This window comes from Bidens hawaiensis, unplaced genomic scaffold (genome assembly GCF_021521415.1).
Source record: "Bidens hawaiensis isolate Kalapana, Puna unplaced genomic scaffold, B.hawaiensis_p1.1 tig00032764_1, whole genome shotgun sequence".
NCBI classification, from domain to species: Eukaryota; Viridiplantae; Streptophyta; class Magnoliopsida; order Asterales; family Asteraceae; genus Bidens; species Bidens hawaiensis.
Genome location: NW_027495590.1, coordinates 1 through 61,764, shown reverse-complemented (window position 1 = coordinate 61,764; position 61,764 = coordinate 1). Strand labels below are relative to the sequence as shown.

General features: G+C 36.2%; 3 protein-coding genes across 3 annotated transcripts; all 3 read left to right on the top strand.

Annotated features, from left to right (window-relative positions):
- The first annotated feature begins 27,189 nt into the window (after positions 1-27,189).
- LOC143584006 (alpha-glucan water dikinase, chloroplastic-like) lies at positions 27,190-32,408 on the top strand. The gene is made up of 8 exons (XM_077066164.1): positions 27,190-27,441; positions 29,952-29,993; positions 30,347-30,447; positions 30,557-30,635; positions 31,000-31,091; positions 31,174-31,327; positions 31,819-32,154; positions 32,256-32,408. Exons 1-8 carry the CDS (start codon positions 27,190-27,192, stop codon positions 32,406-32,408), a joined length of 1,209 nt encoding a protein of 402 aa, XP_076922279.1.
- Positions 32,409-32,567: 159 nt separating this feature from the next.
- On the top strand, positions 32,568-41,523 carry LOC143584002 (alpha-glucan water dikinase, chloroplastic-like). Its single transcript, XM_077066161.1, is given in 25 exon segments — positions 32,568-32,935; positions 33,046-33,183; positions 33,267-33,355; positions 33,496-33,584; positions 33,587-33,629; positions 34,226-34,388; positions 34,609-34,698; positions 35,061-35,246; positions 35,408-35,470; positions 35,536-35,595; positions 35,697-35,756; positions 35,834-35,986; positions 36,067-36,150; positions 36,873-37,049; positions 37,155-37,261; positions 37,590-37,803; positions 37,900-38,003; positions 38,504-38,636; positions 39,272-39,397; positions 39,480-39,590; positions 39,907-40,005; positions 40,113-40,286; positions 40,928-41,020; positions 41,129-41,244; positions 41,319-41,523. Coding segments are annotated over 25 exon segments (2,988 nt in total). The 5' UTR covers positions 32,568-32,824.
- A 17,547-nt stretch (positions 41,524-59,070) lies between these two features.
- Positions 59,071-61,186, top strand: LOC143584005 (protein neprosin-like). Its single transcript, XM_077066163.1, has 4 exons — positions 59,071-59,526; positions 59,668-59,754; positions 59,844-60,053; positions 60,947-61,186. Exons 1-4 carry the CDS (start codon positions 59,215-59,217, stop codon positions 61,157-61,159), a joined length of 822 nt encoding a protein of 273 aa, XP_076922278.1. The 5' UTR covers positions 59,071-59,214; the 3' UTR covers positions 61,160-61,186.
- Positions 61,187-61,764: the final 578 nt, after the last annotated feature.

Below are 61,764 nucleotides of genomic sequence, written 5' to 3'. Positions count from 1 at the left end.
AGGGTTAATATGTTTAACTCAGTGTTTTACATAATAAAAATATCCAAACAATATGTTTGAATTGAATGTTCAAACGGACAAACTTACCTGATAAAAACTCATTTGTAGGATTTGGATTTTACCTTTTTATAGTAAATGATAAATAACAAAAAAAAAGTTATAATAATTAACAAATTCAAACAAATAAATTATTAATTTTAAAAAATCTTCACTTCAAATATAACAAATTAAACAAATCATTATATTTGCAACATTTCATTGATAATATTATCCATGGGCCATGGCAAATGCATTTAAATGTGATTTGGAAATGCAAAAGATATATTAAATGAAGATATACAAGACTTTGAAGAATGAGAAAAAGATTACGAAAACATTTTATAATATAATAATCACAAATATATATACATGGATAATCTTGGTAGTGGGATAAATAATATTATCACGATTAAAGTTATATGTATGTTTTAAAAGGGAATGATGTAAGAGACATTTTTTAGAATAAAAAACTCCCGTTTTAAAATCATAAAAAAATGATTATTTTGTTAATTATACCATGTCACAAATGCAAATGAACATATAAATTACCTAGTATAGTACTGATAAAATCTAAATACTGATTCAAATACATGGTAGTTCTCAATATGAAACTTTTGTTGCTGTTTAGTAAAGCCAAAAGTTGAAAGATTTTTGAAATAAAACACAAGACATGAAAATAAATAAACTACACATAAAATAAAATATGACAAATAATCAATCAACGACGGATATCACGTTGGCTCTAAACCCTTTGATGTATCTAACGAAATCACTAACACAACTAGATGGTGCGATTACAAACATGCTTGGAGCAATTATGTTTATATTAAATGAAAGTCTCTTAGTTATGGGTAGTGAGAATCACAAATTGTCGTGAGACCGGATGACAAGCACGGTAGTGATCCTTTAAGTTGGAGTTTAAGTCTTAAAAGAAATCTTAAAACACAATTAAACTCGAGTGTAGAGTCTCGACCATAGCCATCGTCAAGCATATTTCAAACAAAAGAAAACGTGTCTTGACAACCAACATGTGTTTGTGCATTTTTCATTTGATGCTTTTGGTTTTCTCATGCTTGAAGTGATGGAGCTACTTAGCCAAATCCAACAGGCCATGTATAGTAATGTTATGACTCTAAGACCATCAATCTAGTTTTTAAAAGACTTGTTTTTGCAATTTAAAAAGAGCTGGTGATGGAGCTTGTTGCCCCTTTGTCTTTAATATGAAATGGTGATGTTTAACTTTTAACACTAAAGAAATCATATTAAAAATGGCATTTTAAACTTATAGTATTTATTTATAATATTGATTTATAATGTTGACAAAATATGGATCAATAAATAGATAAAACATTTACCGATTCAACATGTCGTCATAACCGGACATCCCAAAAAAAAAGGCGGTTTCCCAATAATCAACATGTCGGTTATTTAGAGGTTCCCGCTTCAATAGAAGAATAATGAGTGTCACCAGACCGAAGTTGACACACCTTGTACGTGTCTAGATATAGGGTCGGAGCAAAATAAATCGGTTCTTACTAAGTTACTCTATAAACAATAGTTAGAACTTACATTTTTATTTTGTATAAGGTCTAATATAGAATGTTTATTGTTTTAAATTTGTATATCTAAAATCCTTAACGTATAGATCTCGCCAGTCTCGTGTATAGGTCAATCGCATCAATCAATTAAACATTCAAATTTACATGAGTTTATGTTTTTTTTTATCCTCACATTGCTGAACACACATAACTTATGTTTTTACCTGATATAAAAACTCACAACTCAATTAATAAATTTAATAAAAGGTAATTTTGAATCCGTCATTAATAGTATTATTTTATCACACACCAAACGTTTAAGACTAATAATATATAGTACAACTAAACTATGATCGAACACTAGTTATTTAAAAGATTCCTTGTTAAAATGTGATTGTAGTATTAAACTTTTAATAAAGTCAACTAGTATAATAATATAAAAAAAACAACATGGTAGTTGTTGATTTGAACAATCTACTGTGAAAATTGGAAGATTAAAATACTATATTGGTTATTAAGTATTTGAATTTAACATGATACGCATTATCTTATAGATTTATCATACAAATAATCATTAATATTTAATATACACGATATAGTTAGTGAACATGTTTTAGTAAAAGAAAAATAACTATAGTTAGTATGGAATTCCATAGCGATGAAAATATTCGTCAATTATCTATTTTGTAATTAAAATATTGTTGGTCGGATAAAGCGATAACATTATCCGGTAAGGAAACCAATAAAGGAATAGTCGTTTTGAGAAATCTTACTTTAGAAATCTCATTTAAAGTGACGACCCCTAACTAATTCAATGACGATATATGAACAAATTGTTTTTTCAAAATTGACAAACGTTCATAGTTTCAAATTTTTATTTCGAAATATCCATTTATATAGAAAATGAAATATAATTCTCAAATATACAATTAATGTAATGGTGAGCCAATATGTATTAATTTCACAAAACTTCCAACATTTCAAATGGTTGTAAAGGTTTAGAAAAGTTCTTCTTACGAGATTTAAAGTTTTATCGGCCAACATACCTACATGAAATTCGAGAATCAATGCTTATAATTCTTGAATACTCTACAAAGATGAGATCCGATCCGATATGAGATAAGTTCTACCATCATGTATTAGACCAAGAGTAGCGAACCTGATTAAACGATTAGTTATTAAAACTATTTTGATTTATAATAGTCAAACAATAAACTTAGAATGATAAAATCCAAATATTCTAAAATTCTAGAAGACAATAATTTTAAAGATTGAAAACATTACCACGACAGTAATGTTTAAGCAATAAAATCAGATAAAATAATCATATATTAATAATAGTTGAAAAAAAAATATTAAAGCATGGTGTTGCAAATTAGAATGTGTGAATTAAGAACATACTGACGAGTTGCTAATTCACATATTGGAGGGTTAAAGGTTAACAAAATTGACCAGATGCTTAATGTAGTCATATGGTATTGCAATTAATCTGTGTACTAGTTGACTTCATGTACAATTGATATGAATATTCCAAGTTTCCAACTACATAAGCTATCTCAAATTATGCATATTAAGCAATATATAAGCTAACGCCAGGGTGTCTAATCGTAACATTTTTAGGGGCGAAAATGAAAAAGAAATGGGGTCTGAAGTAAAAGGACTTTTTGTAGGTTTAAACGACTAAATTTTTAAATGAGTTTATTTGGTTATAATTTGGGCTGTGGAAAAAATTTTAATTTATAAATATATGCTTAAATGAGTTGAGTAATCAGATTTAAACATTAAATATACATATTTTTTTTTAATGAAAAGATGTAAAAATAAATAAAAATTTCGGGCCTAGTAGAGTAAACGGGTCGAGGGCTGTTAACCACCCTGCCCTCCTATCCAAGCCAGTCATATCAAGGAGGCGAGTCCCTCATTATAGTCTTCTTTTCTCGTTGTGGTTTCTATTTGTTCGCTTGGACTTCATTTGCTTGTTTGAAAAATGTCACTTATAATTTTGGGCCTTAAATAAAAGAGTTTTTTTGTTAAGTTAAGAAAATTAAAATTTTAGATGGGCTTACTTGATCATGATTTGGGTTATGTAAATAATTTTTGTTTTTATATATATGTGTGTTTAAATTAGTTGAGTAACTGTATTTAAAAAAAATGCATATTTTCTCCTATAAAGATAAAAAAAAAAAAAAACACTTATGGCCTAGCAAGGTTATCCCGGGGGGGGGGGGGGGGGGGGGGGCAACTACTTTGCCCTTTTTTCCAAGCCGGCCATGGCTAACTTCATATCATAATGTTTTACATGAACAAATAATATTATTACAAGTTTTGAGTTATTGATATATAGTGATCATCATTTATGGTACCATGATATATTTTCAAACGGGTACCATAATAGTTTACACAAAATAATTCATCAAGAATGGAGATGGTCTTTAATGCAAAACATAACATTTTGTATCATAATATGACTACAACAATGTATGGACTTCAAAACCTTACCCTTTTGCCTTTAACATTCTTTACACATCCTCCTTATACCTGTAAAACATTTTATTAATTAAGAAAGAACAATCTTTTAAAAATACTTATGAAATTTATCAAATATTTTTCAAACCAAGGGTTTCAATGACTGTTCTGTCACTGTTAAATGCAACTCCAATTAGTCAAGTCTTCACCATGGCTGTTCAAATAGCATGCGACTAAAAATACCGAGCAAAAACTGGCTAGTAATTATAACTTAAGTAAAACCATCTTGAAATTTGAATATATTGTAGGGATTACAGTTACACCCCAAACAGAGAACCAAACCAATAGCATTGCATCGACACATCATAACCAAGCTCACGACATCACATCAACATAATGAGAAAAAGAATATGAAAATAGGGTATATGAAGAAACGTGGATCGACTCACTGGTAGACGGTCTACTTTCCTCGGGTGTGATTATGCTTCTTCACCGATGGTTTTCTTGGATCTGGGTTCTTCCACCTACAAAATGAACAGCACCGTCAACTTACCCCTCAGAAAGGGACAGAGGGGTCCTCTTTGGGGTAACCCTCCGGTGTGAGAATAAGTATTTGTGAGAGAAGATAATAATATCAGAGTAAGGAAATCTGGAGAGTATTGCTTAATAGCTGAATACTCTGTAATTTGCTGTGATTGTGTGTGTTACTGACTGTAACTGTCTGTGAGTGAATGTAATTGAATATGATTGAATGTGAAGTTGATGCTGTATTTATAGTGCTAGGGTTTCCACAGATTGGGCTCAGCCTTGTTGGCCTCCTCCAATTGCTCTGCGCCACGTGTCCTCTGGGACACCTGGTGCTTTTTCATTGGTTATAATTACGTGGTAGCACATGGGTTTTGCTGAGTTGTCCACCTTTCACTGGCAGCTGTCAACATCAGCATATTCTTATTCCTTAAAAAGATACCTTCTGGAAGGTTGTCTGACGTGCACAATCAAGGTTGCCCTAATCCTGATTTGGATAAGGGCGAGGTTGATTATGTGCATGTATGATATGCGCCTATCCTGAGGATGCGCGAGGTCTTCTCTTTATTCTCACGCGCAGATGTTTCATGCGCAGATGTGATATGCACAAGCACGCGCGGATGCGCCACGCGCAGATGTGATGTGCGTGAGCATATGTGATGCCTGAGCACATGTGATGCCTGAGCATGTGATGCATGAGCATATGATGCATGCGCCATGCGCATAGGTTTTGGCTTTGTGCCTTCATAAAGTCTTGATTTCAAGCCTCTTGTCTATATCTTGTGGGTTGACCCGCCTCGCTCGATGTTGAGGCGGGTACATACCTCTTCAAGCCCCCCCAGTCTAATGTGTGTCTTGTCTCGCGCGAGCGAGGTAAGATAGATGTTAGACTAAATAGTTTGCTCTTTTAGTAGGGGTTTTGTCTTTTTCTTCTTATTATTCATCGTTGCGCGAAATTCAATCCTTTTAGTTGAAAACGAATCGTCCCTATACGTGATGGAGACGTGTCAGACCTTTCGTGTGCTCGAGGTGCTACAGTTGCCTTTCGTGTCCCCTCACAGAGTGTCAGGAACACGTGTCGCGCTCGCATTGGTCCGTTCCTGCGAGTGGTGGCGCGTGAACTCTGGCAACAGCTGTATTATTTCTTTTCGTGTCCCCTCACACAGTTGTCAGGGACACGTGTTGCGTTCGCGTTGGCTTACACCTGCGAGTGGGGGCGCGTGAAGTCCGATCAACACCTTTTTTTCTCTCTCATGGGCCTATAAAAGCCAGCCCTTAGAGTTTTTTATCCTTCATCTTCTTGTTTATTATTCAGAGCTCTTTTCTTTCTGTCTTTGTCTTCCGATTACCTTTGTTCTGCTTCCAAATATCTGTTCTTCAGAAGCAACCCTTGTTCGTTGTCACAGTTGTATGTCTGATAGCTCAGACAACACAATCTCCCCCATCCATTGCCGTAGAAAATCGTTAGTAATGTCTACATTGAAGAAGACCGGCAAGGGGAAGAAGGCTGCTGAGGTCTCATCGGAGGAGGTAGGGAGGACCAAGGCCGTGAAGAGGTGGAATGAAATCCCCTGCAAACTGAGGCAGGCTGATCTTGACAGCCTTATCGCCTCTCAGGGGTTTCTCCCTGTGTTTGGCTGCATGTTGCCTGGGGCCGGGCAAACGGCGGCGGACCCGCCCACCGGCTATATATCCCTCTATAGCCATTTTTTCACCCACTGCAACCTTCGTCTCCCGATGACAAGGTTTGTGGGTGCACTGCTTAAATTTTATGGGATTCATATATCCCAAGTCCATCCGTTTGGACTTGTGCGCATGACTCACTTTGAGTTCATGTGCAAATCCCAGCGCGAGGAGCCCACCCCTCGGCGCTTTCAGTTTTTTTATAAGCCCAAGATCCAAGATTCTTGGATCTCCTTTATTCCTCGCAGTCAGAAGGTCAAATGCTCCACTGTTTCATTCAAGAGCCTTCATGACTGGTCTGAGAGGTTTTTTTACATCAGGGCTGGTGTGATCCCCATCCGCATGACGATGCGCGCGATTTCTTCTGCGCCTGCGGATGTGGGTGTCCTCAAGAACCCAACTGGCGCCTGGGTTAATAAGTTGACCGCTGAACCATCCCCCGCCAAGAACATTTGTGAGGAGGCGCTGGTGGGGGTTGGTATGAGCAGGAGGTGGGCGGACAGCGCGACTGAGCCCGTTATCCAAGTCGACGGCTTGTGTAAGTTTATTTCATTGCTTTACTTCTGCGCGAATATAATTCTTTTTGCTGATATCATTTGACTTGTTTTGTGCAGTCACCAAGGAGTATATCCACGCCGCATATGATGAGCATATGGAGGGTGGCTCCGTCGCGCTCGGCGCTGGGGAGGTTGGTTTCCCCGATCGCTTTGATGACATGTTCATCCCTGTTGATCTGGATTTGTCTTCGACAGCGATGCGCCTGGTAAGCCTTTGTACTTATGCATTTTCCTTTATAATGCCAAATTTTGCTAACACTTCTGTTGCATGTATTGTAGATGCGCTCGAAAACTACGAGCTGGAGCTCGCGGAAGAGGAGGAGGAAGAGGAGCCGCCCCAACTAAAGCGTAAAGCTAAGGGGAAAACTGGCGCAGGGGCCAGTAAGAAACAGAAGAAAGATGATGCCCCTGTTGTTCAGGATCCTCCTACTCAGGCGGGGGGATTTGGGAAGACCCAGGAGTTTACCACCAAGGTTTCCTTGGCTTCCCTGCCTCAAAAAGTGGGCAGACCTCCTGTCCACTCGAGGTATGGTGGCGCTACCTCCTCCCTTCGTGCGGCGGAAAAGGGAAGCGGTGTTGCGCCTTCGACAGGTATACTTTGCTTATCCTTTGCTTATCTTTTATGGTTCTATGAGCACGATTCTGATAGAATTACTAATGAATTTTTGCTCACTCAAATGTTTGTAGAGCCGGCGACAGCGCAACAAGATGCCGAGGCTGCGCCGGAGGTCGCTTCGAAGTCCCCTGTTTTACCCTCAAAGAAGGGTAGAATGGACTTCATGGCGATGTTTGCTTCGCGAACGGAGTTGCGCCAAGGTACGTATTGCGCTCTTATTTTCTGACTTTCTTTTAGATCAAGTCATGAACCATTTGTTTTTGTTGTTTTTTTCATAGAAGCCGTAGCTGGCGTACAAGCTGCTGGCGGCACTCCTGGCGCCGGTGCCAGCGCCGTTGGCTCTGCTCCTGCTCCAGCAAGCGATGAATCTCCCCTCATCGGGATTACTAAGAAGCAGGAGACCGTTTTGCGCGCCGACCTGGCGGCGTCGAGACCTCCCTCACCTCCTCCTGCGCACAGCCCTCCTCGCGAGACCGATTTTGCCTCTAGGTCGCAGGAGAAAAGGCCTGTTTCCGAAGAGGATGAGGAGTTTGAAGTTGAAGACTCCGACCGCGGTCGCGCCAGTCCTGCAGCGCCACGAGGCTTCGCGGCGGAGCCTTCTCGTGGGGCTGGCGCTGACTTTTCTGCTTCATCCCCGCAGGTATAGGTTCTTTTTTGCTCCGCTACGCGGACTTCCATCTTAATGTTTTGATGACTTAGATAATTACTTTGTTTTTGCAGGAAGCCGATCACATTTATCGCCCGAGATGGACTATTACTGAAGACAGCACATTTCAGTCCATGGGTGTGTGTGCGGAATTCTGGGCTCATGCTGTGCCTCCATCTGAAAGGAGGTTCCAGGAGGACCGCGCTCGCGACGACTTGCTCAATGATCATATGTTTGCTGGGTCGGCCTTCTTTGCTGCCTCCCAAGAGCTTCGCAATGATTACGTAAAAGTACGTGATGCTCTTGCGGAAGCCAAGCAAGAGGCTAAGGTGTCTGCTTGGCATCTTTCTGATGCTCGCGAAAGAGCTGAGAAGCTCCAAGCAGAGCTCAGTGAGAACAGAGCAAGTGCCAACAGCGCCTTCGTGAAGCGCGGTCATGAGCTTCAGGCTGCGCGGGAGAAGCTGCAGGCGGCGGAGGCGGACGCGGCCAAGTACGCGCGCAGAGCGCGCGACTTGGAGCTGGAGGCGGAGGCGCGTGACCAAGCTCTTGTCCAGTCTATAACTGAAAAATCATCGCTGGAGAGTGAGGTTGCGCGCCTGAAGAGGGAGCTGGCGGCCGCGCAGGCCGAAAAGGACGAAGCCTTGGCGACGGCAGCGTCTAGCCAGGAAGCACTCGATCTTGCGCGAGCGGAAAAAGAAGAAGTCCTGGCGGCATCAGCGTCCGACAAAGAGGAGCTGAAACAGACTAAGGAAACTGTTGAGTTATTAAACTCTCAGATTCCTGCCCTCGAGACGTCTGTTGCTGGCCTCGCGCAGGATCGCCAATGGCTAATCTCACAGGGCATGACTCGTTGCGCTTTCGCGATGAAATACTCAGACGAGTTTCAGGCCCTTGTGATGGACTGCAACGCTGCCGCGCGCTTGGTGGGGCGAGCTGAAGGGTTTACGGATGGCTATGAATATGGCATGCTGAAGAAGAACCCATCCGAGTACCCTTATCAGAGCTCCGTTGCCTGCGCGGACATGGCCGCGATGGGGGAGAAGTATATGAATACTCTCATTCCCATCCTTGCGCAGGTATTTTAACTTTAATGAGATTACCTTGACTTATTTTCTAAGTCTTTTTGTACTCATATTTTTCCTTATGATTTGCAGATATCCGCGCTTGCTGACCAGCCCGATCTCGTCGCGCTAAAGAAATTACTTGGCGAGTGCGAAGGGGCTGGCGGCGGCGATGATGGCGCGGGGAATGCTGGCGTTGCTAGCGGCTCTGGCGTGGCCAAAGGATCTGCTCCTGACACTATTGTGATAGAAGAATCCATTCAAGACGAAGAACTTGACTATGGTCAGTTTGGAGATGATGAGGAGCAGGCTGCGCCAGATGCCGAGGGCGATGATGAGGATGATGAAGAGGCTGATGTCAACGTGGAGACTTAAGAAGCCCTTCCTGTTTTTTTTTTTTTTATTTTTATTTGTAGTTTGTATCTCATCTTGTAAACTTGTAAATTTCAACGCTTTGGAATGAAATTTTGTTTTCCCTTCTTCGCATCTTGCGCATTCCCCATTCATCTCTTTATACTGCATGTTTGCTTGTTGAATATAAGATATGCTTGCACGTTGAAATAAGAACAAGGTTGTAAGGAAATTATTATACTTAATCCTTGTCATATTGTAAGTGATTTTGCCATATCTTGATTATGTTGACACGTGTCTTGGCGCTTTCATTATTCCTCTTTTGCGCGACGTTATCGCGCGTTTATGGAATTATGAGTTTTTTAGCCTTTACGCGTCAATGTGTTACTCAGATATCCACTACAATTTCATGCGCGACCCCAACCTGAGACCTTAACAACTATGTTTTGGCATTTGCTTTGCCTTAGTTGTGTTTAGGTGTTTTATGGTCAGGCTACGCAGCATGTAAGATGAATGTTGTGAGTGATTTGAGCTAAGGCTCACATTATTGGGCTAAGGCCCTGGCGTTTTAGAGTTAAGACTCATTAACGCGTTTGAGCTTGAAGCTCGCGCATGTATGTTTTACTTCGTTTTATTTCGTTTTGATGTCAATACCATGTTGTCATATTGCTCAAAATTAATAAAGAGAAGTGTGAAACATGTGTGCAAAAGGTAATAGAATTGGGCTAAGGCCCTGACGTTTTAGAGTTAAGACTCGTTAACGCGTTTGAGCTTGAAGCTCGCGCATGTATGTTTTACTTCGTTTTATTTCGTTTTGATGTCAATACAATGTTGTCATATTGCTCAAAACTAATAAAGGGAAGTGTGAAACATGTATGCAAAAGGTAATAGAATCCACATTAAGAGAAGATAGCGCGTATCATTATTCATAATGGCTTAAAAAGCCTTGATTACAAACTTGACATTTTTACATGAAACATTTTATAAGCTGCACTGCGTTCCATGCGCGCGGGATCTTCTTTCCATTCAAATCTTTTAAGGCGTATGCGCCTTTTCCCAATTCTTCCAAGACTTGATAAGGTCCCTCCCAATTGGGGGACATTTTTCCCGGGGGTATCGCGCGACTAGCTTCATTGTTTCGAAGGACAAAATCATTTTTCTTGAAGTGGCATTCCCTCACGCGCTGGTTGTAATATTTTTCCAGTTTTTTCTTGTATTTGGCTTCACTGATGATAGCTGCCTCTCTGCGCCCTTCAAGTAAGTTGAGGTCCAACCGTCTTTCGCGCTCGTTATCAATCTTGCTCATCATGAGCACTCTATGGGATGGGCATCCAACTTCTGCTGGAATCATTGCCTCTGTTCCATAGGTTAGGCTGAACGGGGATTCGCCATTGCTGGTTTTGCTTAATGTCCTGTGTGCCCACAGGACATTAGGTAGCTCTTCGACCCAAGAATGGGATTCTCCCTCCAACCTTTTCTTCAGCCCATTCAGCAAGCTTTGGTTCGCGCGTTCCACTTGTCCATTCCCCTGAGGGTGATAAACTGAAGTGAAAATTTGGCTGATGCGCAATTCCTTGAGCCAGCTGGATATCTTCTTGTCAGTGAATTGCTTACCATTATCGCTCACAATTTCCATGGGCAAGCCAAAACGGCATATGATGTGGCTCCAGATAAACTACTTCATCGCTTCGGCTGTTATTTTTGCTAGTGGCTTGGCTTTAACCCATTTTGTAAAATAGTCTATTGCCACTACCAAAAGTTTTACTCGCCCAGGCGCTTGCGGTAGGGGACCCACAATGTCAATTGCCCATTTGTGGAAAGGCCATGCTGAGGTTACTGGAATCAAGTTGTTCTTTGGCCGCATGGTGTTTGGCGCATAGCTCTGACATGCTTTGCATTTTTGGATCTCCTTTAGAGCGTCCAAGTACATGCCTGGCCAATAGTAATCTGCGCTCATTGCCTTGGCAACCACCATGCGCGGGCCAGCATGTATTCCACAGATCCCTTCGTGTATCTCTCTGATCACATAGCTTGCTTCCTCAGCATCTAGGCATTTCATGAGCGGCCCAAGATAAGAGCGTCGATATAATGTACCATCAAGCAGTTCATAGTTCTGCGCCTTGTGTCTTACCTTCCTCGCTTGTGCGCGATCATCTGGTACCTTCTCCTCCTTCAAGAATTCCATTATTGGAGTTATCCATGATGAAGGGGTTGTATGAGTTACCAGGACAGACTTCGCTACCACCGACGGGTTGCTCATTACTTCTACCCTGACATCTTTGCCAAAGTGATCAAAACTGGTTGATGCCATCTTACTCAGCGCGTCTGCAGATTTGTTTTCACTGCGCGGAATATGAATGATTCTGAAGCAGTCAAATTGCTCGATGAGCTTTTTCGCCTGCTCTAGATATAGAGGCATGGTGTTCTCCTTGGCATCATAAAGGCCATTGACCTGTGCTGCTACCAAGTATGAATCAACATGGGCCTCTAGCTTTTTAACCCCGAATTTGTGCGCGATGCGCAGGCCAGCCAGCAGGGCTTCATACTCAGCCTCATTGTTGGTGCTCTTGAAGTCCAACCTGATGGCGTAAGTATATTCATGATTCTCTGGATCCACCAGTTTGAGGCCTGCGCCGGACCCTTCATTGTTTGAAGCTCCGTCAGTGAACAATCTCCAAACATTTTCTTCATCATTGGCTCGCGGAGGGTCTACCTCGCGCTGAGCCTCTTCAATTTTTCCTTCGGGGACTTCTGCAATGAAATCAGCCAAGACTTGTCCCTTTATTGCTGGACGGGGCTTATAGGAGATCGTGTGCTCTCCTAATTCCAGCGCCCACTTAGTCAGCCTTCCTGAGAGCGCGGGACGCCGCAAGACTTGCTGGATGTTGTAACCAGTCAGAACTTCAATGGGATGACAATTGAAATATCTATGAAGTTTGCGCGACGCGTGTGTTAGTGACAAAACTAACTTTTCCATGATGGAGTAGCGCGTCTCAGGATCTGTCAGCACCCGACTCACATAGTATATTGGCGTTTGGATTCCCTTGCGATCCACCAATAATACTGCGCCGATGGCGCGCTCTCCTGCTGATAGGTATAATGTCAAAGTTTCACCAGGAAGTGGAGCTGTGAGCGCGGGCAGATTTATCAAACATTCTTTTATCTCCCTGAAAGCTTGCTCGGCCTCAGGAGTCCATTTGAATTGGCTTTTCTTTAAGCAATTCCTCAATGTGTTGACAAATGGGGTAGATTTGCTTGCATGGTTCGCTAGGAACCTGTTGATTGAAACCAATCTACCATTCAGCTTCTGGACCTCTTTCATGGTGGATGGCGAGGGCATGTCAAGGATGGCCTCCACCTTCTCAGGGTTCACCTTGAAACCATCCTTGGTGACCATTACACCTAGAAATTTTCCCTCTAGTACGCCGAAAGTACATTTGCTCGGATTGAGCTTCATGTTAACTTCCTTTAGGCGCCCAAGGGTTTCTTCGATGTCTTTGAGCATTTGCTTTTCCTCCTTGCTCTTGATCACCAAATCATCCACATAGACTTCTAGGTTTCTTCCGATTTGCTCGCTGAAAACGGCATCCATAAGTCTTTGGTAGGTGGCGCCCGCATTCTTCAAACCAAAGGGCATTTTTGTGTAGCAAAAAACACCCTTGTCGGTTCTAAATGCGGTCTTGTCCTCATCTTGTGGTGCCATTTGAATCTGGTGATAGCCTTTGTAGGCATCCAGGAAACATTTGAGCTTGAATGGCGCCACGGAGTCCACCTTTGCGTCGATGTTTGGGAGGGGGTAACAATCTTTTGGGCACGCTTTGTTGAGGTCTTTGAAGTCAATGCACATCCTCCACGACCCGTTACTTTTCTTTACCATCACAGGATTGGCTACCCACGTCTGGTATCGTATCGGGCGGATGATGTTTGTGCGCAGTAAATCCTCAACCTGCTCATTCATGGCCCTCGCTTTCTCATCCCCCATGACTCTCTTCTTTTGAGCAATTGGCTCTACAGACTTGAACGTGTTGAGAGAATGTTGTGCCAGGTCTTGCGGAACCCCAGTCATATCAGAGTGTTGCCACGCGAAGACCGACATATATGCTGTGAGCAACCTTTTCATTCTCAACCTTGTGTCGTCTGATATCGTAGCGCCAATTGTGATTTTTTGCTCCGGGAATTTCGGGTTGAGAATCCATTCCTCTGGCGCGTTGTCTGCCATTGGAAGTTTCATTCTCCCTTCCCGCGGAGTACTTGTCACTGCACACAAATGATCTCTGTATACAAAAGTTACACCTGTTGGTGTTGGGAACCCCAATGCGCCGTGTGCTGGCGATGGTATGGCGTTGAATTGGGCAATCGTTCCCCTACCCAAGATCATATTGTGGCAAGAAGTGGTGGGCAAGACCAAGAAGTTGACAACCTCGGCTCGCTTGTGTTTCTCATCCCCCATGGTTAGTTCAAATTGTATTTGACCTAGTGGATGAATGATTTCATTGGAAACACCAGAGATCGGTGCATTCACAATTTCAAGCCTTGCTTGGTCTGCCGGATCCAGTTTCCTGAAACATTGCTCATACATTATGTCTGATTCGCTGCCAGTGTCCACCAGGACCTTTGACACTTCATAATGAGCAATGTGTGTAGTGATGACAAGAGGACTGCTGATGGAAGGGCCTCCTCTGATTCTTGGGAATATGACTTGTTGCTCGCGCCAATCTCCTTGGATTTGCGCGCTTCTCTTTCTTGATATTTGCCCTTGCCTTCCTCCCTCGGCTACACAGATTCTTTTGTACTTTTTGCTGGCTGAGGCTCCTGATTGTTCATTTTCTGGTCTTGAGTCTTTCACCAGGTGAGCCAGCTTGCCTGATTTCACATCCTTTTCAATTGCATCCTTCAAGTGGTGGCATGCATCAGTGTTGTGTCCTGTGGACTTGTGAAATTCACAGTACTTGCCACTGTCTGATGGTCCCTTGTAGTGTAGTGGCTTGGGGCTCTTGAATTGGACATTCTCAGTGCTTAACACCTGTGAAGGCGTTTTAGTGAGGGGAGTCCATATTCTTGGCAGAGGTCTGTTAGGATCTCTGCCGCCCTCCCTCTTGTCACCCTCCCCGCGATTACGAACATCTTTTTGGGGCTGGGGTGAGCTTGGTTGCGCCTGCTTTTCTGCGGAAGAAAAACTGGTTGGTTGCAACCTGGACCATACAGAGTTCTGTTTGCCCCTTTTTTCTTTGCTGCGCGGTGAGTCAGCTTGATGCGCTCTTTCTCTTGCCCTATCTTGGGCAATTTGTTTTTCATTTCTCGCGAAAACTCGCGATGCTTCCATTAACTTGGCCCACGTGGTGGGCATGCCATCTCTGCTTACGAGAGCTCGGCGGAGTTGATCACTGCGCGCGCCTTGTATAAAGGCCACGCGCAATAGTTGCTCAGTGATACCTCCGATTGCCAGAGACTCCTGATTGAAAGAGTGATGTAGTCTTCAATCGTTTCATCATTTCTGCGCACGCAGTGCATGATGTCATCAGGGTCGCGCGTGTGTCTGCGCTGCTGTACGAAGTGGGCTTGGAACTTTTCCAATAGTTCCTCGAACCCATCAATTTGCCCAGCCGGCAAGCTCTCGAACCAGACACGCGCCGCGCCCGTGAGGCAACGAGCGAACATGTGACACCATGTTGGCATCTCCAGCTCTCTAGGTTTCCCGTGTTGTAAAAACCTTGCAAGAAATCGTCTGGATCTGTTGTGCCGTCATATTTGCCCAAACCACTTGGCATCTTGGTTTTGTGCTGGATGGGAGCCTTAGCGATGCGCTCAGTGAACTTTGAATGTTTCACCAAGATGGCTGGTCTGTACGGTGTGGTTACGTCCACTTGCCCTTTAACTGGTGGGCTGTACGGTATGTGCAGATCCAGATCGGCTCTGGCTCCAGGCGCCATGTTCACAGGCTCGCGGAGCTGTGAGCCTCCTGCATGAGTATCTCGCGTCTTCCTCATGCTGTGCACTTCTTCATCACTGAACTCAGTGTGTGCAGTGTGAACAGAATGTCCTTCTTCCGGCGCGCGCGGCCTTTTTGTTCCATGAACAGTTTGCTTATCAAACGCTTGCCTTTGTGTTGAGTCGGCTAGCTTTTTCTGTTTCACCATCTCATTGTACTTGTCCATTAGACGCCGCTGCTCGTTTATGAGCCATTCTTTAGGATCATTTGTTTCATCTTCCGGACCCATTGGTCCTTTTTGTTTCGCGCCGGCAAGATTTTGTAACATGAGATCGTCTGGAGGAGTTTCAGTCTGGCCGTGAGGAGTTGTGATGAAGGGACGGTTACTGGTGGTGCGCGTAGAATCACGCGGCCCCCTCAGAAACTGCTGTCCCTCATTAACATCCTCACGTTCAATATCCTCCAGAACTTGATCAACGTTATGAACGCCAGAAACCATGGTGATTTTTTTTTTATATATAGATCTGATGAGATCTGATTGCCGTTGTAACAGTGGATGGCGCCAATGAAGAAACGTGGATCGACTCACTGGTAGACGGTCTACTTTCCTCGGGTGTGATTATGCTTCTTCACCGATGGTTTTCTTGGATCTGGGTTCTTCCACCTACAAAATGAACAGCACCGTCAACTTACCCCTCAGAAAGGGACAGAGGGGTCCTCTTTGGGGTAACCCTCCGGTGTGAGAATAAGTATTTGTGGGAGAAGATAATAATATCAGAGTAAGGAAATCTGGAGAGTATTGCTTAATAGCTTAATACTTTGTAATTTGCTGTGATTGTGTGTGTTACTGACTGTAACTGTCTGTGAGTGAATGTAATTGAATATGATTGAATGTGAAGTTGATGCTGTATTTATAGTGCTAGGGTTTTCACTGATTGGGCTCAGCCTTGTTGGCCTCCTCCAATTGCTCTGCGCCACGTGTCCTCTGGGACACCTGGTGCTTTTTCATTGGTTATAATTACGTGGTAGCACATGGGTTTTGCTGAGTTGTCCACCTTTCACTGGCAGCTGTCAACATCAGCATATTCTTATTCCTTAAAAAGATACCTTCTGGAAGGTTGTCTGACGTGCACAATCAAGGTTGCCCTAATCCTGATTTGGATAGGGCGAGGTTGATTATGTGCATGTATGATATGCGCCTATCCTGAGGATGCGCGAGGTCTTCTCTTTATTCTCACGCGCAGATGTTTCATGAGCAGATGTGATATGCACAAGCATGTGATATGCGCCACGCGCGGATGCGCCACGCGCAGATGTGATGTGCGTGAGCATATGTGATGCCTGAGCATATGTGATGCCTGAGCATGTGATGCATGAGCATATGATGCATGCGCTATGCGCATAGGTTTTGGCTTTGTGCCTTCATAAAGTCTTGATTTCAAGCCTCTTGTCTATATCTTGTGGGTTGACCCGCCTCGCTCGATGTTGAGGCGGGTACATACCTCTTCAGTATAATACAATAATCGCAAATTTATATCCATGGTTAATCTTTGTAGTGGGATGAATAATATTGTCACCATGATTAAATTATTTGTATACTTTAAACGGAAATGATGTAAGAGACATTTTTAGATAAAAAACTCCTGTTTTAAAATTATATAAATAAAATGATTATTTTGTTAACTATACCACATGATAGATACAATAGGCAAATGAATAAATTACCCGGTATAATATTGATAAAACCTAAATATTGACTCAAATACATGGTAATTCTCAATATTAAACTTTTGTTGTCGTTTAGTAAAGCCAAAATTTGAAAGAATTTTAAAATAAAATACAAGACATGAAAATAAATAAACTACACATAAGATAAAATGTGACAGATAATCAATCAACGACGGATATGGCATTAGCTCTAAATCCCTTTGATTTATTTAACAAAATCACTAACACGGCTAGATGGTGGGATTACAAGCATGCTTGGAGCACTTATGTTTATATTAAATGAAAATCTCCTACTTACGGGTAGTGAGAATCACAACTTGTCGTGAGACCGGATGACAAGCATGGTAGGGATCCTTTAAGTTAGAGTTAAAGTCTTAAAGAAATCTTAAAACACAGTTAAACTTGAGTTTAGAGTCTCGACCATGGCCATCGTCAAGCATATTTCAAACAGGAGAAAACATGTCTTGACAACCAACATGTGTTTGTGCTTTTTTCATTTGATATTTTTGGTTTCCTTGCGCTTGAAGTGATGAAGCTACTTTGCCGAATCCAGCGAGTCATGCATAATAATGTTATGACTCTAAGATCATCAATCTAGTTTTTAAAAGACTTGTTTTTGCAATTCAAAAAGGGCTGGTGACGGAACTTGTTGCCCCTTTGTCTTCAATGTGTAATGGTGATGTTTAAGTTATAACACTAAAAAAATCATATTAGAAATGACATTTTAAACTTATAGTATTTATTTATAACATTGATTTATAATGTTGACAAAATATGGATCAAGAAATAGATAAAATATTTACCGGTTCAACAGGTCGGTGTCATAATCGGACATCCCAAAAAAGACGGTTTTCCAATAATCAATGTGTCGGTTATGTACATGTTCTCGCTTCAATTGAAGAACAATGAGTGTCACTAGACCGAAGTTGATACACCTCATACGTGTTTAGATATAAGGTCGAAGCAAAATAAATCAGTTCTTACTAACTTACTCTATCACTACAAAAAAAAGTAACCATTAGAGACCAAAGTATCCGTGACTGATATATCAGTCTCGAATACACAATATCTGGGACTGAACTTTTAGTTACTAATAGCATCAGGGATTGATGTTTATGCAACGTATGTTAGTGACTCATAATAAGTGACTGATACGTTGGCACCTTATTTGTGACTAAATTTCAGTCGCAGATATGTGTATGCAATATAAGTTTTTGTTGGAAAACTTATTTGTAACTGAATTTCAGTCGCAAATATGTGTGTGCAATAAAAGATTTTGGTGAGAAACTTATTTGAAACTGAATTTTAGTCTCAAATACATTTCTTGTTAATAAAAAATAACGCAAATTTATGAGCGACTAATTTTTAGTCTCTAAAAATTAGGAAGCCTATTAGAGACTAAAAATCAGTTTTTAATATTTCAAAAATAGATCTTATCAAAGACTAATAATTAGTCTTGAATGCCTGTCGTATACTAACAGTTCAAGAACTAACTTCTTCAGTTATTTGTGAAAATTCTTCCATATTATATTATATTACACACATAATTTAATTTACTAAAATCCAAAGATAAATAGATTTATATATTCTATGTCCCCCGTTTATTGCAAGTTTTGTTAATGAGCTATTGATACTGGTCGCCTCTGCCATTTTTTATTTTCACTGGCGTGTTTGGCCTAAAACGCATCTTTAACGTGTTTGGTCTCAAATGTGTCTTTGATGACGGTTTTTGGCCTCAAACTTGTCTTAGAAAACTTTTTTGGCCTTTTATTTGTTTTATTATTATATTATTATAATTGAATTTTACTAATATTTGGTTTTTTTATAAATTTTTAAATATAAATTTTTATAAGGTTCCGAGTATATCGTTGAGACATTCTTATTTTTATCCACTTGTCGACGTAAGTTTTACTTAATACTGAGTCAGGTAAATTTTATGAACATTTGATATAAATTTGATCCGACATGGTTTTGAACAAAGTTTACGTCGGTACGCAGATAAAAAGAAACGCGTCCTAACGATATAATTTTAGAAAACTTTATATTTGAGAAGTTATAAAAAAAACCAAATATGAGTGAAATTAAATTATAATAATATAAAGCTAGAAAAAAAAAACAAATAAAAGGGTTCGAGTCCTGATCTCACCCGGCTTTACCAATTTATATGGGAGATATGAGGGATGACCAGGGCTTGCCAGGGTTCGAGTCCTGTTCTCACTCGGTTTTACCGGCTCCTCGCTGTCGTGCCATTTGGCGAGCGTGGGGGTCGGGTTTTATCTGGAGAATCCCTCAATAGGTGGACCGCTAGGGGCTCTGTCCGTCCGGACTTGTTGCTAGCTCGGGCTACCTTTAACCATTGGGGGCCATGTACGGAATACCCGGCGTTACCTGGTTGGTCGTTCCGGAAAAAAAAAAAAAAGGCCAAGCAATTTGTCAAAGATGCGTTTGAAGCAAAAAAAGAAAAGAAAACGTCAAACACCAAATTAACTTCCATCCTCTAACCCTAATCCACATACTTCTCCCAACCTAATCCTCACATAATCGATGTAGCTTAGGCGAAAATTAATCTTCGGCGTCGGTGGAAATCAATCATTACATTTGATTTCCAAAATTCGTGAGACGTTACAGTATCGGTGGTTTGTTACCGAATTGAAGAATCTCCAATAATGCCGATCGTAAGTGTTGCAGGAATTTGTTTAGATTTAAAATTGCGAGCAGTGGTTCGGTAGGTTTTCTCATGCGTAAGTAATCTTAACCTTAAAATGCAATTAAGTTTTGTTTTTTGATCTGCGATATATAGATTGGTTGAGTTTTAGGGCCACCAGGATTCAACTGATGAAGTGATAAGCTTTATTATGGTTGAATTGACTTTTGATGTTTCAATACCACTGTTTAATTTAGGATAAAAAGATTAAACAAAGGTTAGAGATACGAGTTTAAGAAATCCATATATCATTTTATGCAAATGTGGACTAAACTCCAATTTAGTACAATTGCCTGTTAGTTACTGAATGAAGTCATGATTTCTACTCAAGTGAAGAGCAAATTGAAAGGAGAATTTATACAATTGTTGAATAACAATTATTCGAGCTTCATTTAGAGAAGGCAATAAAAGGAATAACTAAAAGTTTTGTCATTGCTTATGAAGTGTGAGATAAATTTAGCATATCTTCATTGGTGGCAAAAAAGTGAGTTGTTATGTTGATAATAATTTCACTCCATTTTAATTGTTTATTGGTAAGCTCTTAAATATTGTACAATATTGTTTTACAGGTATGTATCGCTAATTGATTAATAAAAAGGACTTCACCGAAACATCTTCCAGAGTTTTTGCAAATGATTATGTAACTTTAATGGTTGTTGTGTGGTCGTTATTGTGACGAAAATAGAGGATGATCATGAACGAGAGGGACCGTGAAGTGATGGAAGATTAGAAGTGAACAAACGATGAACCCATGAATTGCTGCCGTGTCATTCCTTCGCTTTCACAGTCATAGAGCTCATACACGGTAAGTTATTTTTATTTTATGTTTCAGGTACTTGATTACAAACTTGCTTGTTTCATAAATTTGGAGTATGATGTAAGTTCCTTTGTTATTATTTATGATTGTTGGTGCTATAAAAAGAAATTGTATTATGCTTGTTTATGGTTCATTGGGCTGGGTATTGAATTTCTGGTAAACTAGTTATCTTAATATGTGGTGTTTACTATCTTATAGGGTGGGGTCGGCCTGACGGTTTTTAGAAATAAGCAGTGGCTTGCGGATCTGAATGGAGAATGGTCCGAGCAGAATGAGATTGAAAATGCAGAAAGATCAATAATGTAAAGTAAGCACCTAAACTCTGGAAGAGGAGATCATCCGCTCAAAAATGGATTTTTTCCTAACATGGGCTTTAACTGATTATTCGAAGAAATGTACAACATTCACCTTCATCAAATCCGAGCAAAGCCTCTCTGTTTATTTTGTACAACTTACTTCAACGAGGGCATATAGAAATGCAATATACTTATGTAGTATTCTTCATCATTTTTATTTATTTTCTTTAGGAATAATTGTTGTAATTGCATTTCATATTAATCTACCCTTTATTGGTTCTCAATAAGAATAATATGTTTTTGTGGTTTAAATATTTTGTGATTTTGAAATTTTATTGAATTAGGGTCCTCTAAAACAAGCATATTAACGTAAAAAATGATTGATACCTAGAAGGCTAGAACTAATTTTTAGTCTTTAAAACATCTTTTCTGAGACTGATTTGATACGAAATCACGAACCTAGTGAAACGTATTAGGGACAACATAGAGATGTATGAAGACTGTTTTTTAGTCCCTAAAGCTGTGCATTGGGGAATGAAATGTCATGGTATACGATACTGATTTGCAGCCGGTAAAGAAAAGTTTTGGGGACTAAAATACGTGGTACTGGGAAACATATTGAGGACTGAGTTTTTATGTATCAAAGACTAAGCATTAATCCCTATTGGTTTCAGACAACGGGGGCTGATTTTTAGTTACTAAAACCACCATCTAGGACTAGGCATCTGTCATTAACTTGGGACTGGCAAATCAGTCTCCAATAACCTTTTGGTACTGATTGAGAAGTATTAGGGACTAATTTTTTAGTCCCAAATGCCAATCTTTTTTGTAGTGTATACAATATTTAGAACTTACATTTTTATTTTGTATAAGGTCTGACATAGATGTAACAAATGTTTGTGGTTTTAAATTTATGTATCTACAATCCTTAACGTATAGATCTCAACAGTCTCGTGTACAGGTCAATCACATAAATCAATTAAACATCGTCAAATTTACATGAGTTTATGTTCTTCTTTATCCTTTTGTTTCATCCTCACATTGTCGAGCACACATAACTTATGTTTTTACTTGATAGAAAAACTCACAACTCAATTAATAAATTTAATAAAAGGTAATCTTGAATCCGTCATTAGTAGTGTTATTTTATCATACATTAAACATTTAACACTAATAATATATAGTACAACTAAACTATGATCGAACACTATGCATTTAAAAGATTCGTCGTTGACATTGAATATTCGAACCAGTACAAAGGGTTTACTTTGGAATGTGATTGTAGCATTAAACTTTTAATAAAGTCCACTAGTATAATAATAAAAAAAACATGTTAATTGTCGATTTGAACATTCCACTGTGAAAACTGGAAGAGTAAAAATACTATATTGGTTATTAAGTATTAGAATTTAACTAGATACTATGTTGAAGAACAATGAGTGTCAATAGATCGAGTTGATACACCTCATACGTGTCTAGATATAGGGTCGGAGTAAAATAAATCAGTTCTTACTAAGTAAGTCTATACAATAGTTAAAATTTACATTTTATTTATTTTGCATAAGGTCTAGTATAGATGTAACAAATGTTCATGGTTTTAAATTTTTGTATATACAATCCTTATCGTATAGATCTCACCATTCTCATGTATTGTCAATGGCATTAATCAATTAAACATTGTCAAATTTACAGGAGTTTATGTTTTTCTTTATCCTTTTGTTTCATCCTCACATTGTCGAGCACACATAACTTATGTTTTTACTTGACAGAAAAACTTACAACTCAATTAATAAATTCAATAAAAGATACTTTTGAATCCTCATTTGTAGTATTATTTTATCATACACTAAACATTTAACACTAATAATATATAGTCCAACTAAACTATGAACACTATTTTTTTTCCTAAGATTCGTCGTTGAAAATGAATATTCGAACCAATACATAGGGTTTAACTTGGAATGTGATTGTAGCATTAAACTTTTTATAAAGTCAACTAGTATAATAATAAAAGGGTGTTGCTAAACGTACCCCCCTCCTATCCATTTTTACTAACCATACCCCCTCTCTCAAGTTTTACATTAAAACGATTAAGACATTTTTGTTGTTTCTTTTGTCATTTTGTTATCTTTTATTATCATTACTATTTTTAAAAAATCATATTTTTTTTCTATTTTTATTTAACAATTTTTTTTTTCTATTTATCTTTTTATGTATATTTAAAAGCATTTAAAAAAACAAAAACATTTATTTTCTTACTTAGAAAAACGTTTTTTTTAATTAAGAGATAGTTTACATTCTTTTATAAAGAATCACATTATTTTTTTTAAATAAAATGTTTAAAATAACATACAACATGATAAACAAATTTGGCTATTTTCTCATATAACATTAATCGCATATATCCGAACCTAACAAAAAAAATTCAAATTGTTTGAATACATTTTATAAAAAAAGATAAAAAAACTAGCTAGAAAAAGTATATAAAACTTTTCAATTCATGTGAAAAAAATAAACAAACTTTTAAAAGGTCTTAAAGAAATAAAATAATAAAATCAATAATAAAAATATATGAAAAGAGGGTGAAACAAAAATAAAAGCTTAATAGTTTTTTATTTGATATTTTGAGATAATTATAAAATAAAATAAAATAAAATAAAAGGGAATAACATGTCAATTACAAATGTTTAAGGTAAATGATAGTTCAGTGGGAGTGCATGATTAACAAGGGAGAGGGTTATGTTTAACCTGACCCTAATAAAAAACAACATGACAATTGTCGACTTAAACACTCTACTGTGAAAATTTGTAGAGTAAAATACTAGTTATTAAGTATTTGAATTTAACTAGATACGCATTACCTTATAGATTTATCATAAAAATAATCATTAATATTTAATATACAAAATATAGTTAGTGAACCTGGTTTGGTAAAAGAAAAATAACTATAGTTAGTATGGAACTCCATAGCGGATGAAAATATCCGCCCATTATCTATTTTGTAATTAAAATATTATTGACCGGATAAAACCATAACATTATCCGGTAAAGAAACCAATAAAGGAATAGTCATTTCAGGAAATCTTATTTTAGAAACCTCATTTAAAGTGACGACCCATAACTAATTCATTGACGATATATAAACAAATTGTCTTTTTAGAATTGACAAACGTTCATAGTTTAAGAGTTTTTATTTTGAAATATATGTTTATATAGAAATTGAAATATAACTCTCAAAATATATACATTTAATGTAATGGTGAGCCTATGTAAATATTAATTTCACAAAACTTCAACATTTGATTCAAATAATATATTAATAATTGCTGGCTTTCATTTGTTATGCTTTTCTCATTTGGACTTTCATTAGTTCGTTTGAAAAGTGTCGCTTTCGTTTTCACTGAACGAGGCTAGAAGCGAATTGTGCCCTTTTGTTTTCACTGAACGGGGCTATTAGAGACTCACGGAATGATTAAGAAAGTTAGTCCCTCATTCTAGTATTCTTTTACCCATTATGGTTTTCATTCGTTTGTTTGGGCTTTCAATCGTTCGTTTGAAAAGTGAGGCTTCTGTTTTCACAGAACGGGGCTAGAAGCGACTGGTGGCCTTTTGATTTCACTGAACGAGACTATCAGAGACTCGTGGAATGATTAAGGAGGCTAGTCCCTCATTCCATCTTCTTTTACTTGTTGTGGTTTTCATTCGTTCATTTGGGTTATCATTCGTTCGTTTGAAAATTGTGGCTTCTGTTTTCACTGAACGGGGCTAGAATCGACTGGTGGGCTTTTGATTTCTCTTAACGTGGCTATCAAGGACTCGTGGAATGATTAAGGAGGCTAGTCCCTCATTCCAGTCTTCTTTTACTCGTTATGGTTTTCATTCGTTCATTTGGGTTATCATTCGTTTGTTTGAAACGTGTGGCTTCTATTTTCACTAAACGGGGCTAGAATCACCTGGTGGACTTTTGATTTCACATAATAGGGCCATTAGGGACTCGTGGAATGATTAAGGAGGCTAGTCCCTCATTTCAGTCTTCTTTTACTCGTTATGGTTTTCATTCGTTCGTTTGGGTTATCATTCGTTCGTTGGGAAAGTGTGGCTTCTGCTTTCACTGAAAGGGGCTTGAATCGTCTGGTTGGCTTTTGATTACACTTAATGGGGCTATCAGGGACTCATGGAATGATTAAGGAGGCTAGTCCCTCATTCCAGTCTTCTTTTACTTGTTATGGTTGTTTGGGTTATCATTCGTTCGTGTGAAAAGTGTGGCTTCTGTTTTCACTGAACGGGGCTAGAATCGACTGGCGTGCTTTTGATTTCACTTAAGGGGCCATTAGGGAATCGTGGAATGATCAAGTAGACTAGTCCCTTATTCCAGTATTCTTTTACTCATTATGGTTTTCATTCGTTCGTTTGGGTTGTCATTCGTTCGTTGGAAAAGTGTGGCTTCTATTTTTACTGAACAGGGCTAGAATCGACTGGTGGGCTTTGATTTCACTTAACGGGGCTATCAGGAACTCGTGGAATGATTAAGTAGGCTAGTCCTTCATTCCACTCTTCTTTTACTCGTCATGGTTTTCATTTGTTCGTTTGGGTTAGCATTCGTTCGTTGGAAAAGTGTGGCTTCTGTTTTCACTGAACGGGGCTAGAAGCGACTGGTGGGCTTTTGGTTTCACTTATCGGGGCTATCAAGGACTCGTGGAATGATTAAGGAGGCTAGTCCCTCATTCTAGGTTTCTTTTACTTGTTATGGTTTTCATTCGCTCGTTTGGGTTATCATTCGTTCGTTTGAAAAATGTGGCTTATGTTTTCATTGAACGGACAAGAAGCGACTGCTGGGCTTTTGATTTCACTTAACGGGGCTATCAGGGACTCATGGAATGATTAAGGAGGCTAGTCCCTCATTCTAGTCTTCTTTTACTAGTTATGGTTTTCATTCGTTCGTTTGGGTTATCAGTCATTCGTTGGAAAAGTGTGGCTTCTATTTTCACTGAACGGGGCTAGAAGCGACTGGTGGGCTTTTGATTTCACTTAACGGGGCTATTAGGGACTCGTGGAATGATTAAGGAGGCTAGTCCCTCATTCCATCTTCTTTTACTTGTTGTGGTTTTCATTCGTTCATTTGGGTTATCATTCGTTCGTTTGAAAATTGTGGCTTCTGTTTTCACTGAACGGGGCTAGAATCGACTGGTGGGCTTTTGATTTCTCTTAACGGGGCTATCAGGGACTCGTGGAATGATTAAGGAGGCTAGTCCCTCATTCTAGTCTTCTTTTACTCGTTATGGTTTTCATTTGTTCGTTTGGGTTATCATTCGTTCGTTTGAAACGTGTGGCTTCTGTTTTCACTAAACGGGGCTAGAATCAACTGGTGGACTTTTGATTTCACATAACAGGGCCATCAGGGACTCGTGGAATGATTAAGGAGGCTAGTCCCTCATTCCAGTCTTCTTTTACTTGTTATGGTTTTCATTCGTTCGTTTGGGTTATCATTCGTTCGTTGGAAAAATGTGGCTTCTGTTTTCACTGAACGGGGCTAGAAGCGACTGGTGGGCTTGTGATTTCACTTAACGGGGCAATCAAGGACTCGTGGAATGATTAAGGAGGCGAGTCCCTCGTTCCAGTCTTCTTTTACTTGTTATGGTTTTCATACGTTCGTTTGGGTTATCATTCGTTCGTTGGAAAAATGTGGCTTCTGTTTTCACTGAACGGGGCTAGAAGCGACTGGTGGGCTTGTGATTTCACTTAACGGGGCTATCAGGGACTCGTGGAATGATTAAGTAGGCTAGTCCCTCATTCCAGTCTTCTTTTACTTGTTATGGTTTTCATTCGTTCGTTTGGGTTATCATTCGCTCGTTTGAAAAGTATGGCTTCTTTTTTCACTGAACGAGACTAGAATCGACTGGTGGACTTTTTTTTTCACTGAACGGAACTATTAGAGATTAAGAGACTCGTTAAATGATTAAGAAGGTTAGTCCCTCATTCTCGTCTTCTTTTACTCGTTATTGGCATAAATTGGCAACCTCACGTGCCATAACATAAAATATTGTGGGCATAATAAGTCGCAACCACACTTTACTAAGATATTTTCATTTTCATTTCATTTTATGCACAATGCATTTGCATCAGATCACCGGTAAGCACTAATCACAAGCTCATTCATCCAAATTATTCAAATGCAATTTATTAATAATATCAACACTGATCATCGTTCTGTTAGGGTTTGTTAGACATTGAATATGAGCAATAACTCGGTATCGTTACGGCACGGCTTGCTTCTGCATCAAATCAAAGCCAATGCTAATGCTAATGGAAACACGCTGATGCAAGCTCAATCGATTTCTCACATACGCAGGTTTTCATTATCATTATTATTATGTAACGATTACTTCCGTCGTCAGAGATTGAGCCTCCGGAAATCAAATTCGAGGACAAGTCGTGTGTTGTCCGTGTCTACACAAGCAGTTTTAGCCACTGATCCATCTTCTAAGGTTATTATTATTATTATTATTAATTGTTCAGGATTTTTGATTATTTAGTGAACTGGTGATGAGTTTGACATGTTTAGTGTATCTTAGTTTATGAAATTCATCTAGTTATTTATACTGTTGAGCCTAGTTGAGCTCGCTCTCGGCGCAGCTTGTTTACACCTCTATATAAACCACAATGCATGTATCTATCTACATACATACATACATACATACATACATACATACACACACACATACATACACACATCTTTGAAAAAAACATGAATAACTGATGAATTTTTCTAAACTTGAGCTTGGATAGTGAGTTGTTTATTCAAGCTAGAGATCAGCTCGTTTGTTATTTATTAATTAATTTATATATGTTTTTAATTAAATTTGTATATTTTGAGAAAAACTTAAATGAGCCTAAGCTCGGCTAAAGCTCGTGTAGTACCTTAAACGAATTCGCCGACGAGAAGTTGTGTGGTGTCTGCGTCTACACAGACAGTTTTAGCCAATTATCCATCTTCTAAGGTTATTATTATTATTAATTGTGCAGGATTTATGATTATTTAGTGAACTACTGATGAGTTTGACATCCTTAGTTTAAATACTGTTTAGCATTGTTATCTGTTGTTTATGTAAAGTAACCTAACACATAAATGATGTTTATTTGAAGATGTGTATGTAAATGTAAAGAGAGACACATGCATTGTAGTTTATTAGGAACGTTAACGAGCTGCGCTGAGCGTGAGCTCGGCTCGTTTTGAGCTATTTTTGTAAAGCTTGAGCTCGGATCCTGAGTTGTTTATTCAAACTAGAGCTTGGTTCGTTTATTATTATTATTATTATTATTATTATTAATTAATTAATTGATATACGTTTTTAATTGTTTTTATATATTTATTCATTAATTTATATACCGTGTAGCATTGTTATCTGTTAAGAAATTTGATAGGAGTGAACTAGTGGCAAGTTTGACATGTTTAGCATACCTCAGTTTTTAAAATATTGTAGTTATCTATACTGTGTAGCATTGTTATCTGTTAAGAAATTTGGCAGCAGTGAACTAGTGGTGGCAAGTTTGATATGTTTAGTGTATCTCAGTTTTTTAAAATGATGTAGTTATTATACTGTTTAGCATTGTTATCTGTTATTTATGTAAAGTTTACCTAACACAGAAATAAACTTGGATGTTTATTTGAAGATGTGTATGTATATGCAGAGAGAGATACATTCATTGTAGTTTATTAGGGGTGTTAACGAGCTGACTAGGCTCGAGCTTGGCTTGCTTTGACTTACGAGAGCTCGAGCTTGGCTCGCGAGTTGTTTTTTCAAGCTCGAGCCCGGCTCGTTTGTTATTTTTTTAATTAATTTATACGTTTTTAGTTAAGTTATATAGTTTGAGAAAAATCTTAAATGAGCGTAAGCTCGGCTCAAGCTCGTGTAATACCTTGAACGAGCCAAAGCTCGGCTGTGCAGTGTGAAATTAGTACATACAAGTCCAAAAGAGGTAAAACTTAAAAATACACAAGGCTTGTTAAGGCTCGACAAGCCTAGACGAGCTTCCCATAGGACCCATACAATGCTCGAGCTATAACTAAAGGAGCTTTGTTCAAAGCTCGGGCTTGGCTCGAGCTTGAAAAAGCGCAGCTCGTTTCGAGCTTTTTATCGATCCGAGCTCGAGTAGCTCACGTGTAGTTTGGCTTGTTTGCTAGATCATATAAATTGTTCATATGATCTAGCTAGCCTTATACTAACAGTTAAATCATGAACATATCAACATCTCTACAAAGACATTTTCTAGCTGAATTTGGTAAAGGAATGTGCTGCTATAGGCTGTAGCTGGAAAGGTTAATATGATATTTGACAAAAAGGTGATTTCATAGCACTCGGAAGATGATTTTTTTTTTCAGGATGTGATTTGATTGCTTACAGTACATTACTAGGTTGCTTCAGGGGTGTTTGGGATTGCTTTTTTAAGCAACTTAATCAACTTACCGAAAACAACTTAGTTTCACTCCTTTAAGGGTAAACTTGTAATTTTGAATAAGAAGAATACTCAGATTAATAATCAGATTAGCATAATCACTTTAGCAAATAAGGTGTTTAAATAAGCAATTTCAAACACCCCTAAAGGTCATATTATAGGATTAGACCCATAGAAAAGTCAGCTCTTTCTTTTTATCCTCTTTGGTTCTCTAGACCCTCAATTTTCATTATCTTCTGAGACTTTTTCTGCATTATGTTTGAGGTAAAGATAATGCAGTAGGTAACATTTTTTAAACTCAGGCCATAAAAGGATCCCTTAATATTTCATCATCTTTTCTAAATCTAAATGAAACTCATGTTTGTTGGGATTGTTCTCTAACATTCATGAACTCTAATCTACCTATATTGTCCTATCGAGCCTTTACCACTTAAACTATAGATACAAGTCATACAACTACTATTATTTTGAAATGTTTTACCTTGAGACATATAATAGTAATTAAGATGAACGATTTGATAAATTCTTATTTCTGTTACAGGTGGGAGGGAGGTTCAAACTGCAAGGAGATATTGAGATGCAGGTATCTACTTTTTTTTTTTTTTTTTAGAACGGCGACTTTCTTATATTTAGGCTACCGCGCTCTCCAAATTTGGAGAGCCCCGATGCCACACTCTGGCCAGACTATGTTGTCTTAACCGGGCCCACGCTGGCTTCAGAGTTTGGCTTGGGCGTTCCCCCGGGAAACCATACCGCCGACTACCACTTGACAGCCGTTGTGCCACCACAAGAGTGTAACTCTCTGGCGTAACACACGGTGGGACTACTAATTATGAAATAACGACTATATACTTGTTAGATTTTCACTGTTTCAATGAATAGTAGATTTCATAGATTTCCATGTACTGAAACAAGAATCCATTCGTAATTTTACAGGTTGATGTACAAATTTCTTCCGTTGCCCTACTAGAAATCCAGATTACTAATGGTACTGACAATCTATATTTACATTGGGGCTGTACACGGAATAGAAACGAGTAGGTCGTTTTATGTGAACGTAGTTCTTGGTTTTATCATGTGTAGACGCAGTATTTATTTAAATGTTTCCTTAATATTTTCCATTTTTGTTATTTTGTTGTTTTTCAGGAAGTGGGTACTTCCCAGCCGCTGTCCTGAAGGGACTAAAGTATTCAACAACGAAGCTCTTAGAACCCCCTTTCTGAAAGTAGGTTACAACTAAAATATGGATGATGTATTCGGTCTCGTTTATATCAATACCAAAAACATACTGGAATGTTGTAAAATAACAAATACATCTTAGTATTTTACATCAACTCATTACTTTTTTGATAAATTGTACGGTTATTTTGTCATTCAATGTTTATAAAGGAGGTTTTGTAATCAGTCATGTTTTTGGAATAAACCAGACCGGATGCATTCTTGAATAACCTGTAAAGTAGTTTCAATACATGGGTGGCCTTCGCATACATTATCCCATTATATATATGAATTACACCATGCTTATATGTTTGGTGATATTTTATTCTGATTGGTATGATGAATGACATCTATCTGTTATTTTCTTATAGTCTGGTTCCAATTCCTTCCTGAAAGTAGAGATCAATGATCCTGCAATTGAAACTATAGAGTTCCTAGTAGTTGATGAAAGACAGGATAGATGGTAAGTATCTTTATGAGGTTTGTTGGGTTTGTAGTTCATATTTTATTTCACATCATATTTCATGGGCCCCAACCCAACGTAGGTACAAAGATAATGGTCAAAACTTTTATGTCAAGTTGCCTCCAAGAGAGAAGCTAGTTTCAAATGTCGTAGTTCCTGAAGACCTTGTACAAATTCAAGCATATTTGAGATGGGAGAGAAACGGGAAACAAACGTATACTCCTGAACAAGAAAAGGTTATTTTTTACAACATACAGATTTACATGGAGCAATCTAACCATTTTGTTGTTAAAAGGTTTGCTTTTGAACAAGTTTAAAAGCAATGCTAGTTTGGAACTAGGATAGTATGCACCCTACAAAGCATGCATAAACATAATATTCTAGGCACTAACTAAATATACAGTGGTGTTTACTATAAGCTACACGGTACCAACTAAATGTCTAAATGCAATTTATTAAGTTTGGGATTTAGCATTTTTCTTTGAAGTTCCATCTTAAGCATCTGCTATTGCCTTGGTACTTTTTCAAATTTAGTATGAATTGTATGAAAACCTAATATGTCATTAGCGTTGACTCAAATAACTCAATGATCTGTTTAGACACACACTAAAAGTTATTTCCAAACATGTTTTGATCAGTTACACATACTAGATTACCTCTACTCACTACTTTCTATCTTTTGTTTTCTTTGTTTTGTGCTTTTAGCCAACTTGATGCATTATAACAGAAAGAATTTGAAGAAACAAGAAAAGAGTTGCAAAAGGAACTTGAAAAGGGTAATTCTCTTGATGACATACGAAAGAAAATTACCAACGGAGAGATAAAAACAAAGGTTCTAAAGAAGGTAGTGAAAGAAAACCTCACTCCAGAAAGAATTAACCGGAAAAAGAGGGATGTAATGCAACTTCTCAAGACACCTACTCCAGTCTCTGCGAAGGATAAAATCTCTATAAAACAAAAAGATTTGTCTGCGCTACAGATTTTCTCTAAAGCAATAGAAGAACAAAGTGGCACTAATATTCTGAACAAAAAGACGTACAGACCTGGTGATAAACAGCTTTTGGTAAGATCACTTATACACTTTGTTTTATTACTGTTACCATCAAGGAATGCAGTTTCATTATAATATTTAATGCTCTAAAAACTTACTTGTTGCCTCTTAAGGTACTTGTAACAAATGATTCAAGTAAAACCAGAGTTCATTTGGCAACAGATATGGAGGGCCCACTCACTCTTCACTGGGCATTGTCAGAGAAAGCTGGGGAGTGGCTGGCAAGTTCCAGAATTTTCTTTGTGATTTATATTGCTACCAAATAGAGAAAATTGACAAACTATCCAGACACCACTAACGTGTCATACCGCCGATATGACACAGAAAAATGGTCATATGGGTGCATGCAAATCATGCGGCCATATAACCTATTTGATTGACACATGCCATATAACCTATATGGCATGTATGACATCATATGGCCCGTATGTTGTGACAACAGGCTGGTGTACAATTCTGGAGGTGGTGTTTGTATAGCAGCACCCATTTGTAGATAGTAAATACATCTTTTTAGTAACTTGACTTTGGAAAGCTTATCTCTGCTAAAGGCATCAATCATAAAATAGTCATTAAAATTCTGCATGCAATAACTGCTTTAGGAAAACAATCTAAATGTTTAATAAACTATAGAATATTAACAGTTCTCATCTTTTCAATAGGCTTATACTGGTGATAACTTATTATGTACATATTGCAGGTACCACCTGCAGATTTGTTACCTGTAGGTTCCATTTCCTTAGATAAGGCTGCTGAAACACAGTTTTCTATCTCTGTTGATGGTGCTAGTAACAAGGTTTGCCTATAGAAAGTTGGTCTGATTCCTTTTTAGATTACTTTTAACTAAAGTTAATTGTGTATTACTATTATTATTTTAATTACTATTTTCAATGTTACATATTGCAGATACAAACTTTCGAATTAAATATTGAGGATGGTATTTTTGTGGGCATGCCATTTGTTCTTCGTCATGGTGAAAATTGGGTTAAGGATAATGGTTCTGACTTTTATGTTGAGCTGACTGAATCCAAGAAGACAATAAAGGTTTTTCTCTTGCTTTTGTAAATCAGGAGTTTCTTTACTTCATTTTTTTTAATTACTGTCAATTTATATTTTACCTCATGAAGGATGCTGGTGATGGGAAGGGTACTGCCAAGGACTTGTTAGACAAAATAGCATCACTGGAAAGTGTGGCAGAACAGTCTTTTATGCACAGGTTTTTCACTTGAAATTTCTTTTATCTACATGAACAAGTGGATTGATGAGCTGTATTAAATTGACATGATTATCCTCTTGCTTGTTATCTTAGATTTTTAGTCACTAACGATAATTATGTGTTCTGCCTGCTGATTTCAGATTTAACATTGCGGCAGATTTAATTGAAGAAGCCAAAGATGCTGAGGATTTAGGTCTTGCAGGAATTCTTGTGTGGATGCGGTTTATGGCCAAAGACAACTAGTTTGGAATAAAAACTACTGTGTAAAGCCACGGTAAATCTTGTAGGCTCATACATGAGGTTCTTTCTGGATATCTTTGTCCCTGTCTTGCTTATGGGCTACCTGTTTTGGTGAAACCACAATAACCCTTATTTACGACTGGGGACCGTCAATCGGTCAATGGATCTGAATATCTTAACGATGATCCAGCTGAATGGATTGTGATCTGACCCATGATCCAACTAACTAAAAGGTATAAAAACGAAGGGCAAGTTCCATAGAATTTCAACATACTTTTCAGAATGATCTAATTTGGTAATTTTATTTTTTATGCCCAACCTGGTAGTTAAAATTATGACAATGGTCTATTTTGGCAATTAAAGTTTTCTGTTGCCTCTATTTGGTACTTACTTTCTTACACTATTATTACCTTTCTAGCCAATTTCAAAACTTTAAATAACAAGTTAGGACATTTTCTAGAATTATAAAAACAGACTATTTTGAATAGTACGCTGCTAGTCTACATAATTTGCTGAATAATAAAAGTTATTCGTTGGTTCATGTAAATGGATTTGTGGGATCAGATCTTGATCGAGTTCAAGACCCAACCCTTAAGTTTCGCATGATTTTCATTTCTATGTTTGGTGCAGTGAGATTAGCCAAGCTCAAGACCGGCTCATAGACAAGATTCAAAATGTTTATAAAAGCTATCCACAATATAGTGAGCTTTTGCGTATGATCATGTCAAGTGTTGGACGTGGAGGTGAAGGGGATGTTGGACAGCGGATCCGTGTTGAAATTCTGGTTATTCAGGTATACACAAGTTCTTTGGGGGTGCTTGGTTTATGGGTATGGGTTTGATGGAATGATGTGGATGCCCATAAAACTGAGAATTCTTCATAAGCATATAACGTTTTGGGTTTTAAAATTTATACCCATTCCACCATGTTATCAAACCCATACCCTTAACCTTTTAACTCATCAAAATTGCATAAACATAAAGGCTAAAGTTTGAATTTTTTACCAAGTGTAGAAAAACAATACGTGCAAGGGAGGAATGATGGAAGAATGGCATCAGAAGTTGCATAATAACACAAGCCCTGATGATGTGGTGATCTGTGAGGTATAGAACATGCCAAGCTGATTTATTTTTTGTTTTGTTGGGCATATTTGTCCTGTTATAATCATTATACCTTTTTTTGTACATTTAAGTCCTTAAAAGATCGCTATTTGTCACGTCTGGTTCGTTATAGCGCATTCTAATGTCGACCCAAACGGGACAAAACATTCTCAACTAGTCTACATAATGATCCAAACTGGACTAAAACCATCTTTTAATGACTCAAACACACAGATATTGTACAATTACTAAAACCGTAAGACGGGACAATAGCGAGTGTTCATTGTTAATTTATTTAAAAAATTATCCTGGAACTTATTATTATTATATTCAGAAACAATCACCTGTTACTTGTTCTGTTGCAGGCACTAATTAATTATATAAAAAGTGACTTGGACATTAGTGTATACTGGGACACACTGAATTCAAATGGAATAACAAAAGAACGACTTCTAAGTTATGATCGGGCCATTCACAATGAGCCAAACTTCACAAAAGATCAAAAAGAGGGCCTTTTGCGTGATCTTGGAAACTACTTGAAATCATTAAAGGTGGAAGTTATTATTTTGTTGGGTAAACCTCACGAAATACAAATGTATATTACACTCAGTTCTATTTCGTCCAGTTTGTCTCCTTTTCTTTTATCTATTTTTATTTCTGTACTATCTACTGTAAACTCTAAAAAACCTGTTCTGATGTCATCTTTATGCAGGCAGTTCATTCAGGTGCAGATCTCAAGTCTGCAATTTCAAATTGCATAGGCTATATATCCGAGGTAGATGTCCGCATCTAGCCCCCACTTTTTTTTTTAAAAAAACTTAAGTCCTTTATTATTGTTAGGGAAGAGGCATGGTTGGGGTGACAATAAAAGCTATATCCAGCTTGCCATCTGGTTTTCCAGTAAGTTTTCTTTCTTAGGATGCATCCACTCTGATCTTCAGGGGGGTCCATTTGGTAATTTCTTGAATTCCAAACTCTTCAACTCACAAAGGGTCATACAGGATTTGCTTCAATTTGTTCTAGAGCATGTTGAAGATAAGAATGTGGAACCTCTTCTTGAGGTGCCTGTAAATTTCCAGTATAGAAATCACCCAGAATTAATTTTTTCCTTTTAAAAATATAATTTTTTTTTATTTAGGGATTGCTAGAGGCACGTCAGGAACTAAAGCCGTTGCTTTTAAAATCAAATGACCGTCTCAAGGATCTTCTCTTTTTGGATATTGCTCTTGATTCAACTGTAAGGACAGCGATTGAAAGGAGCTATGAGGTGTTTAAGAATGCTAAGCCAGAGGTACTTTAACTAAAAGTTTATTATTATTTGTTATGTTTGGTTTGAATATATCAAGCGTGACGATTGTCCATACTCTACAGAAAATTATGTATCTCATCACTCTTCTTCTTGAGAACCTCATACTTTCATCAGACAACAATGAAGATCTGATCTATTGCTGGAAGGTAATATATCATTAACATGTCTAGTCTACATTTATTATTATTTTTTATATTAAAATGAATATTAGATTTCTACTATGCATTAATAATCATTTAAAGAAACATTAATAGCACAAAGGGGTTTGGTGTAGTGGCAACGCCCCAGGGTTCGAGTCCCTTTGTTGACCTATCCCCCCTTCCTTTTACAAGTTTCTTAAGATACCTGTATTACCCCTGGACTTTTAAGTATCACAAAATGACTAAATAACCCCTGAACGAATATAAGTCTGTACTTTTGAATTTTATCTTTTCATGTCATATTTTACTTTACACGCAATGAGCAATTTTCTTACTTTATAAACTTTTTAACTTTTGCTAGTATTTTTATTATTAATAGTGTTATCATTGTTTGTCTATTAACGACACAATTATATTAACTCTATGGTGGGTTGTTTTCAGAAAAATTAAAATAAATGTATATTTGAAAAGTCAAACTCAACACATATATTTCAATTCACAAACAAATAAATAATACCCGTCTATATAGATAATTAGATATAGCTAAAAAGGTGTGATGGATATGAGTCTATACTCTATAATTTCCTTAGTTATTTGCTAATATAATGTGTGCTGGGCATGATAATATGTACGTATGTGCATGCATGTCAATACAAATGCTAATATATAGACACACACGTACACATACATTCATATGTAATACAATAATCTGTGTATTTGTTCTGAAGGGATGGAACCGAGCACTAACCATGGTGAAAAATGGAGAAAGTGATTGGGCATTGTTTGCAAAATCGGTCCTTGATAGAACTCGACTTGCACTTGCTAGCAAAGGGGAGTTGTACCATCAACTGCTGCAACCTTCTGCGGAGTACCTTGGAGCACTGCTTGGAATAGACCAGTGGGCGGTATGATGCTGTGCAATAATTAAACTATCACATTATGATTGTTTTTTTCATCATTTGGGATATCATGTAGCTTTTCATTTTTTATTATATGTCAAAATCTTGTAGGTAAGCATTTTCACAGAGGAAATGATTCGTTCTGGATCAGCTGCTTCTTTATCCTCTCTGGTTAATCGAATTGACCCAATTCTCCGCAGTGTGGCTAACTTGGGGAGGTTGGTCTTCTTGCCATTTGTTTAAGTTTAGGGTTTTGATTTTGGTGTTTGTGTGTGTTTTTAGTGTATGTTCTTGGTGTTTCAACAATTAGATTTGAGCAAACAAAGGCAATAACTGAGATTGTATACAAAGTAAAAAAGGGCAATAAGAAACCTAAATTAATACATGCCATCAATTACAAATTTCAAATCCAATATGAAGCGTGCCACATCAACAGAATTTTGCGTAATCAGTTTTCCAATTTTAAATACTCAACGTCATGCCATGTTTAAATGAATCATTCAACCATAAACAAGTTCCTAATGCAACATCACTTCCTGTGGACAGTTGGCAGGTTATCAGCCCAGTTGAAGCTGTTGGATATATAGTGGTAGTTGATGAGTTACTTTCTGTTCAAAACAAATCTTATGAAAAACCAACTATTTTGGTGGCAAAGACCGTAAGTGGAGAAGAGGAAATTCCCGATGGTACAGTTGCTGTATTGACACCTGACATGCCAGATGTCCTATCTCATGTTTCTGTTCGTGCAAGAAACAGCAAGGTATGTAAAAAAAAGTTATTGAAAGATTTAGATTATTATTGTAGCGATATTTACTTTGTAATCATATTAAAATTGTTGAAAAATTGTCATTGGCAGGTATGCTTTGCAACATGTTTTGATACTGATATTTTAGATGATCTTCGAGCAAAAGAAGGGAAATTGTTGAACATAAAACCTACATCAGCTGATATTAGTTACAGGTAATTAATAATATAGGGTTCTATATTTATTTTGGAGTTATGCCCAGCAAGTTATGTAAAACTTCTATTGATCTTCAAATATACTGATTATCTCATTGTCAATAGTAGAGGTGGCAAGATGAGCATATTGGTTGGGTTGGGTAATGGGTCAAAGTGGATTTTTTTCAGTATGGGTCAAAATGGTCCGGTTCAGGTTCCTAGAAAGCCTTACAATTTATAAAAACAATAAGTATTGCAATAAATATGATTAAAAAGTATTATAATTACAACAATAAAGATACACTTTTGGCGACTTTTAACCCGCTTGATATGCTCACATTTTTGCTAATCTTTTTATATGACCTACTTACATTTAAAACAACCTACATTGACCCGGTCATAGTTAAATAGATTGAAATTGCGCCTCTATTAAATAGTCCTAATTATGCGTTTTAAATCAAATGAATGCATGTTATAACAAAAGAGCTTACTCTATTTACCTTTGCGTTATATGATTTGAGTGAGGTGAAAAAAGAAAATCTAGCACGATCAAATAACTTGGAAGAAGTCGGTCCATCATCAACTTTGCAATTGATTAAAAAACAGTTTAATGGCAGATACGCTATATCGTCTGAGGATTTCACTAGTGAAATGGTAAGGCTTACAATGTCAATATTTACATTTTTATTTAACAACCAAAATATACGCGTACCTTGTTCCCATCAATAGAACAAACTGTGTGAAACAGAAACGAACATTACATTTTTTCATGATTTTGCAACCAACTTTCATTATATTATACCAAGTTATGCAACTCATACTCTCTTCATCTAACAAATCATGTTTTCTAGCTGATTTTCTTATAAGTGTTGACATGGCATCTTGTTTTTTATTTTAGTGCATATGTGCATGCATTGCCATGTGATATCTGATGTGACATTTTATAAAAATGTTATTAAATAAAATTTTGGAATATTTGTGTCTTTGAAACTGTTATTAACTCCACCTTTGGTGGGCCACTAATCGACATGGGTCATATACGTGTTTTATTCCATGTGGCATCTGATGTGGCTGCTGGCATGGCATCCACCAGTGCCACATCAGCAATTTAGTGGTAAAATCTGTTAAAATGAGGCTGGTTGTTAAATTTGGCTACAACTGGTTTATTTTTGTGTTTAACTAAAAGTTGGTTTTTGTTTCTATTTCATGCGATATGCCTTGCACAATATATACACTCTGTAATTATATCAGAACTAAATTTTGTAACTAACTTTTATAATATTAACAAGGTTGGAGCTAAATCACGTAACATTGCATACCTTAAAGGGAGAGTCCCATCTTTTGTTGGCATCCCTACCTCAATCGCGTTACCTTTTGGAGTTTTCGAGAAAGTTCTTTCGGATGAGCTAAATCAGGTATTCCATTTATGTATAACTTAGATACTCTTAGCATTATGTATACATCAAAAAATCATGTAACATTAAACTAAAATCATAGGGAGTATCGGAAAAGCTGCAAATTCTGAAAAAACAGTTGGAGGCGGAAGGAACTGATGTCCTTGGAGAGATTCGCAAGAAGGTTTTGGATCTTTCTGCGCCGTCTCATCTGGTAATATTTTTTATTCTTTGAGAAGTTACAATAATAATTAGTTAGTTACTTGTTTGATAAAAAAGGCAAATATAATAAGATAGCAACTTATGTTCACTTTCGTCACGACATGGTCGCTGTGCTATTCTTTATAAAGGTTTAAAGAGCATGCTGTTATGGTCATTTGGTAATTATCTTGATGACATGACATACTCGGTCATTTAACAAGTTTGAATATCCTTGAAGATATTTGTTTTTTTTTTCCGTGAAATCTTTAGCGTAATGCTTACATCTTTTAACAATAATATTATTTCCAATCATACATGCATTGCTTCAGGTAGAAGAACTAAAAGTCACAATGCAAAGCTCTGAGATGCCATGGCCCGCTGATGAAGGTGAACAGAGATGGGAACAAGCATGGCTGGCTATAAAAAAGGTTAGGAAAACTCGTTGATTACAAAATTTATGCTATTGTATAATGGGCCAGTTTTCATATAAATGGTGTTGCATTTTCACTTAAAATTTGCTTGAGAGATGTTTCAGGTTTGGGCTTCAAAATGGAACGAGAGAGCATACTTGAGTACAAAAAAGGTGAAACTAGACCATGAATTCCTTTGTATGGCTGTCCTGGTCCAAGAAATTATAAATGCTGATTATGCATTTGTTATTCATACCACCAATCCGTCAACAGGAGATTCATCAGAAATATATGCAGAGGTTCGTTAAATTGTTTCTTTACTTGTTGGTTGACCTGAATTATTAAACTTCTTATAGATAGTTAGTGTGTCAAATATGATTACCAAATGCATATTATTTTTATAATAAGGGCAATGTGCACGAAGTTAAAAAGGATTAAAATAAGTTTTTCATGATTTTATCAATTTTTTCGCCCATTTTTCAAAAATATTGACGACACTTCTTATTTATCATTTTTAGTGTATATGTGACATTTAATAATTATTTTTTTAAATATGAATTTTAAAAATGATCATTTTTTCAAACTTTTAATTAAATTTATTAAATGCGGTTTTTTGGCCCTTTTTTTGTTGGTGATATGTATGGCATCAAGTGCCACCTTAGCAATTATAGCCTTACAGGTAAAATCAAATAAAAATGAAATTGATTGTTAAAATCGTTAACGGATTGTAAGTTGGTTCTTAAGGGGGCTTAAAGCTCGTTTCTATTTTGTTGGTTGCTATTTACACCAAGTATATAGTTGGTTCTATAAGGCTCGTTTCTATTTCGTTCAGTTTGCACTTTAGCACTAGTTTAAAATGTAAAAACTAAATACACTAAAGGTAAAAATTGACATTCAATTTACTACAATTCGCATTAATATTAAATTCTTAAAACTATAGGTTGTAAAGGGACTCGGAGAGACTTTGGTAGGCGCTTACCCGGGTCGTGCTTTGAGTTTCATTTCCAAAAAAGATAAACTTGATTCCCCGAAGGTATACAATACACAATACATTACTATACAATGTTTTAATCTGTATTTTTTTAAAAATATAATACTGATGTTATTCTCATAAATGTTCAAATCATACTAATATTTGCAGGTTCTTGGTTACCCTAGCAAACCCATAGGCCTTTTTATAAGTAGATCGATTATCTTCCGATCCGATTCCAATGGTGAAGATCTAGAAGGCTATGCTGGTGCAGGGCTTTACGATAGGTCCGCTTTGCTTAAACATGAACCTTTTTTCATCTTATAAGTTGAATATAAACCAATGGACCTTTTTGTCACAGTGTGCCTATGGATGAAGAAGACAAGGTGGTGGTTGACTATTCTTGTGACCCGTTGATCGTTGACGTTGACTTCCAAAAGTCAATCCTCTCGAGTATTGCCCGGGTAGGTGATTGTATTGAAAAGTTATATGGAAGTCCTCAAGACATCGAGGGTGTAGTATGTGACGGGAAAATCTATGTCGTTCAAACAAGACCACAGATGTGATCCGAAAACTGATCCTCGCGTTGGTCCTTAAAGTATACAAGTAAATAAAATGTTGTATAGTTATAGACCTATAGTATAAATGTGTTGTACCACAGTAATTGGATTAATGAAGAAACATGACTAGAAACAAAATTTATCCACGATAAAGACAGATTAAAGTAACATCATTCGGTCTATAGTCGGTTGATTAGTGTTTTGTTTAGGTTCGTGTTTAAATGACTAGGCTATTATCTTGTTTGTTTTTTGTTTTCTAAAACCTCAATTATCTTGTTTTTGAGTGAACCGATGTTTTCATCTCTTTGGAGTTTGGTTTGTTCAAATTTGTCATTTCAGTCCAAAAGTTTAAAATTTGTTATATTTGTCCCTAAGGTTTCATTTTCATTGCCACTTCGACCTTTTTGTTAACATATATTGGACTGAAATAGCAGATTTTAACAAACCATAAGGACGAAAATCGAAATCAAAACGAAACCTTATGAACGAAAATTGCAATGTAAAGAATCCTTAGGGATGAACATAGCAAATTTTAAACTTTTAGACCGAAATAGTAAATTTGAACAAACGACGGATGAAAACCGCTGTTCTCTATCTTGTTTTTTCTGTTTGTTTTAACGGGTCATCGGTTCATGAGAGGAGACTATCGTATCGGTTTCTTTGGGTCTTCTTCTTTTTTGTTGTGTTTGTTTGGCCAGTCCATAGTTTTGTGTGTGTGTATGTGTCGATTTATTTTGGTGCAACGCCCTATCTAGTTGTTTACCAGATAGTTTTTTTTTTAAATAATATAGATGTCGTTTTGAAAAAATCTCGATTACTTGATATTGGGTTGACTTGGATCACATCAACTCCGAGCCCACCCTCAAACAATATTCTTACTTACTCTTGATTATATAAGCTAAAATTTACAATTCATCATATCAATCATTTTTTTTATAAATTAATATAAAAGAGAATAAATAAAATGCATAAAGACTTACAACAAAATTTGTATTGTAATATGTATGATAAGAAACTGTAATGTGAAAATGAGATATTATAGCTCAAAGTCGACTCCACTTGTAATTAGGGGGCTCTCCACTTATGAGTTATGACTAACAAAATAAATAAATAAAATACATAAAGAAAAAAACTTATGTTACTTTGTCCTTGAAGTCTTTTAAGAAAATGTAAAGGCAAGTCTTTTATGTTACATACACTTTATAATAAATTCCTATCATACTTGTGAATAAAAATAGTTCTAAAAAGCCTGAGAAGGTAAATTCCACTACCACTTACTCCACTCAACCTCTTGTATATGGTCAATTCCTAGTGCCCACTTCCACTCAACCTAATGGAGCCTTTCCTTTCTTTCATAAGGGAATCAAGAATCAAAAGACCATTTTGACCACCTTATCCCTTTTCATTTCTTCTTGTCAACTATACACTCACTTGTCTTATTATCCATTTTACTTACTTTAGGACTAAGGGGTTGTTTGATAGCGCTATATCTGAATCGGTCAAATGTAGAGTGTGTTTGGTTACACATCTTTAAGCTTATGGAGCTTATTAATGGTTAAGTTTTAGAGAGATGTTGAATTATTCAGAAACTATCTTTTAAAAAGTCACACTTCTTATTGATTCAACACAAAATTACCAAACAGCCCCTAAGACATATGCTTATTTAGAAAATAAGAGAGAAACTAAATAATTGGTTAACAAAGATGCAAGTGGTCACGTACCTACTATTAGGGGTGTTCAGTCACTTTCGACAAAATTCTAGGTTGGACCGTTAAAATATGCTTTTGAAAACAACAAATCGAGCCACACAGGTTGGGTTGGTCGGCCGGACTGACGGGTTTTGACGGTTTGAAACAATTTTTTTCATTTCCAAAAGTATTACTTTGTATTAATATATATGCATAATTACATGCTAACAAAGAAAAATATATAAACAATAAATGTTAAATGGTTGGTTTGGTTTACACGAGTAATTCCACATTCCAAACCGAATAGAACTGCTAAAAAGGCCAAACAACAAAAACCGAAGCTTAAGTATGGTCTCAAACAGCCGACTTACTTTGACTTAGCTGGTTTCAACGCTTTATGAACACCCTTGATATACATAACATGACTAATGTTACATGGAGTCATGCTATACCCTTTTATCAATGTATTAGTGGAATTAAACAAAATGTCGTATTTTTCTTATGGTTTGGGTATGAGGACGAGGATAAGGACTCAATTGCGAGTGCTCCAAGAACATATGAAATATTATGCAATAAAGATGTAAATATGTGCTCATAAAATCTTGAATAAACAAGAAATAATTACTGTCTAATAGAATGGTGGGTGTCACTCTAACAAGGAATGAAGGAAATGAGGAGCAATAACTTGTGTTCATATGGTGTAGTTGACATGAGAGGATGGTGATCCAATGTCCATGGCCCATAGAGATTATTCTCTAAGCATGCTAAAGTGGGGAGTTGAAACATTCTTACACCATTCTAAGTCACTTGGTCATGTGTGTATATATAATTTGTACAAAAGGGAACATCTTAAAGAGAAAATATGCACAATATACCTCTTTATATATTATCTTTTTATTTTTGCATATTGCTACTTCAAAAGTATAAACTTACACCCAAAATAAATACAAATAAAACAATTGTGCATCACCCTATATGTATTTATATTTTTCTTAAAAGAAAAACTTGATAAAAAATATTGTACATTTTAAGTCCTCGCATGAATTACCTCTTAAAAGTTGTAAAAGTGCATAGCATCCCGCGAATGACTAGGTTGTTTTGCGAGAAGCTCATTTAGCTAAATCCATGAATTTTACGTTACGTTTGTATCATGTTTTTATACCGTGTCAGAATTTTCACATCCAACTTATAACACAAAATCTTAGATCTTCATTTGTTATTTTGTTTATAATAAACAAACATACAATTATACTTGGTCAAAGGGTTCAAGCTAGTGTCCAACTATCTTGATATGTTTTGGGTCTTTCAATTCAAAACAGTGAAACACCAACATAATTTCTTTCTAAGTTTAAACTATTTGAAACAATTTTATAAGTTTTAACTTTCTCAATGGTGTTAATAAAATGTAATAGACATAATCATTACCTAACAACATTATACATTGATGGTCAGAAACTTTACCTCTTTCCCATTAATCTATCTCCTTTAGGCTGAGGGGTGTGGGGGGCGCGAGAGGGGGCGCGAGTAGGGGCGCCAGCCAATAATATTGTGACGTGTGGCAGAGAGAGAAACTTGATAAGATGGGTGTTGGTAGTGGTGCTCGCGCCCCGGGGCATGGTGTGGAGGGGCGCGAGAGGGGGCGCGAGCGGTTTTTATTTTTTATTTTTTTATAAATGTATTAAAAAAACGTATTATTAAAAAAACTCATAAATTATTTAAAAAAACACACATTAATTAAAAAAACACATTAATATCTAAAAAAAAAATTAAAGTACTAAAAAAAAACATTATTCTTATTCTTCGGCTTGGTCTTCTTCGATCAACCTCTTCCGGATACGTTCCTTTTGTTTTTCCATCAGCATTTGGTCGACCGGATTTAGGTTACTGAAGTCTCTTGTAAGGAATTCCAAATCTCTCATTCTTTTTTTTTCCTTTTTGTCATTAGAGACCACCTCCATGGTTTTGTTGAATTTATTGAGGGATTCAACAAGATCGTTGATGTTTACGGCTTCCCCCTCAGCCGGTTTTTTGCCCCTGGCGTCCCTTCCCAATGGCCGCCTCCTCGGCGGTGAAGACGTTTCCTCCCCCGCAACGTTTAGGTCGAATCCAACCCGGCAATCCGACCCGGCGGAAGTGCTGTACGCTCCAGACGAACTAGTTTTAGTCCGTTTCGGCCCTACTTCCGCATCAACGTCCGGCGCCACCAGCTCAACCCACTTAGAACACCTTCTCAACCTCTCCCACACCTTTACATCGTCCCACGTCTTCATCGTCCCATACCTCCGCAGGCACTCCTGCCTCCACTCTTCGACAGTGAAATTATAAACCGCCAAATCGTCACTGCCACTTGGTCTCATACGACCGGCGTTCCTGTTGAACAGATTAGTAAACAAGCCGACAAATTTTCTGATTTCGGTCCACCGACCGAAATCATATCGGCGTTCCGCTCTGTACTCCCAACGAGCGAATAGAACGTCTCCCTAACCTTTGTCCAAAAGACCTTGCTCTTTTGGTAGTCCGCTGCAAAATGCATAAATAAATTTGTAAGTCATTTAACTTTTTTATTTAACTTTTTTATTAAAAATCATTTTTAAAAACGTTAAAACAATTACCGCAACGCCGATCCTCAGAAGTGACTATCCAAGCCCGACACAGGGCTTCCTTCTCATCCGATGACCACGGAGTGATTTTCCGTTTCGTCCTTCCGGTCGAAGCCGAACCCGACCCGTCCGTTGCAATTTGTTTTTTTCCGGTGGACGCGTCTTCTTTGTCCCGCAGCTTCACCTTCTGGTTTTTGTGTCTCCGGAACTACAAAGTTAGGAGACGGTTGTATGTTGGATGGTTGAAAGCCGGATGGTTGTTGCGACCCCGAATAAAACATCGCTTGGTCCGGTGCCGACCATAAATCCTCGTAACTGTAATCTGAATCTAGGTTTGGGTACCAATTTCCAGCCATGTTTTTAAAAAAAGGTTTGGAAGATGGGGTGATTTTGGGTTTTGGGTGTGGTATGTGATATTGGTATGTGATATTGGTGTTGGTTTGGGTTTGATATAGGTTGAATAGAGAGAAAAAATCGGGTTTGATTTTGGTTTGATATTGGTTTCAATGTATGTTATTATATAGAGTAAAAAAAATTTTTTTTTTTAATAAAAAACGAGCCCAACGGCTCTTTTCACGCATTCCCAGACCTCCTTCACGCTCCCCCAGCCGCTAGCCCACCCGCGCCTGCCTCTTTTTCCGCGCTCGCGCCCCTTTCGCGCCCCTCTCGCGCCTCGGTGGTGTGGTCCTCGCGCCCCGGGGCGCGAGCGTCTCGCCTCTTGCGCCCTTTCTCGCGCTCCGCACCCCTCAGCCTTATAAGATGCCTTTCACAACACACACACATGGCATATGAGAAGCATTAGCATACATATGATGTACATATTTGTACCTTTTCGCAACCAAAACTTCATTTTATACAAACTTCAAAGATTTTGTGTCAAAACATTCTCTCATCATTGTGCTCTCTTCTTTTTATGTATGTATATCTTGTAAAGGGTATTTCAATTCCTCACTTTTACATCACTATTATTTTTTACTTACCTTTCATATGAAAATGGTTGATTCATTTGTTTTAAATATTTAAACTCCCATTATTACTAGGATTTCTTTTAAAATGCATTAATAGGTTCACTACTATAAAAACATGCATTTGCTATGGATTTTTTTGCTATGGACAAAATTCATATTTTTGTTATGGATTTCGCCGTAGCAAATACATGTTTTTATCGTAGTGGATGTGGCACGCGTCTAGGAAGTCTTGAGTAGATTAGATTAACATGTTATATTTGTATGAAAAATCCTATAAAAGTTTAAAAACTAAATGAGAAATAGAATTTAAAGTTGTATAGTTTATATTTATAAAGAGGTTGTTTTGTAACATATTTCTAAACCTTCTTGCAACATTGCATAAACACATAAAAGCACTCTCATAGTTAGATGAAACACTTCCACTTGTTTTGATTTGCTTCAACACTCAAACTGTTATGATTCCTTAAAGCATTCCATGAACCGTTGTATATTCCGAAACTATTTTTCGATTGCATACGAGTCAAGACGAAAAGAGATTAAACATTGTGTTTAAAACATATTTCAATTACTTTTAAGTACATGAATTTAAAATTTCCTTTCTTTTTTGAACGTAAACTTTATAGTACAAATTTAATATATACGTGTAGTGACAACAATGAGCATAAACCTTATATAACCTCCGCCCATGTATGCGTGAGTGTGTATATCTATAATATATATAAAAGAAACCTTTAAAATCTTACGTGTCGTAATGTGGTCGCTCCCTTCTTTTGTGGAAGCCACCAGATTGCTTGATTTTTAAATGAAGGTTTCTCATGCATTTGACCCGAATTCACGGGTGATGGCTCTTAAACGGGTTATAACATCTCATTAAATTAAAAATTAATCTTACCAAATATTTGATGTAAAAATCCTATAAAATAGGGATATACTAAAAATTAATATTGGATATTTTTAAAAAAGATATTATTTATAATTAAGAAACAATTTTATAGTAAAAAAAAAATAAGTGGGTTATTAGTCACCAAATCCAGATAACTTTTAAACGGGTTATAATATATCATTTATTTGTTAAACCCTTTATCATCAAACCCTAATGGGGTGTTTGGGATTCCTTATTTTTGACTTCTTGTAACTTATTAACTTTTATAAGTTAAAAGGGTGTTAGATAATGTGACTTTTTTAAGTTTTTAAAGAAGGAAAAAGGAGGTTTTGACAAGTTTAGATGGAGTAACTTATCAAAAAACATCTTATATAAGTCAAAAGGAGATGCAAATAAGTAAAGCCAAACATGGCCTAAGTATATTATTAACTTTCTTAAAATAAAGAAATTTAAAATCCAAAAAATAAATATTAAAAAAAATGTAAATCAACCATGTAAGTATATTATTAACTTTCTTACAATAAAAAAAATTAAAATCTAAAACATAAATATTAAAAAACTAAAAATGTAAAACAACCCACATAATATGGGGCGGATCATGGGTCTCACCAAACTCGTATATCTTTTAAGCGGGTTATAACATCTCATTTATTTGTGAAACTTTTTTATCATCAAACCCTAAGTGTATAATTAACTCTCTTATAATAAATAAAATTAAAATAAAAAAATATATAAATATTAGAAACGAAAAATAAAAACAACCCCCGTAATACAGGGGATAAAATCTAGTACACTATATATGTAACAAAATAACTTAATTAGTCTTAATTGATAAAAATCTAAGAATAGGGTATACCACATTAAACATTTTGACATCATTATTACTACCATGCAAAAGAACGGTGTGCCTCTTTTGTGGCAAACAAACGATTTGTTTTATATTTTTCTAGTCCAATAATGGATTAAATAAATTCATAAATTGAGGCTTTGGTAAATTCTAATTATTCGGTTTCACCATAAGACATGGAGTTCAACTTTACGTTCAGGATGGTATTGTTTACAACCAAGATTTAGGGGTGTTAATTAATTGAATTAGATAAAAAAAATAACAAAATTCTAAGCGTGTAACATCCCACATTGGTTGGGAGGAGAACGAAACCTTCTTTATAACAAGGTGGATATGTTGCCTCCCATGACGTGTTTTAAATTCGTGATGCGATGATGGTATGTCCCCATCAAAGCGGATAATATCATGGTGGGGTTGTTACAAAACGTGTCGAATTTGAGTTAGCAGTTCAAATTTGGTTTCTGGAATTTCTGAATCGAGTTAATTTGCATTGAACTGGAATCGAAATTTGGTCTTCGTATCCAACTAGAATTGCGACAACCTTTACCATTTAGTTATGGCGGCACCTGGTGATGACAGGAGACCAGACGAGTAGGCGGCGATCATTAGTTCGATCTTTGAATGGAGCAGGTCTTACCTCACCACACTGTCGTGCCTTCGGACGAGTGTTTACGGGCGTCGACTCTAGGTGAGGGTTTTCCCCGGTCCGGGGGCTAGTTTATCCTGATGTGATGATATTTAGAGGATTCGTTGGCTGTTAAAAAAAATACAATAAAATAACCTTTGACCAAGACGTCTACATGTGCTTGTGAAAAAGTTGTACACTTAAAAAAAGGATTAGATTATAAAAATTTAATAAATCGGTTGAATATTCAGAAAAAAAAAAGTTATTAATTTGAAAACATTGGCACAAAAGTTGGATGAATTTAGCATCTTCAACTTTGAATCTTGTTCTAAAGTTTATGCTTCAATGTAATCTAAGATTACTTGTTCTTCACTTCGACTTTTAAGAATTCTTTTTGGTTGGTTGGGAAAAGGCCAAGTTTTACCTATAACTCTAATGAGGAATATGTTGACAACTTGACATATATTTATGAATATGATACAATCTCACACAAAAATACGTCATATTCGGGCTATACTAAACGCAAAACGGGTCAATCCATTCTAAACTATGACATATATAACTAAATATTTATGTGTTAACATGTCAACCTATTTATTATTTGTGACTCATTTAACTCACAACTTTTTTTATACAAGTGTACAACTCGCACTTTGTTTACAACTTGATCATAGTTTTGTTTACAACTTGATCATAGTTAACATGTTAGGGTTTTATGTTTAGGTAACATGATTTTAGTGCGTACGTGTTTGTGTTAATTTATTTGACATGGATAGATATAAGGGATGGATTTGTTCATTTATTTTCAACTTGCTAACCCAACATGATCGTTACACCCAATTTTTCTATTATGGATTGGATTGGAATCTTTATGTTCAAACTTCAAACACATGTGTTAGTAATATTGTGAGGAAAACATGAGATGTGCTTTATTTTAGTTAGTAGTGAGTTACCTCTTTTAACTAACTTTTCCAATTGGGTTAAATGTTGAACACAAAAAGATGTAAGTTCTTTTGCAATAATGATCAGTCTTAATCAATATGGACAATGTAGTAAAAGCACCCATTTGTGTACCTGTTTTGAAAGAATGGGAAGATAACATGTACCAAAAGAACACTATATTTGAGTGGTTTTGGAAACTTTAGGAAGTTTTAATGCTAGAAAAACTCATATTTTACATTAATGTTCAAAATTATTAATTCATGTGAAATATATTATTCTTTTAGTATTACAAAACAATATGATGATTGATGATTCAAAACATTAATCAATCACTTTGGTTGTCTATTGTTTACAATCATTCTCAAGTGTCATTCATGATGAATTAGAGACACTCTTCATGTTTCTAAGGAAACTTTTGACTTCCAAATCTCATTTTCTTGACTGGTTATAAGTATTTAAAGGATGCATTCATGTGCCCTAAAATGCAAACCTTTGGCTCTTGTGGGCCTCTCAATCCTCTCCTTTCTCCAATTTTTATGCTCATGATTTAAAGATTTGTACTTACAACTTTACACTATGATTGTGTATACATTCTTGATTTGTGAAGTATTGGTAGTCTAAGTATAACACTTTGAAAATTATTCTATAATATGTTATATGTATAAAGGTATCATATATTCAAAATACAAAATAAACAAATTTATTGAAGAACCAAGTTTACATCAATTGCACAAGCAGTCTACTTAGTGGCTTAGTGCTAACCATACATAATCAACAAAGAAGGTAGATTACGCGATTATATAACTAACTTAATTGTATATTATAGATAAAGTGAACATTTATATACAGTTGTTTATATGGTTACCATAATTCTCTATTTCACTATTTATCGTTCAATTATATATTATGACCCATTATTGTACATTTGTACAAAACTCCAAACGTCTATTGTTATAATTTAACAATCAAATTCAACGTACACACACATTTTTATACCAAAAGGATTCATGTGTCGTATATAAATTAAATTTAAAATTTCTTTTACTTTTCTTTTATGAAAAATTTGAATTGGTAACTAACCACATGTCCTTGTTAAGGAACAAATGAACAATGATTTGGCTAACTTCTAAATATTTATCGATAAAAAAACTAATTCAAAAACTTGTTTACAATACTTACAATAGCTTGGTATATCTAGCCTAACCTAAACAGTGGTTCAACGTTTTTACGTCTACTTTTTGTTCAGGTTCTTAATGGTTAACGTTAATTATTGAGTGCAGAAGAGGGGATGGCGAACGAAGGCGATGGTGGTAGTAACTTCATGTTTTCGAGTGGAGTGGATATGTAAATACGCGGTTTACACCCACGCTGCAGCGCGACGGGTGTTAATACTAGTTAAATTTAAAAACTGATAGTGATTTTAGTTAATGCATGTGTCTTTATTTGGGTTGCCATCCGTTTTTTGTAAAACAGTTAAATGAAGGAGAAGATCAAAATTTTAGGTTGTGATCACAGTGCTTTCGTGTTTAAATTGACAAAGAGCTTCTTGTCATAGTTGCAAAAGGTTTATCATACTAGTACAGAAAATGACCATTTTAAAATGGTTATTTAGGGTTTTTTAAACGGTCTGGAAACCGTTATATATGTTGTGTTGCAAAGATAAAATCTGATATTATAAACATTTCAACAATCGATGTGTTATATCTAAACGGTAGTTAACACTTAACGGTGGTACTAAAATTTTACAACGGGCCTCTAACTGGTGTATATATTTGTAAATTACAGCGTTAAAAATATTGTATAGTAACTAAATACAACGGAGCATTGACGTCGTTGAGAGAATTAGAACGGACAACTAACCGGTGTTGTAACTTTTAATAACGAGCTACAACCGGTGTTAACCGGTGTTTACAACCCATTGTAAAGGACCCAAAACCGGTGTTTATAAGTATTTACACAACGGGTCGTGAACCATTTTGTTTTTAGTGAACCAAATACAACGGACTTACTATATACAAAAGGTGCGTACAACCACAATATAATAAAAATATTTATTCATCCACCAGAATATACATTTCAATATGCATGTTTCATTTACGTACAAAGCTAATACAATCATATTGATATACACCAAATATAAAGCAGTTTTACAAAATCTTGAATAGATGAAAGGGAATGGACTTTAAGTTCATCACCTATAATTGATAATGAGATAAAGTTATTAAAAATTTATAAACTATAAAGTAATCAAAGAAATATAATACTTATTTGATTACGTAGTTTTCATATAATAGCTACATTGTTTTGTCCCCTTATCAAAATCCATCTTTTGAAAAAGAATAATATTTTCTATATCAACTAATTATAATTAAAAAAAAACATGTATAGTAATGAGTATCTGCAGCCTATTGAAACTCGCGGAGATGTTTCATCATAATTTAAAACATGTACATAAAAAATAATTATATTTGTAAATAAACAAAGTATATAGTTATCTAGTATATATACTTCAAACTCTTTAAATGTAACTCTTGTTTTCAAATCATTCTATTGAAACTAGCTAGTCTTCTACATAATCAAATTTTTAAATACATGTAGCTTATAGAAACTTGTGAAGATGTTTCATTTTAATTTAAAACCTGTATATAAAAAAAATAATTATATTTGTAAATAAACAAAGTATCTAGTAATCTAGTATGTATGCCTCAAACTCTTTGGATGCAACTCTTGTCTTCAAATCGTTCCATTAAAACTAACTAGTCTTCTGCGTAATCAAATACTTAAGGATTCCTATTATTATTATTATTATTATTATTATTATTATTATTATGTGTTTTACTTGGTTTTCACGTATTACTATTCTTGAAGCAAACATGCCCCTGGATATGTAATCCATTCTAAACAAAAGCTTTTAGGCTTAAAAGATAAGTGAAATATATATCAAAGCATTACAATGTATTATACAATCATACTCTTGAAATGGTTAATGGGTCGGGCTTGTCTGGTCTAATCATCTTCAAAGGCTTTTGCAAAGGGAATAGCAGTCACATGTCATAAAAGGGCATCTTTGGCTCCTTTTTCCTTTAAATAATTTTTTTTCTCAGAAATGTAACTTTAATAAAATAGCTTCTTGCTATTACTTTTCTTTCTTTGACCCAATATAGCTATGAGTGAAAGTTTCATGAAATAAATTATCTTATTGTTCATAAAAATGACTAAAGAAATCATATACAATTTATACTTACTTGAAATCTTATAGTTAGCATTAGAATGATCACAATTTTTAAACAAACTGATAACAAAGAGGGTACCTCAGGTTCTATTTGTTTTTTGTACGTTAATTTCGTTAGATGTTTTGGGTCTCTCGCATCTTTTAATTGGTCTTTTTTTATTTTTATTGATATCGGCCTTTATAAAAAACTAATGATTATTATTTAAAAAAAAAGACAGAATTACAAATTTTGTCCTTTAAAATAAGACGAATTACGGTTCGTGTCCTTTTCTAAGTTTCCTTGCAGGCGGTGTACTTTAAACTTTTTTTTCCTACAAGTTTTGTCCTTTACGCTAACTGGGTTAGAAAAAGTCAGTTAAATGCCCTCACGTGAGACGCATGTGAGGGCATTTTTGTCTTTTCGTCTACCTGCAACTTCTTCTTCCTCTTTTCTTCTTCCCCCCTATCTCTCCTCTCATGTGCATCCACCATCACCACCCACCTTCTTCTTTCAACATCCAAAAACCCCACCACCACCTGTTGCCGACTGCCACCACTACCCACCACCTACCGCCGCCACCATCACCTTCAATCTCACCCACAAAATCAAACCATCATCATCCCAATCCAAATTCTCGTCTTGTGAATTGGATTAGCCAGCCGTCGTCTAGGTTTAAGGTTCCCTTCTTTATCACAAGTTCACTTCTATCAAAAAGCCCCAACTTCATCAGAAAAAAACCCTAATTTCATCCATCTCGTCTTGTGAAACTCTCTTTGTTTTCCAATCTCAGCTTCATCCCTCACCTCATGACTTGCTCGTTACAACCACCACCACCATGACCTGCTCGTTAAAGCCGAACGATTCTGGCAGCAACCACTTCAACACGACAATCCACCACCAACACCAACTATTCCAACCCTCGAGTAGTCATATTTAGGATAATGAAGTGTTCAGATCTATAATCGAGGCCACTACATCAACACGACAGTCCACCAGAAAATAAAGGGAAGGTTCAGATTTGCAATCGAAATGTTTAGATATCCTCTCTCTCTCCAAACTAGCCAATCGCTTTCTCTCTATTTTCTTTTGCGTCTGTCTCTATCCACACGTTGTAATGGTGGCTGATGGTGATAGGTGTGGGAGTATTCGGAGGGTGATGTTTGATGGTGGTGGAGAGAGTAAAAGAGATCGAAGGTGATTAATATATTGTAATGGTGGCTGGTGGTTTGATTTTGTGGGTGAGATTGAAGGTGATGGTGGCGGCGGTAGGTGGTGGGTAGTGGTGGCAGTCGGCAACAGGTGGTGGTGGGGTTTTGGATGTTGAAAGAAGAAGGTGGGTGGTGATGGTGGATGCACATGAGAGGAGAGATAGGGGGAAGAAGAAAAGAGGAAGAAGAAGTTGCAGGTAGACGAAAAGACAAAAATGCCCTCACATGCGTCTCACGTGAGGGCATTTAACTGACTTTTTCTAACCCAGTTAGCGTAAAGGACAAAACTTGTAGGAAAAAAAAGTTTAAAGTACACCGCCTGCAAGGAAACTTAGAAAAGGACACGAACCGTAATTCGTCTTATTTTAAAGGACAAAATTTGTAATTCTGTCTAAAAAAAAATGGTCGAGATGTATTAGCTTTTTTTTTACATAAAATTTATGTTAAAAAAATTATCATAATACAACTACATTTATTTATCTTCTTATATTCATTTGAGTTTTTATAACACTTTCTTAAAATAAATTAAGATAGACCGTTTATAACCCCTAATATTCATGCAACAATGCCCCATATAAACAAAATAACCAAAGTGCCCTTAAGCTATCACTACAGTATTAAATTATTAAGGTGTGTAAAATGACGTCTATTCTCATAAGGTTAAAAGTTCGAGTCTCATGGTGGACTGAACAATATTGAAGAATTAGAAGACTAGATAGTGAAATAAACTCGAATTTAATATTTCCGTTTCTTTAGATAACCATTTTTTTACCTTGAGAGTAAAACAATAAAGCTTAGTCTTAAAATGGAGAAATACGGTCTTTTTTTTTTCTTATAAATGCATGAGGTGGGACTACACTCTAGTTTAAGAGGTTAAGATCACGCATTTAATTGTTTTTAGGAACTTTTTTTTTGAACGATCAACAAAATTAAATATATTAAACTAGCAAGAAGCGAGATAGAAATACAGCCCCAAACCAAACCGACCAAAACAAGATTATACGATAAACCGACGCCAATCTTCTCAAGTTAGATCTCCTTTTTTTCCTCTATTTTTTATCCAGAGAAAGCCAAACACCTTAATTTCTTCAACCAACTTAGATTGGTTCACTGGTACCCCATGATGGACAATGACATTCCTCTTTTTCCACAAACACCACGTTGCAATAAGACATACCGCATAAAAAACTTTAGCCTTTTCTTTTGAAAGCCTCAAGAACTTGTGGACATTTAACAAATCTTGAAAGCTAAACAAGAAAAAAACAGGAACCTTACACCATTGAAGTTACACAAGTGTGAGATTTTTATATATATTGAAATGCTTCAAATTAATAACTATATTCTTTTATCTATTTTACATAAAAGCAAACCATGAATAAAGCTTTCTATACTTTCTACGCTTTTGTTAGCAGGGATGAGATTTTTTTCTCGAATACTCGTATCTGTACCTTTGCATGTACCTGCATGTTTGTTATCGGCACCAAAACTTTAGGAACTCGGTATTCGGTACCTTGGCTAATCCTCAATCGACATCAACTCCGTCCTAGCGAATCAAATCACATGGGTCGCTTTCTCTTAGATTGATTTCAGCAAGAAATACAACCTTCTTTCTTGTTTTACTGGTTTTCAATACGGTGCTATCAGTACCATAGTATCATACTTGCACAGATCTCATCCCTATTTGTGTGGAAACAATAATACAGACAAGAAAAATATATACACATTGATAAAAATTTTATGAGAACCCTAGCTATTAAATAATTATAAGGGGAAACTCTTAGAATTATGATCAAGATCTCAATTGATATTTCATCAACACGATGAGACCATTATAGCTGTCACAAACAATAGACAATATATCAAAACTCTTCTAAGAGATAGAACTAATTGAAGAGTCGATACATCAAGAACGATATCAATGAAGAACAAATGAAACCCTAAAGTATGATCAAACCCTTTGATGAAAAGTATGGTTCGAACCTCACCGTGTTTTGGTATGGCACACAAATAAGGAACCCAACTACTATACTTAAATGAAAAAGAAGAAAAAAAAAAGAACAAGGAAGCCAAATCAACACGTACAAGAGAAATTTATTAATGATTTTGACTAGCTAAAAATCAGTCATAGTCATGTAATTGCAAAGTCGTCATCAACATATTACATGTAGGGTTATAAGTAAAATACCAATATTAATATGAGTAAGAGCATAGGGAGTCCTCTCAATCTGTCTAATTTTTCTCATTTTATCTTATATGCCACATCATAATTTTTCACATTTTTTTGGTTTTTCCCAATTTTCTCCCAACATCACGATATTATCCCACCTTTTCCCATTTCTTCTCAAAGCCCAAAAATCACTTAAAATGGAACCTGGATAAACTGGCTTGTACATCTTTGACTCCCATGGAAAAATCATCCGGGAGAATCAGGGGATGGTATTCCCGCTCGCCCGGCTTCATTTTTCCTATCCTTTCCCTTGATCGACTTTGCACGCTCTAATAATTATAGTAGTATAAACATTTTTTAGCATGTAATGATAGTTTTTCTTCTTTAATATAAATCCCTAGGCGAATCCTACATCGGCCGTGGATAAGAGAGATCTTTGGTTCATAAGTAATATTTCATCTCTTAAATCACTAACGTGTTTGGGCTTAATGCTAGTGGACGAGAGGAGACCTTCACGCTTAAGCGTGCTTGGGTTTGAGTAGTAGCAGCTTGAGAAGTCTTCACCTGGACAACCAAAAAATAAATCCGTAAGCTTTTCATGGGCAAAACAGATAATATTGACAGTGAAATGGGGCGGATATTACACTTAACTTACTATATATTTTGTCTTTTTGTTGGTTATGACCAGTTACTAAGTTCTAACCAAATTCCATGCTAAGGTTCGAAAAGAATATGAAGAAAGTTGGTTTAGGGGGGACCCTTTAAACATGAAGGTTCCTACGTTTTGTTTTGAATATGTCTGGCTTTGGACACGTTACAACCAAAACTACCTCAGCTTTTATAAAAAGAGAGACATTTGACCATGCTTTGAGTGTAACAACACATCCATCAATTCTTTTAGCCATGTTTTTACTCTTGAGTTTATCACATTCCAAGTGCTATTACATATTGCGTCATCATAATTCTATAATCTAACATTTTAGTTATATTATGTCGATCTATGAAATACCAATAACTCAAATCCAGAAAGGGAAAAAAAAAAAAGAAAAAGGAAGAACTTACATGTATTTTTTGTCACATATAAACTGAGTGAGAGACCGAATTTATCTATAACAATATACGACCAGTGTTTTGATATCATGGTATAGGTGGTGGTGGTGGTGTTATTAGTTAGTTTGTAAGTGAATTACATTAAACGAGATCTAAATAAGATCCAAATCGCATGAGGACAAAGTGATATCTTAATGCAATCAAGATCGAAAGAGAAAATATCAATTTTATTTTGAACCTAAATACGATGTGAACTGAATTCGAATGAGAATATTTGGACCTAAAATGGATCTTGGATGAATTCTCTTCTCGATGCTTCTAAACATTTTCACACAAATTTGACCGAAATCTACTAAGAGCACATCGAATGATAAAATATAATAAGTAATACATGTATTATATTAAATTATTAATCACGAATGCATAAAAACAACTATGATGTATGTTACGTATACAACCTGGCTAAATTCTTTTATTATAAAAACTGGCATAACCCTTACAAGACTTATTTCGCCAGAGCTGCCTTAGATCCCATACAGGGTTCATCCACCTTCTAGGATACGGTCTTGATAAAGGTCTGGATTTTAAAAAATATATATATATATATAAATATATATATAATATTATAATCTTTTTAACTTTTATTAGTAAACTAGTTTTTCTACCCGGCGTGTTGCGTCGGGGCAGCTGGCAAAACCTCAGCATTGAAACCCGGGCATTGGTAAAATCCGAGCATTATGACGATGAGTTGACACTTCGGTCAATACCAACTTAAGGTACCGGAATTAAAACAAAAGGGTCGGTAAAACTCGAGCGTTGCGGTAGTGAGTTGGTAAAACCTGAGCGTTGCTCGTCTCGGGATTTGTGGCGGTAAATCGACACAAATTTAATTTGTTTCAATTACGCTCGTTACAATACCGAACACTACGAAACAAAAAAAATTTGTCCAATGCCGGACCGCCACATGGACCAATAGGATGCTAGCGGCACCAAACTTTCAATTTATATATATTTTAGATAATGAGTTGATCAAAATGACTTGTAAGAAACACCAATAAGGGCTAATAAATATGAACAAGTTTATTAAACGTTAAAGAATCTAATAAAATGTATTGGGTGTGAGCTATTAACGAAATAAATCAGTAATATGGACAACCGACAACTAGTTTGAGGAAAAAATTTTAGAAGGGTCATTTACTAGTATTCGTCTTAGACACTTAAAATCTCGGAGATGATCTTGACATTAGCTACCAAGAGTCAAATAATCGAATATACTCTATTACATGGAAAGTAACCACTAATAAAAATTAAAAGCCCTTAAAAGTTAAAAACCCATTTTGTGAGCTCACAACTCATACCTATTTATACTTTCAACTTCTTGTTGTCAGAACTTGCAAAACAAAATAAACAAATAGTAGAAACATAGCTTCTAGAGAGAGAAAGCTTTTAGAGAGAGAGACTACTTCTTCTACATTGAATTTGTTTCCATTTTATGTTTTGAAAATGAATGAGTGAAACAAATTCAGAAATGGGTACTGAGAAAACAAAAGAAGCTTGTTTTTGTTTTTTATGTTTTCATTTTAGTTACACAACAAGACAACATGAAGTCAAGTTCAAACAACATAAACAAAAACAAAAACAACAAACAGTTGTTTCATCTTCATGTTTTAAACTCCCTCCACTCACTTCAGTTTTTGTTCTCATTCTCCTTCTGTTTTCTCCTGTTTTTCCAACAATCTCAGCCAAAAAATTCAACAAGATGAAGCTAGTTCATTCTCGTCTCAAGAAGATCAACAAGCCTTTTCTTAAATCAATTCAGGTATTATTTTATTTTATTTTATTTTATTTAGTTGTTTGTTTTTATACATGATTCAATACTCACAGTGTACAATATTTAGCTGTTAAAAATATCACGGAAGCAAGCATCAATTTAAACAAATTTATGTTTTTGTTGAAACAGAGTCCGGATGGTGATATCATAGATTGTGTTTTGACTCATCGTCAACCAGCTTTTGATCATCCTAAGTTAAGAGGGAAAAAACCATTGGTGGGTTATTAATTTTATTAATACTTTTAGAAATACATATTAATAATTTATCATTGTTCTTTAAATTAAAGTTTGTTTCTTAATAAAAGGATCCACCGGAGAGACCAAATAGTCATGATCAAGCAAAAAACATGTCTGAAAATTATCAGTTATGGAGTTTATCAGGAGAATCATGCCCCGAAGGAACAATTCCGATTAGAAGAACATCGAAACATGACATTTTACGAGCTAATTCGATACGAAGATTTGGTAGGAAAATTAGACCGATTAGAAGAGACACTTCTAGCTATGGTCATGAGGTTAGTTCTTAAATTTGGAAGGAGCTTGGTTATATTTATGTTCTTGATTTAAGAAATGTTATGGGTTTTTGGTTTTATTGAGGCATTTATATATTTTCCCTTCCTAAACTTTGAAATTACATATTTCTTCAAACCTTGTTAAAGAGCATTGTACATTTTGCATTAAAAACTTGTATTTTAAGGAAATATGTAATTTATATAGCTTAGGAAGGAAAAGTATGTAAAAATCCCCTTAATTAAAGTATGTAAAGATTTTTAAGGTTTTGCATCATTTCATAGATGTCTGTAGAAGGATAGTTTAGAAAACAAGGCTATAATTGATTGTACCTTGTGTAGTTGTAGTAAATGTTGTACCTCACCTATGGTGTCAAAGTGGTAACACTTGAAAACTTTTCTATTTTATTTAGTGTGACATCAAATCATAGCACTTAACTTTTTCTTAAAAAGGAATAGGTAAAGATAGTTTAATTGACAATTAGAATAAGAATTTGCTGGTTTACTGATTTTTTTTAGGGTTCTCACTATTTTAAAATAGGGTGTTACATTTACAGAAAATACATTATACATTATGAAACGAGTGTTTGATGACATAGGTCGTGCCTGATACCAAACGGGTTATGTCTATCGTGTCTAGTTTAGTGCGAAAGTATAATTAAAAGATTAAAAAAACATTTATTTTACGTTATTATGCTTGTTTACTAGCAAAGAATATGAGTAATAAAAATCTTTAAACACTTATAATCTTTTGTTAGGCATGATCATGTGCACAGGGTCCTTTTTTGTTAAGACATGTTGATAGTATATTGTACCATAACTATTAAATTAATAAAATTATTTTATAAAAAATATGGTTAAATGGAAATGTTTTAATTAATAATAGTTGAAAATGGCAGCATGCAGTTGGGTATGTGAGTGGAAATAAATATTATGGAGCAAAAGCAAGCATAAATGTGTGGGCTCCAAGGGTGGCCAATAGATATGAATTCAGTTTGTCACAAATGTGGGTTATTTCTGGGTCTTTTGGTAATGATCTTAACACCATTGAAGCTGGCTGGCAGGTATTTTCATTCAACATTTTAAACCCTTCTATTTACTTTAAATCTTAATGTTACAATAAGGTGCGTCCCCGATAATCTCTGAAAATCCAGAGACTCGGAATGAGTAGAAAAAATGGACCCCTAAATTTTGGAAAGAAATATAATAAAACTTTATGGTCCATAGCGAGAGCGGCCCCTAGGCGGTCACGCCTTACCCCTCCTCTGGGACGGTCATGGTTACTCTCATGCACCTTTTAGCTAACAACTCTGCCCCAAATGTATGTGTATATCATTATTGTTTGGTTAGGCTCACCAAAGGTGTTAATATTGATTAGTTTACCAAAATATCAAGTCAATTTGGATTTTATATTATTATAAAAGAGTTGTAAGCGTCAAAAAAAACATTTAAAGCGCTTCTAAATTAATTGTTTCACTTAAAGTTTATTAGGTAGGTGATTAGGTTTTTTTGGAACGCAAATTATTCTACTCCTAAATACTCATTTAAGCCCCACCGATGCTAACATAGTTTTATATCCGTGTTCAATACATAATTATTTGTTAGAATTAATAAACAGAATGACTTCAAACCGTTTTGATCCATACTAAACCCGTCTAAGGCTCATCTAATTTGTAATATAACTTAACTACGCTGAAGTAACAAATTAGTTATGTTT

Coding starts and splice junctions, on each gene's coding strand:
- LOC143584006 (XM_077066164.1), top strand. CDS start 27,190: ATGAGCAATAACTCGGTATCGTTACGGCACGGCTTGCTTCTGCATCAA. Junction 29,994..30,346: donor AAGGAGATATTGAGATGCAG/GTATCTACTTTT, acceptor GTAATTTTACAG/GTTGATGTACAAATTTCTTC. Junction 32,155..32,255: donor CTGGTGATAAACAGCTTTTG/GTAAGATCACTT, acceptor TTGCCTCTTAAG/GTACTTGTAACAAATGATTC.
- LOC143584005 (XM_077066163.1), top strand. CDS start 59,215: ATGAGTGAAACAAATTCAGAAATGGGTACTGAGAAAACAAAAGAAGCT. Junction 59,755..59,843: donor TAAGAGGGAAAAAACCATTG/GTGGGTTATTAA, acceptor TCTTAATAAAAG/GATCCACCGGAGAGACCAAA. Junction 60,054..60,946: donor CTTCTAGCTATGGTCATGAG/GTTAGTTCTTAA, acceptor TGAAAATGGCAG/CATGCAGTTGGGTATGTGAG.